The following is a 70,277-nucleotide window of genomic DNA, read 5'->3' as shown; positions in this document are numbered from 1 at the left end:
ACCTGACACTTGTGTAGAGGATACACAAAACCTACACAAGTCGGGTCTCTGAAGGTCAAAGGGAAATCTGTTCAGGAACGGGCCCTGGTTTACAGATCTCTTGCTACGGAGGGAGGAGCAGCCTGGGTAATACATTTACACTGCTCTGGGCAAGAGTTCTGCGCTCAGAGCTTTGGGAACTGAGGGGAACGGCCTGTGTACCGTTGTCATTACATGAGTGGCTGGCAAAAGAGCCCATGTCACTGCAGGTGGATGTGAGATACCCACGGTGTGGGAGGGGGCTCAGGCTGGTTTCCCAGAAAGCTCAGCATTACCTCAGTCCCAGGCCATACCCTACTGATATCTGTGGTGACCAGGTAACAAACACTCCCTGCAAATCCATGACTCCCATTCCCTCTTTGCATGCATTGAGTTACTGATGGGAGAAAGTGGTTACATTTGTAAAGTCAGGACTCCTACTTGCTGTGACTCTGGCAAAATTACATCGCCCCATGCCTCAGTTTACCTATCTGTTAATGTGCATATGGTCATAGTGACTTTCCTTTCATAGCTGTTCTGCAAAACCCTCAATGAAAGCTGCTGCACAGAATGGAGATAAGTATTGATGATAATTACTCATCTCTAATCTTAGATTGCATCTCCCTCAGTTACTTTCACCCATCTGTCTTACCTACCATTTACCCATCCATCATGGGCACGTACAGTGTATCAGATCTCACGCAGGACTGGTGTTAGCCCTTGATTTCTTGCTAATCAATTTTTTGTTAAATATAGAGAAATACCCCGAACAGGCAATTCCTATCTGACTCAGCCTGGAGCGCGAGAGTTCTCCTTTCCCTCGGGCAGGCCTCTTAATTATTCTTTATCCTTAGAGTTGGACAAAGCGCAGAAGCACGGACGTGGAAACAGAGACACTGGCTAGTGCGTCTCCAGGCGCCAGCCTGTTTACCGTCAGATGGTGGACTGTTCTCTGGAGGTCCAGGGACCCTCATGGGGATTGAGCGCAGCTGAGTTATAAACGCTTGGTAAGCCCTGGGTTGCTCTCGGATGTTGCTGCCGGTGCGGGGGCGAGAGCGGTGTGGGGCTCGGCTCCGTGAGAGAGGTTCTCAGGGAGGACGCTGTTGACTCAGAATTCACAGGTACCATCGTTGGGGACGATCTCACCTGCGTGATGAACTCAGTGAACCATGAGAGTGAGGGGCACAGACGAGATTTGGGTCCTTTCACCTCCGCTTAGTGTTCAATGTTAACAGACACCTGGGCGCTCTCGTGGGGTGACACGGGATGAGAGGCGGGCGGGACACACCAAGCTGAGGTAGATTGCGGGGGAAGTTCACAGGGACCCATCCCTTGCTAAGGACCTCGACTGCTTCCCATCCCGGTGCAATGAGCCTGTGAGTGATGGAGAGTAAGTCTCTGGTCCGTTCCCCTCTGCGTGGCCATTCAACACCCCAGCAGCCTTGCCACGGGACATGAGTACTAGTGTCCAAAACACCGTTCTGTGCTGTGCCCCCTGCTCTCGGATGCCTGATGGTCTCTCCCATGGTGGCTGTGTTTCAGTGGCAAGGGGGATCCTTCCGGATGGAAAGACTCTTTAGATTCCAAAAGAAGCCAGATTCTGGGGCTGTAGCAGGCTCTGTACTCAGACCTCACTGAGGCGAAGCTCCCCTTGGAGTGAGAGTCCCGGGGGCAGCTGTGTGTTAATGCAGAGAGACCGTCAGCTCCTCCTCCTGCGTGTCAGAGCCCTGGCCGGTAACACGTGTGGGTGGTGGGTTGGTACCTGCCGTTTGTTGGCTAGAAATCATTAGATGCCAGGGCTCCTCACTGGAAGCATTACAAGGGCTTTCCAGCATGGGCAGGGCATGTTCTCTCCTCGCTTCACTTAAGAAGTCTCATAAACTGTAAGGCCAGAAGCAGACACTATATGGGGGACATGTTTGTGCCTTAAGTAAGAGTGAGCAAAAGAGAAAGAGAGAGAAGCAACCAGCTTAACAATGAAAGTGATTTATTTCTGAGTAGTGAATAGATATCAAACAGTTACAATATTAAATCTAACAATTACAATATTAAATAACAATATGACAGTTTACATAGGGCAGGGTCATCAGGCTGTGCTTAGAGAGATAGTTGATGGGGGAGAGAGAGAGCCCCCCTTTGCTCGGAGGGCTGGTGTTCTGCCCCCTGGGTCAACTTTGTCACTCGCCTCTGGATCTTCTCCAGTTTCTCTGCATCTCTCTGTCCAGCAGTGCCCAGAATCGGACATGGGACTTTTTCTGATGCGTAACCAGCACCACGTAGAGCAGTGATATCACACCCTGTGACTTGTATGCTGTGCCTCTGCTCCTACCCCCAAACATTGTATTGGCCTTTTTTCATAGAATCCCAGGGCTGGAAGAGGCCTCAGGAGTCATTGAGTCCAGCCCCCTGCCCAAAGCAGGACCAACCCAACTCAATCATCCCAGCCAGGGCTTTGTCAAGCCAGGACTTAGAAACCTCTAGGGATGGAGATTCCACCATCACAGGAACCCAGGCCAGCACTTCCCCACCCTCCTAGGGAAATAGTTTCTCTAATATCCCACCTAGATCTCCCCCACTGTAACTTGAGACCATTGCTCCTCGTTCTGCCAGCCATCACTACTGAGAACAGCCTCTCTCCTTCCTCTTTGGAGCATCTCTTCAGGAAGTTGAAGGCTGCTCTCAAATCCCCCCTCACTCTTCTCTTCTGCAGACTAAACAAGCCCAAATCCCTCAGACTCGCCTTTTAGGCCACGTGCTCCAGCTCCCTCATCATTTTGGTCACCCTGTGATGGATGCTCTCCAATGCTTCCACATCCTTTTTGTAGTTGGGGTGGGGAGGGGATGCGAGAATTGGGTCTAATACTCCCGATGCGGCCTCACCAGTGCCACAATTTAATTTCCAATTGTGGCTATATAAGCAGTCCTGGCAGAGGTGGCTATGGAAGCATTACGACAAGCCCATTGAACCTCTCCGGGAGGTCGTTACCTCTATTGATTTGTGGCCCCCTGCTACTTGCTTCGGTCTACAATGAAGGAAAAGGCTGCTGTGGAGTTTTCCATTGAGACAACCCCTCAAGCAAATCTCCCAGCAAACCCCCAGTCTGCATGTGCAGAGGCGACAGGAGCAGTTGGGGATTTCACTGCTTCCTTTCGCAGCTTCTCCGTACGGTTTATCTCCAGGAGTTCTAACTATTTCCAACTAAACAGCGTCTGGTTTCTGCTCCTAGCCATCCGGGCCTTGTTCTGCCTGGTTACTCAGTCTGTTAGTAACAGTTAAGGGAAATAAATCAAGCAGTTTCATTCTCTCGCTTTCTCTGGGGTTTTCGCCAGTCGCAGCCATTTCAGTGGCTCTTTTCTGCACTGACTCCAGATGTTAACATCCTTGTGGAAACGTGGACCCGGGGACTGGCATGACATAGACAAACTCCACCATGTGAAGCACTAAAATCCTTTCCTAGCTCTAACTCAGCCCTTTGTGCATTAGCTGAAGATTTCTCTCTCGAAATCAAATGCCACAGATTAATGAAAGTCCTTTGAATCCCTGATTCCCTTGATCAACCAAACATGTAGTCTCGTTCTAGGATGAAATTTTGTATATTTGATAGGACCTTGAGGGCAGGGGGCTGGACATGATGACCTGTCGCAGTCCCTTCCAGTTCTAATATTCTATGATTCTATGATTTTAATACATTCCTTTTCTTTTAGTTTACTTTCAACCTCCAATTGGTCCACTTTTTCCTTGGTTTTGCATTTCTGCTGCCCAGTTATGCACTTCTCATTCCAAATGAGATAGCTGACTGGTCAGCTCAAAACGCTGGTGTTTGTATCTTTCAAGTTTGACTGAAGTAATCCCTTTCTATCTGCTGTGTCCTTTATAGAGAAGAGGTGACCAGCGCTGAGCGCATGTCCAGTGTAGGTTGTCCTGCATCCCATTCCTTAGGTATCCAAACGTGGTCTCTCTTTCCCCACTGCTGGGATTGAGCAGGTGTTTCCATTGAGTTGCTATCAGCGACACCGAAGTCTTTTCCCCAAAGTGTGTTCCAGTTTTCCCATGGTACAAATGTTGAAAAAGCTTTATTTTTTCCCAGTCTGAGGTTTTGAGGGATAAGATGGGTGAATTCAGCCTGGAACAAGAAGGGATGACCAGTATCCATGTTTGTGTTTCCTGCTGGTGCCTACTGAGTTTTCCCACCCCACGACATGTAGGAGTTACCAACCCAAAGAGCACCAGAAATTAGGGAACTTGAATGAGTTGGGTAAGTGGCTCAGAATTCACTTCCCTGAATAATGTAAATGTTATTTTTCATTGTGTGAAGAGTGAGGAGTTTGCTTCACATGTGAGAAGAGCCGCCAGCAGTGCGAATCGTGTTTCTCATCAACATTGTCTCTCCTTCCAGGGAATTGTTCTATGAGCATCATCAGAGAACCTGGGCACATTCAGGAAGTCAGGGAAGTGCACGGTACATGCAAAAGACACTTGGCCATTTTTTTCTCCTGATCCATGACAGATTCTAACACAACCAACCCCTCCACCTTCATCCTGCAGGGCATTCCTGGCCTGGAGGCCGCCCATGGCTGGATCTCCATCCCTTTCTGCGCCATGTACATCATAACCCTCTTGGGAAACTTCACCATCCTGTTCATCGTAAAGATAGAACCGAGCCTCCATAGACCCATGTACTATTTCCTCTGCATGCTGGCCATCACCGACCTGGTCCTGTCCACAAGCACCCTGCCCAAAACACTGAGCATCTTCTGGTTCAATTCCAGGGAGATCGATTTTGGTTCGTGCCTCACCCAGATGTTCTTCATGGGTATCTTTTCGGTGATGGAGTCTGGGATCATTGCGGCCATGGCCTTGGATCGCTACGTGGCCATCTGCCATCCCCTGAGACATTCCACCATCCTCACAAATTGGGCGGTTGCCAAGATAGGCCTGGCCGTGGTGCTGCGCAGCTGCATCTTCTCACTGCCCTCTCCCTTCCTGGCGAGACAGTGGCCATATTGCCGCACCAATGTCATTTCCCACTCGTTCTGTCAGTTGATGGCTGTGTTGAAACTGGCCTGTGCTGACACCCACATCAGTACTTACTACGGCCTCATTGTATCATTCCTGATGGCTGTTATGGATGTGTTTTGCATGATGTTGTCCTATATCCTGATCCTCAGGGCCATCTTCAGCCTCCCCACCAAGGATGCCCGGCTCAAGACGTTTGGGACCTGCAGCTCCCACCTCTGTGTCATTTTAGCTTTTTACATCCCAGTTCTCTTATCCGTGTTTGTGTCCCGGTATGACCAACATGTGCCCCTGTATTTCCAAATTGTCATAGCCAATGTGCACCTGCTAGTGCCCCCCATGCTGAACCCCATCATCTACGGGGTGAGAACCAAACAGATCCGAGACAGGCTGCTGCGGCACATAATTCAGACAGAGTAACATTTTCCCTGGTGCTCTGGTCCTCAGACCAAGGTTCTCCTGAACTGGCTGGTGACAAGTGCTGAGTTCTCTTCCCTAAATCCATGCCTGGGCATTAGGGTGTGTCTAGACTCCATGGCGCTGCCGACAGAGCCATGTAAACTAGTTTACCCAACATAGTCAATGAAACGGGGATTTCAATAATCCCTGCTTCGTTAAAATAAAAATGGCCGCCATGCTGTGCCGACAATCAGCTGATCCGGCACAGCGCGGGAGTCTAGACGTGGATCAATCGACAAGGGAAGCCTTAATCGACTGCTCCTGTAAACCTCGTTTCACGAGGCATAAGGGATGAGTCGACAAAGGCTTCCCTTGTCAATAGATCCCCGTCTAGACTCCCGCGCTGTGCCGGATCAGCTAATTGTCGGCACAGCATGACGGCCATTTTTATTTTAACGAAGCAGGGAGCATTTAAATCTCCGTTTCATTGACTATGTCGGGAAAACTAGTTTACATGGCTCTGTCGGCAGCGCCATGGAGTCTAGACACACCCTTAGAGAGACATTAAACCGCTTCATGGCCTTCCAGGGATGCATCTTTGACACAAACCGGGGAATCCATCTCGGTACCACTCATTATGCTCCAACCTTTTTAACTGCTCATAACTGGGCCCCTGTAGCCCTGCTCAGCCCCATCTCCGCCAACCCAACTGGTGACAGTTCTTCACCTCTTCCCTCGTGACCCCTCCCCTCTCACTTGGTCAGTTCCTCCCCGACTTCATCACTCACTGGATTGACTCCACATCGCTCCCCTCTCCAGCTGGGCCCCCTCAGCTCCTGTTGCTAAGCCAGTTATTGCAGCGTGGCCTGGAGCCTGCCTCCCACCAGGAGTCATCCCCAGCTGAGCTGAGGCTGCCATGCCTTAATGACCCAACTTCCGCTGCCATGCAGGAATTGAACACTTCCAGAGCCCCTTTCCAACTGCGCGTTCTGGTTGAAAAAAGGGCACCTGGCTGCCACAAATGGCGCCCGGCCACAGAATCAAAACAAAAAAGAAAACAACCCTCAAAAGATTCTTTTGAAAACCCAGAGAAGTGGAAACCTGATTGACTCTTGTTTGAATGTGTGTGAACCATCTGAGTCCTTAAAATCATGGAATCCTAGTGGTGGAAGAGACCTCAGGAGTCATCGAGTCCAGCCCCCTGCTCAAAGCAGGACCAACCCCCAAGTCAATCATCCTTTGTCCTTGTGTCTTTCCGGGGACTCTTCTGGTTTAAAAAGGGCACCTGGCAACCACCAATGGTGCCCGGCCACAGAATCAAACTGAAAAATGAAAAACAAAACAACCCTCGAGAGATTCTTTGTAAAACCCAGAGAGGTGGAAACCCGATTGCCTTGTGCTTGGTTGTGTGAGAACTGTGTCAGTACTTGTGTCTTTCCCTGGACTGTTTGCTCACACTCCTTGGCTCAGAAGCTGGATGCTGGGGCAGGTGCATCCATCAGTAAATAGGCTGGTCATTGAAAAATATTGTCAGCTAAGGGGATCACTCCTGGACAGAAGAAGAGAGCAATGGCATTCTGGGTAAAAGCCAATTTTCTCCAGTGTCCCTGCAGCGGGGTGGGCATGGAAGGGATGGTCTAAAAGTCTCTTCAGAACTTAAAGTTGACAAATCTATGCCAAACTGAGGGTCAACAATTTAGCAGCCTCTGTAGCCTGCTTGATCCTAAGAATTAACACGGAGTGTGGGGCTGACACACAGGGGGAGCAGCTCAAACATGCAAAGCAACTGGCCAGGGAAAGACATTGGCCCTTCAGGGCAGGGCTGGGTGTGGCAGTGACATCACAAGGGTCTTTTGTGGCACCTCAGCTTATTGGTCAAAGGAGATTGGGAGGCGGTGACCTCACAGAGAGTCCATGGCAACGGCCAGGTGGCACAGGCTGCAGGGCAGGGGCAACCTCAAAGACCCCATTGTTTTCCTGCAGGGATTATCATCACTGAAGTTTCTACTTAGGGGCTGAGAGAGAATTTAAGGTCACACCCATGAGCACGAGGAGGTGCCTCTTTGGAGCTTTCTTCTTTCCCACTGCTGATTTTGCTAGAGGACCAATGACCCTGGAGAGGAGCTGAGAGCCACAGAGAGGTCTGGTACATATGTAGCATGATCCACTTGGTGCTGCCCAAATTCGAGGTACAGAAACATTATAGTAAGTTTTGTGATATTTTTCCCACCTAGAGCTTTGCTCGTTTTTATCACTAGGGACATGGGGGTTGGATTTTTTTCTGGTTTCCCTTTCCCCTGCTTCCCTTCCACCAGTGACAATAGCAGTAGATTGAGGGGCTGAGGGAGCCAAGGCGGGGATACTGTGGGGATGAGTTATCTCACCCTGTGGCTAGCGTCATGGAATGATATAGAACCACAGAATCCCAGGGCTGGAAGAGTCCTCAGGAGTCATCGAGTCCAGTCACCTGCCCAAAGCAGGACCAACCCAACTCAATCATCCCAGCCAGGGCTTCGTCAAGCCAGGACTTAGAAACCTCTATGGATGGAGATTCCACCATCTCAGGAACCCAGCCCAGTGCTTCCTAGAGGTGCTGGCAATGCTTCTCCTAATGCACCCTAATATGCCATAATTGCTTGGCTACAAGGGCGCCCTGTTGACTCATATCCAGCTTCTCATCCACTATAATCCCAAAGACCTTTCTACCCAACTGCTACTCAGCCAGTTGGTCCCCAGCCTGTAACAATGCTTGGGCGTCTTCCATCCCAAGGGCAGGATTCTGCACTTGTCCTTGTTGAACCTCATTAGATTTTTTTGGTCTAATCCTCTCTAGGTCATGCTAGACCCTATCCCTGCCCTCCAACATATTGAACTTTCCATCTGGTTTAGAAGCATCTGCGAGCTTGCTGAAGGTGCAATCCATCCTGTCATCCAAGTCACTAATAAAGATGTTGAACAAAATTGGCCCTAGAGTTGACCCTTAATGCCAACCTCCAATCAGACATTGAGCTGTTGGTCACTACCCCCTGAACTCAACTCCTCTTCTCTATAGGAAAATAGATGATGGGGGAGGGGTATGAGAGTGGAGCGATTGCATAAGGTAATGCTATTTATTCCAAAGATATTAATAGGCATCAGTATTGAAAACAAACAAAAGGAACAATTTCTTCATTGGCAACTTGTGGAATTTTCAGCTAGCGAATGTCGTAGGTGCCCAAATTCTAACCTGTCCATTAGGAAATATGGATGTGAATGGAGGATAAATCCATCAACAGCTGTTATCTAGAATGGGCAATGATGGTGTCGTTAGCCTCAGTTTGCCAGAAGTTAAGAGTGGGGCACTTGATGATTTCTGTGATTCATTCCCTCAGAAACACCTGGCATTGGACACTGTCAGAAGACAGCACTGGACTAGATGTACCATTGGTTTCACCCAGCGTGGCCACACTTGTACTCTCATGGAGACCCCAGATGTCTCTGCCCCTTGCGGTAACCCACTAGGCTACACTCCCCTCCCAGAGCTGAGATAGAACCTGGGGGTCCCGATGGGGTCTTTCTCCCACAAAGTTAGCAACAAAGTCAGAATAGATATGAAAATGTTAACCCTAAGCAGTGTCCCTTAAGTCACTTGCTCCAAGATGTAAGAACACACTGGTTTTAGAGATGAGTGGGTCCAATATTTATTTAATTTTCTTTCTGTTATATAGGAATTACATACTGTCCTCCTGACAGCTCATTGCTAAGTTTTCTGCCAAAAAAAAAAAACCATATTTGTCAAGAGCTTAAGTAACCCTGGGAATCACACTTAGGGAACGTCTAGACTACGGGCTTTTGTCTACAGAAGTTTTGTCGACAGATACTGTCGACAAAGCTTCTGTTGACAAAGAGGGTCTACACTACATTCAGTTCTGTAGACAAAGCAAGCTGCTTTGTCGACATGGTAGTGTAGACGCAAAGGACAGTTTATATGCAATAACACCTTCCGTCGACAGAACTCTGTCAACAGAAGGCGCTATGCCTCGTAAAATGAGGTTTACCAGCGTCGACAAAACTGCTGAGTTCTGTCAACATTATGTTGACAGAACTCAGCGGTAGTGTAGACACAGGTATAGTTTTGTCGACAAAAGTCCCTGTAGCCTAGACACACCCTTCATGTCAACCTATATAAAAATCTGAAATGGCTCCCTTACAACTGGGCAGGGGGTCAGGATGATGAAAAAGATCCAGCCACTGAGAAGTGGGGGAGAAGAAAGGAGTAAGTAACAAGGTCTTGAGAGAAGAGGTGGAAGAGGAGGCGTTGATTCATGCGTTTCATGTCTATCAGGAACTAGAAAGATGACAATCAAGTGTCGTGTACATTGACTGATTCTCCAGTTCACCCTCCTAACACAGCACAGTAAGGCCACAAAAGTGTTTAGTGTCTCTCTGAGCATTCAGTAAGTGCTTCAAGGAAGAAGGCTTCAGCACCATGCCACTAGACATTAGGGGTGATAATTGGGAAGCTATCTCACCCATTACAAAGATAGCTTCCCCAATTATCACCCCCTAATGTCATTAACTCACAGAAACTTCCCCTATTAATACCCCTATATCATTACCTCACAGAAACTAACCTTCCCCCCTCTGCCCCACTCTGTTCTAAAATTTGATTTGTCAATTTCACATGCGTTCATTTTTTTGATTGTATCACTTTGGTATATATGGTTGTGCCGATTTTCTTCCACTATTTGATCTGAGGAAGTGGGTCTGGCCCACGAAAGCTCATCACCTAATAAACCATCGTGTTAGTCTCTAAAGTTCTACTATTGGGAGTTATCCATTCATCCACTTACTCAAAAGGTAAGAGTGGGGGAAACAAATGAAATCTTTGCCAAGGCATGTGTTGGGTGAACCATCCCAACTAGACCGTAAATCAGGGAAGAGACCTGGATGTCGTCGATAGAAGCTCCGAGAAACACCTTTCCTTTCACAGCAGTAGTAAAAACAAAGACAAGATTTGGCTGCCTAGGGAATGGGCTGGAGAAAAACGTGTCACCCAGAAAAACGTGGACATCTGCTCAGTTTTGGTCTCCCACTCTCAGTGTAGGGTACAGCAGATAGAAAGGTGATTTCCAAGAGAGATGGTGAGAATGGGGGAGGCTGTCATATGTGAGCAGACTGAAAAGTCGGCCACTGTTTTGCTTCATGAAAAGATTAAAAAAAATCATATGCTAGAAGAGAGGAAAATAAAAGAACGAAACCGATGACACTCAAATGGACAGACAGAGTAGCTTTCCAAAGCAATACTGTCTACAGACACTCCATGCTCCACGAAGACTAATTCTGAAAAGCTGGAAAAAAATCAATAAAACTGATTCAGAGGAAAATATTCAGGTAGAAAAGTGGGAAGGAAAATTGATAGTTCTTTGACCCAAGTTTATTAGATAGTGGAATGTCCCACTGTAGCCTGCTTCATAGTCATGGTTGGAGGCTGCTCACAAGACGTGGGGCAGGGAGAGCTGCTGCCCTGTTCGGCTTGGCAGCCTTTTGTGGGGATTTTGAGCCCACAGGATTGCTACAGAGCGGCAGATCTAAAACACACTGGTTACCCCAGCCCCAGGGGATGAGAGCGATATGGAGGCAGAGGAGCTCCAGCTTGGTGTTTTCAGTGCGCACGGGCTCCAGCACTTTCTCCATGTGAAGAGGCAAAAGGGTTGAAAATCTAATAAAGAACAGACTTGTTGGGCAAATACATGAACATAATTTGTTGGGGGAAAATCAATATGGACTCTGTAAAGGGAAATCGTGCTTCAGCAATCTACTAAAGTTCTTTGAAGGGGTCAACTAGCATGTAGACAAGGGGGGTCCAATAGATATAGTGTATGTTGACATCCAGAAAGCCTTTAACAAGATCTGTCACCAAAGCTCTTAAGCAAAGGAAGCAGTCATGGGAGAAGAGGGAAGGTCCTCTCATGGATTGATAACTTGTTAAAGGTTTGGAAATAAAGAGCAGGGAGCTTGCAAAAAGGGGCTGTTCAGAGGGAATTTGGAGAGGGAGTTCTCCAGATAGAGGAGGGAGCTAATACAGGACCCTTGAGGGAAGTGGCTGTCTGTAGTGTGTGTTTGTGTTTGTGGATTTCTTCCTGTGTGCTGAGCTTGTCTTTGGCTGTTGGGTTTTTTTTCCTCTGGAGGTCGAGGGACCCTCATGGGGACTGAGCGCAGCTGAGTTATAAACACTGCGCTTGGCTCACCCCTGGGTTGCTCTCGGATGTTGCTGCTGGTGCGGTCGCGAGAGAGGTTCCCAGGGAGGACGCTGTTGACTCAGAATTCACAGGTACCTTCGTTGGGGACGATCTCACCTGCGTGATGAACTCAGTGAACCATGGGTGTGAGGGGCACAGACGAGATTGGGGTCCTTTCGGCTCCACTTAGTGTTCAACGTGAACAGACACCTGGGTGCTCTCGTGGGGTGACACGGGAGGCGGGCGGGACACACCAAGCTGAGGTAGATTGTGGGGGAAGTTCAGAGGGACCCATCCCTTGCTAAGGAGCTCGACTGCTTCCCATCCCGGTGCAATGAGCCTGTGGGTGATGGAGAGTAAGTCTCTGGTCCGTTCCCCTCTGCATGGCCATTCAACACCCCAGCAGCCTTGCCACGGGACATGAGTACTAGTGTCCAAAACACCGTTCTGTGCTGTGCCCCCTGCTCTCGGATGCCTGATGGTCTCTCCCATGGTGGCTGCATTTCAGTGGCAAGGGGGATCCTTCCGGATGGAAGGGCTCAGTAGATTCCAACACAAGCCAGATTCTGGGGCTGTAGGCGGCTCTGTACTCAGACCTCACTGAGGCGAAGCTCCCCTTGGAGTGAGAGTCCCGGGGGCAGCTGTGTGTTAATGCAGAGAGGTTTACAGGCTCTTGCACAAAAGTGGGTTTTTTCCCCGACAAATGGCTCTGTCTACACATGGCTTTTTATTGCAAAGCCTCTTCTGCACAAAGGATCAGAAGAAGATATGCAAATGAGAGTGCGAGATATGCAACTGAGCACTCTATTTGCATTTGCTCTTCCGCAAAACACCTGTAATGTAGACATAGCCGCAGGGTCATATGTTCAGCAACTCAATGGAATCAATGGTTCTCCTGTCTGCGTGTCGTGAGACGCAGCCAATAGAAATGCCTGCTCGGCTCTCTCTATCCACAGACTCGTAGGGTTAGAGTCAGGAGTTGTCGTTAGTGCTACCAGTTTGACCTCCTGTACAACACAGGCCATTACAGTCCCCCCTGTACTGAGCCCCTTGACTTATTTGTATAGGGCCTTTTCTACACCAGGATTTTATGTCCAAGAGCCCCAGTTTAGGAGGCACCACACGGGTCAGCTCCTCTAACCCCTGCCGGGACGCAGGGTTGGTTGTGTCTAGCTCATGTCATGGACGTTAATAGCCACCGTAGTTTGGAAACTGACCGGTGAAGGAGCTTCCATTACTTCCCAGGGCATCTTTCCCTTCCCTGTAGTGGTTAGGAATTCTAGCTGGATAGTTCGTCTGCATCGGCTCGGCTGTAACTGGACCCTCTTGCCTCCTGTGCTGTGCGCTCTGGCAGAGGGAGAACAACTTTCCCCATCTTGTTCTGGCTCCTTTTCAGTCTTTGAAGAGAGTTGTATTGGCCGCCCTTCATTGCTGCCTTTGCAAACTCAACATCACCCCTTACACCAGCCTTTGCTCGGAGGGCTGGTGTTCCACCCCCTGGGTCAACTTTGTCACTCGCCTCTGGGTCCTCTCCAGGTTCTCTGCATCTCTCTATCCAGCAGTGACCAGAATCGGACACGCAACTTTTTCTGATGTATAACAAGCTCCCAGTAGAGCAGTGATATCGCCTCCCGTGACTGGCATGTCGGGCCTCTGCTCCTGCCCCATAACACTGCATTGGCCTTTTTTCATAGTATCACAGAATCCCAGGGCTGAAAGAGACCTCAGGAGTCATTGAGTACAGCCCCCTCCCGAAAGCAGGACCAACCCAACTAAATCATCCCAGCCAGGGCTTTGTCAAGCCAGGACTTAGAAACCTCTAGGGATGGAGATTCCACCATCACAGGAACCCAGGCCAGCGCTTCCCCACCCTCCTAGGGAAATAGTTTTCCCTAGTATCCTACCTAGACCTCCCCCACTGCAACTTGAGACCATTGCTCCTCGTTCTGCATCTGTCACTACTGAGAACAGCCTCTCTCCATCCTCTTTGGAGCATCTCTTCAGGAAGTTGCAGGCTGCTCTCAAATCCCCCCTCACTCTTCTCTTCTGCAGACTAAACAAGCCCAAATCCCTCAGACTCGCCTTTTAGGCCATGTGCTCCAGCTCCCTCATCATTTTGGTCGCCCTGTGCTGGATGCTCTCCAATGCTTCCACATCCTTTTTGTAGTTGATGGGGGTGATGCGAGAATTGGGTTCCGATGTGGCCTCACCAGTGCCACAATTTCATTTCCAATTGTGGCTATATAAGCAGTCCTGGCAGAGGTGGCTATGGAAGCATTGCGAAGAGCCCATTGAACCTCTCCGGGAGGGCGTTACCTCCATTGATTTGTGGCCCCCTGCTACTTGCTTCCGTCTACAATGAAGGAAAAGGCTGCTGTGGAGTTTTCCATTGAGACAACCCCTCAAGCAAATCTCCCAGCAAAACCCCCAGTCTGCATGTGCAGAGGCGACAGGAGCAGTTGGGGATTTCACTGCTTCCTTTCGCAGCTTCTCCGTACGGTTTATCTCCAGGAGTTCTAACTATTTCTAACTAAACAGCGTCTGGTTTCTGCTCCTAGCCATCCGGGCCTTGTTCTGCCTGGTTACTCAGTCTGTTAGTAACAGTTAAGGGAAATAAATCAAGCGGTTTCATTCTCTCGCTTTCTCTGGGGTTTTCGCCAGTCGCAGCCATTTCAGTGGCTCTTTTCTGCACTGACTCCAGACGTTAACATCCTTGTGGAAACGTGGACCCGGGGACTGGCATGACATAGACAAACTCCACCATGTGAAGCACTAAAATCCTTTCCTAGCTCTAACTCAGCCCTTTGTGCATTAGCTGAAGATTTCTCTCTCGAAATCAAATGCCACAGATTAATGAAAGTCCTTTGAATCCCTGATTCCATTGATCAACCAACCATGTAGTCTCGTTCTAGGATGAAATTGGGTATATTTGATAGGACCTTTCCTCCATAAATCATGTTGCCGACTGACATTTATTATATTCCGACACTTTTTAAAAATAATCCCATGTCACGTTTTCCATTATTTCCTAACCTTCTGTGAAAGGGATCTAACAGCGATACTGGACCACTTGCTCAATATGAGTCAACAGCTGGACACTATTGGGGGGAAAAAGGCAAATATCATCCTGGGTTTCTTTGACAGGTGTGTTGTAAGGAAGAGGCAAGAAGCAATTCTTCTGCTCTACTCTGCTCTTGTTAGGCCACAATGGGAGCATTTGGGGACCATGTGTCAGGAAAGACGTGGAGGAATTTGAAAAGGTCGAGATGATTCAAGATCTAGGCTGAGAAGGGTCATGAAAAGAATTTCAGGTACCTAAAAGGTGTTACAAGGAGGCAGGAGAAAAATTGTTCCTGGCCTCTGATAACAGGTCTAGAAGCAATGGGCTTCAATTTCAGCCAAGGAGGTTTAGATTGGACATTGGGAAAAACTTCCTAATTGTCAGGGTGGTTAAACCCTGGAATAAATTGCCCAGGGAGGTTGTGGAATCTCCTTCATTGGAGATATTTAAGAGCAGGTTAGGCAAACTTCTGTCAGGGATGACCTAGATGGTGCTTGGTCCTGCCTTGAGGGCACGGGGCTGGACATGATGACGTGTCGCGGTCCCTTCCAGTTCTAATATTCTATGATTCTATGATTTTAATACATTCCTTTTTTTATTTAGTTTACTTTCAACCTCCAATTGGTCCACTTTTTCCTTGAGTGTTTGGTTTTGCATTTCTGCTGCCCAGTTATGCACTTCTCATTCCAAATGAGATAGCTGACTGGTCAGCTCAAAATGCTGGTGTTTGTATCTTTCAAGTTTGACTGAAGTAATCCCTTTCTATCTGCTGTGTCCTTTATAGAGAAGAGGTGACCAGCGTTGAGCGCATGTCCAGTGCAGGTTGTCCTGCATCCCATTCCTTAGGTATCCAAACATGGACTTTCTTTGCCCACTGCTGGGATTGAGCAGGTGTTTCCATTGAGTTGCTATCAGTGACACCGAAGTCTTTTCCCCAAAGTGTGTTCCAGTTTTCCCATGGTACAAATCTTGAAAAAGCTTTATTTTTTCCCAGTCTCGGGTTTTGAGGGATAAGATGGGTGAATTCAGCCTGGAACAAGAAGGGATGACCAGTATCCATGTTTGTGTTTCCTGCTGGTGCCTACTGAGCTTTCCCACCCCACGACATGTAGGAGTTACCAACCCAAAGAGCACCAGAAAATAGGGAACTTGAATGAGTTGGGTAAGTGGCTCAGAATTCACTACCCTGAATAATGTAAATGTTATTTTTCATTGTGTGAAGAGTGAGGAGTTTGCTTCACATGTGAGAAGAGCCGCCAGCAGTGCGGGTCGTGTTTCTCATCAACATTGTCTCTCCTTCCAGGGAATTGTTCTATGAGCATCATCAGAGAACCTGGGCACATTCAGGAAGTCAGGGAAGTGCACGGTACATGCAAAAGACACTTGGACATTTTTCCTCCTGATCCATGACAGAATCTAACACAACCAACCCCTCCATCTTCATCCTGCTGGGCATTCCTGGCCTGGAGGCCGCCCATGGCTGGATCTCCATCCCTTTCTGCGCCATGTACATCATAACCCTCTTGGGAAACTTCACCATCCTGTTCATCGTGAAGATAGAACCGAGCCTCCATGGACCCATGTACTATTTCCTGTTCATGCTGGCTGTCACCGACTTGGTCCTGCCCACAACCACCCTGCCCAAAACACTGAGCATCTTCTGGTTCAATTCCAGGGAGATCGATTTTGGTTCGTGCCTCACCCAGATGTTCTTCATGGGTATCTTTTCAGCGATGGAGTCTGGGATCATTGCGGCCATGGCCTTGGATCGCTACGTGGCCATCTGCCATCCCCTGAGACATTCCACCATCCTCACAAATTCTGCGGTTGCCAAGATAGGCCTGGCCGTGGTGCTGCGCAGCTTCATCTTCTTCTTGCCCTCTCCCTTCCTGGTGAGACAGTGGCCATATTGCCGCACCAAGGTCATTTCCCACTCGTTCTGTCAGTTGATGGCTGTGTTGAAACTGGCCTGTGCTGACACCCACATCAGTACTTACTACGGCCTCATTGTAACATTCCTGGTGACTGTTATGGATGTGTTTTGCATGATGTTGTCCTATATCCTGATCCTCAGAGCCATCTTCAGCCTCCCCACCAAGGATGCCCGGCTCAAGACTTTTGGGACCTGCAGCTCCCACCTCTGTGTCATTTTAGCTTTTTACATCCCAGTTCTCTTCTCCGTGTTCGTGTCCCGGTATGACCACCATGTGCCCCTGTATTTCCACATTCTCATGGCCAATGTGTACCTGCTAGTGCCCCCCATGCTGAACCCCATCATCTATGGGGTGAGAACCAAACAGATCCGAGACAGGCTGCTGCGGCACATAATTCAGACAGAGTAACATTTTCCCTGGTGCTCTGGTCCTCAGACCAAGGTTCTCCTGAAGTGGCTGGTGACAAGTGCTGAGTTCTCTTCCCTAAATCCATGCCTGGGCATTAGGGTGTGTCTAGACTCCATGGCTCTGCCGACAGAGCCATGTAAACTAGTTTACCCAAAATAGTCAATGAAACGGGGATTTCAATAATCCCTGTTTCGTTAAAATAAAAATGGCCACCGTGCTGTGCCGACAATCAGCTGATCCGGCACAGTGCGGGAGTCCAGACGTGGATCAATCGACACAGGAAGCCTTAGTCGACTGCTCCTGTAAACCTTGTTTCACGAGGCATAAGGGAGGAGTCAACAAAGGCTTCCCTTGTCAATCGATCCGCGTCTAGACTCCCGCGCTGTGGCGGATCAGCTAATTGTCGGCACAGCACGGCGGCCATTTTTATTTTAACGAAGCAGGGAGCATTTAAATCCCCGTTTCATTGACTATGTCGGGTAAACTAGTTTACATGGCTCTGTCGGCAGCACCATGGAGTCTAGACACACCCTTAGAGAGACATTAATCCCCTTCATGGCCTTAAAGGCCTGCATCTATGACACAAACCGGGGAATCCATCTCGGTACCACTCATTATGCTCCAACCTTTTTAACTGCTCATAACTGGGCCCCTGTAGCCCTGCTCAGCCCCATCTCCACCAACCCGTCTGGTGACAGTTCTTCACCTCTTCCCTCATGACCCCTCCCCTCTCACTTGGTCAGTTCCTCCCCGACTTCATCACTCACTGGATTGACTCCACATCCCTCCCCTCTCCAGCTGGGCCCCCTCAGCTCCTGTTGCTAAGCCAGTTATTGCAGCGTGGCCTGGAGCCTGCCTCCCACCAGGAGTCATCCCCAGCTGAGCTGAGGCTGCCATGCCTTAATGACCCAACTTCCGCTGCCATGCAGGAATTGAACACTTCCAGAGCCCCTTTCCAACTGCGCGTTCTGGTTGAAAAAAGGGCACCTGGCTGCCACAAATGGCGCCCGGCCACAGAATCAAAACAAAAAAGAAAACAACCCTCAAAAGATTCTTTTGAAAACCCAGAGAAGTGGAAACCTGATTGACTCTTGTTTGAATGTGTGTGAACCATCTGAGTCCTTAAAATCATGGAATCCTAGTGGTGGAAGAGACCTCAGGAGTCACCGAGTCCAGCCCCCTGCTCAAAGCAGGACCAACCCCCAAGTCAATCATCCTTTGTCCTTGTGTCTTTCCAGGGACTCTTCTGGTTGAAATAGGGGCACCTGGCAACCACCAATGGTGCCCGGCCACAGAATCAAACTGAAAAATGAAAAACAAAACAACCCCCGAGAGATTCTTTGTAAAACCCAGAGAGGTGGAAACCCGATTGCCTTGTGCTTGGTTCTGTGAGAACTGTCTCAGTCCTTGTGTCTTTCCCTGGACTGTTTGCTCACACTCCTTGGCTCAGAGGCTGGAGGCTGGGGCAGGTACATCCATCTGTAAATAGGCTGGTCATTGAAAAATATTGTCAGCTAAGGGGATCACTCCTGGACAGAAGAAGAGAGCAATGGCATTCTGGGTAAAAGCCAATTTTCTCCAGTGTCTCTGCAGCGGGGTGGGCATGGAAGGGATGGTCTAAAAGTCTCTTCAGAACTTAAAGTCTACAAATCTATGCCAAACTGAGGGTCAACAATTTAGCAACCTCTGTAGCCTGCTCGATCCACAGAATTAACACGGAGTGTGGGGCTGACACGGGGGGAGCAGCTCAAACATGCAAAGCAACTGGTCAGGGAAAGACATTGGCCCTTCAGAGCAGGGCTGGGTGTGGCAGTGACATCACAAGGGTCTTTTGTGGTACCTCAGCTTATTGGTGAAAGGAAGTCGGGAGGCGGTGACCTCACAGAGAGTCCATGGCAACAGCCAGGTGGCACAGGCTGTAGGGCAGGGGCAACCTCAGAGACCCCATTGTTTTGCTGCAGGGAGTATCATCGCTGAAGTTTCTACTTAGGGGCTGAGAGAGAATTTCAGGTCACACCCATGAGCACAAGGAGGCGCCTCTTTGGAGCTTTCTTCTTTCCCACTGCTGATTTTGCTAGAGGACCGATGACCCTGGAGAGGAGCTGAGAGGCACAGAGAGGTCTGGTACATATGTAGCCTGATCCACTTGGTGCTGCCCAAATTCGAGGTGCAGAAACATTATAGTAAGTTTTGTGATATTTTTCCCACCTAGAGCTTTGCTCGTTTTTATCACTAGGGACATGGGGGTTGGATTTTTTTCTGGTTTCCCTTTCCCCTGCTTCCCTCCCACCAGCGACAATAGCAGTAGATTGAGGGGGTGAGGGAGCCAAGGCGGGGACACTGTGGGGACGAGTTATCTCACTCTGCGGCTAGCGACATGGAATGATATAGAACCATAGAATCCCAGGGCTGGAAGAGTCCTCAGGAGTCATCAAGTCCAGTCACCTGCCGAAAGCAGGACCAACCCCAACTCAACCATCCCAGCCAGGCCTTGTCAAGCCAGGACCTAAAAACCTGTAGAGATGCAGATTCCACCCCCTCCGTAGGAATCCCATCCCAGCGCTTCCCCACCGGCCTAGGGAAATCGTTTTTGCTAATATCCAACCTAGACCTCCCCCGAGATAACTTAAGACCATTGCTCCTAGTTCTATCATCCATCACTACTGAGAACAGCCTCTCCTCATCCTCTTTGGAACCTCCCTTCAGGTAGTTGAAGGCCACTATTAAATACTCCCTCACTCTACTCTTCTGCAGACTGAACAAGCCCAAATCCCTCAGCCTCTCCTCATAGGTCATGTGTTCCAGTCCGATAATCATTTTTCTTGCTCCCCACTAGATTCTCTCCAATGCATCCACATCCTTTCTGGAATGGGGGGCGGGGGGGCTAGAACTGGATGCACTACCTGAGATGAGGCCTCACCATCTTAGACCCCACCATCTTAGTCCCCACTTGTGTGCCTGCGGTGTCTCCCTGCCATTTGGAAAAATATTCCTGCCCCTGCCTCCTAACCCAAAATAATCCCCAGGGACCCATGGCTCCTTCAGCGGTAAGCACTATCAAATGGCTACTGAGGGGAAACTGAGGCCCAGACATGCTGTAGCCATGTGGTAGGAGCTGGCATGAGCTTTCTGGCTCCCAGCCTGTGCTCAGTGTGGGGGGAAGGATGGCAGGAAACAACACCCTCCTAGGTGCAGGATCGGGGGATGGGAAGGGATCGCTCCCTTCCAACAAGGCAGCAAGGAGGCGCTACCTGGGAGAGTCACTGGGGAGCAGGACCCCGGTGGATGCCACAGTGGTGCACATCCAAATAAGCACCCATCATCTCGGTGCACAAGACAAAACTCACTCCACTCGGGGATGGAAAATCTTAGAGGGAACACGGCTCACCAGCTCTGAAAAAAAGGGAATAATCTCTTCCTAGAACTGCTGGCAATGCTCCTCCTAATGCACCCCAATATGCCATTATTGCTTGGCTACAAGGGCGCCCTGTTGACTCATATCCAGCTTCTCATCCACTATAATCCCAAAGACGTTTCTACCCAACTGCTACTCAGCCAGTTGGTCCCCAGCCTGTAACAATGCTTGGGCGTCTTCCATCCCAAGGGCAGGATTCTGCACTTGTTCTTGTTGAACCTCATCAGATTTTTTTGGTCTAATCCTCTCTAGGTCATGCTAGACCCTATCCCTGCCCTCCAACATATTGACCTTTCCGTCTAGTTTAGAAGCGTCTGCGAGCTTGCTGAAGGTGCAATCCATCCCATCATCCAAGTCACTAATAAAGATGTTGAACAAATTTGGCCCTAGAGTTGACCCTTAATGCCAACCTCCAATCAGACATTGAGCTGTTGGTCACTACCCCCTAAACTCAACTCCTCTTGTCTGAAGGAAAATAGATGATGGGGGAGGGGTATTAGAGTGGAGCGATTGCATAAGGTAATGCTAATTACTGCAAAGCCATTAATAGGCATCAGTTTTGAAAACAAACAAAAGGAACAATTTCTTCATTGGCAACTTGTGGAATTTTCAGCTAGAGAATGTTGTAGGTGGCCAAACTCTAACCTGTCCATTAGGAAATATGGATGTGAATGGAGGCTAAATCAATCAACAGCTGTTATCTAGAATGGGCAATGATGGTGTCGTTAGCCTCAGTTTGCCAGAAGTTAAGAGTGGGGCACTTGATGATTTCTGTGATTCATTCCGTCAGAAACACCTGGCATTGGACACTGTCAGAAGACAGCACTGGACTAGATGTACCATTGGTTTCACCCAGTGTGGCCACACTTGTACTCTCATGGGGACCCCAGATGTCTCTGCCCCTTGCGGTAATCTACTAGGCCACACACCCCTCCCAGAGCTGAGATAGAACCTGGGGGTCCCGATGGGGTCTTTCTCCCACAAAGTTAGCAACAAAGTCAGAATAGATATGAAAATGCTAACCCTAAGCAGTGTCCCTTCAGTCACTTGCTCCGAGATGTAAGAACACACTGGTTTTAGAGATGATTGGGTCCAATATTTATTTAATATTCTTTCTGTTATATAGGAATTACATACTGTCCTCCAGAAAACTCATTGCTAAGTTTTCTGCCAAAAAAAACCCAAAACATATTTGTCAAGAGCTTAAGTAACCCTGGGAATCACACTTAGGGTACATCTAGACTTCAGGCTTTTGTCTACAGAAGTTTTGTCGACAGATACTGTCGACAAAGCTTCTGTCGACAAAGAGGGTCTACACTACATTCAGTTCTGTCGACAAAGCAAGCTGCTTTGTCGACATGGTAGTGTAGACGCAAAGGACAGTTTACATGCAATAACACCTTCAGTCAACAGAACTTTGTCAACAGAAGGCGTTATGCCACGTAAAATGATGTTTACCAGCGTCGACAAAACTGCTGAGTTCTGTCAACATTATGTTGACAGAACTCAGCGGTAGTGTAGACACAGGTATAGTTTTGTCGACAAAAGTGGACAGGAGGGCAGGAGGTCAGGATGATGAAAAAGATCCAGCCACAGAGAAGTGGAGGAGAAGAAAGGAGTAAGTAACAAGGTCTTGAGAGAAGAGGTGGAAGAGGAGGCGTTGATTCATGCGTTTCATGTCTATCAGGAACTAGAAAGATGACAATCAAGTGTCGTGTACATTGACTGATTCGCCAGTTCACCCTCCTAACACAGCACAGTAAGGCCACAAAAGTGTTTAGTGTCTCTCTGAGCATTCAGTAAGTGATTCAAGGAAGAAGGCTTCAGCACCATGCCACTAGACATTAGGGGTGATAATTGGGAGGCTATCTCACCCATTACAAAGATAGCTTCCCCAATTATCATCCCTAATGTCATTAACTCACAGAAACTTCCCCTATTAATACCCCCATATCATTACCTCACAGAAACTAACCTTCCCCCCTCTGCCCCACTCTGTTCTAAAATTTGATTTGTCAATTTCACATGCGTTCATTTTTTTGATTGTATCACTTTGGTATATATGGTTGTGCCGATTTTCTTCCACATATTGATCTGAGGAAGTGGGTCTGGCCCACGAAAGCTCATCACCTAATAAACCATCGTGTTAGTCTTTAAAGTTCTACTATTGGGAGTTATCCATTCATCCACTTACTCAAAAGGTAAGAGTGGGGGAAACAAATGAAATCTTTGCCAAGGCATGTGTTGGGTGAACCATCCCAACTAGACCGTAAATCAGGGAAGAGACCTGGATGTCGTCGATAGAAGCTCCAAGAAACACCTTTCCTTTCACAGCAGTGGTAAAAACAAAGACAAGATTTGGCTGCCTAGGGAATGGGATGGAGAAAAACGTGTCACCCAGAAAAACGTGGACATCTGCTCAGTTTTGGTCTCCCACTCTCAGTGTAGGGTACAGCAGATAGAAAGGTGATTTCCAAGAGAGATGGCGAGAATGGGGCAGGCTGTCATATGTGAGCGGAATGAAAAGTCGGCCACTGTTTTGCTTCATGAAAAGATAAAAAAAATCATATTCTAGAAGAGAGGAAAATAAAAGAACGAAACCGATGACACTCAAATGGACAGACAGAGTAGCTTTCCAAAGCAATACTGTCTACAGACACTCCATGCTCCACGAAGACTAATTCTGAAAAGCTGGAAAAAAATCAATAAAACTGATTCAGAGGAAAATATTCAGATAGAAAAGTGGGAAGGAAAATTGATAGTTCTTTGACCCAAGTTTATTAGATAGTGGAATGTCCCACTGTAGCCTGCTTCATAGACATGGTTGAAGGCTGCTCACAAGACGTGGGGCAGGGAGAGCTGCTGCCCTGTTCGGCTTGGCAGCCTTTTGTTGGGATTTTGAGCCCGCAGGATTGCTACAGAGCGGCAGATCTAAAACACACTGGTTACCCCAGCCCCAGGGGATGGGAGCGATATGGAGGCAGAGGAGCTCCAGCTTGGTGTTTTCAGTGCGTATGGGCTCCAGCACTTTCTCCATGTGAAGAGGCAAATGGGTTGAAAATCTAATAAAGAACATAATTGTTGGGCAAATACATGAACATAATTTTTTGGGGGAAAATCAATATGGACTCTGTAAAGGGAAATCGTGCTTCAGCAATCAACTAAAGTTCTTTGAAGGGGTCAACTAGCATGTAGAGAAGGGGGGTCCAATAGATATAGTGTATGTTGACATCCAGAAAGCCTTTAACAAGATCCCTCACCAAAGCTCTTAAGCAAAGGACGCAGTCATGGGAGAAGAGGGAAGGTCCTCTCATGGATTGATAACTTGTTAAAGGTTTGGAAATAAAGAGTAGGGAGCTTGCAAAAAGGGGCTGTTCAGAGGGAGTTTGGAGAGGGAGTTCTCCAGATAGAGGAGGGAGCTAATACAGGACCCTTGAGGGAAGTGGCTGTCTGTAGTGTGTGTTTGTGTTTGTGGATTTCTTCCTGTGTGCTGAGCTTGTCTTTGGCTGTTGGGTTTTTTTTCCTCTGGAGGTCGAGGGACCCTCATGGGGATTGAGCGCAGCTGAGTTATAAATACATCACTTGGCTCACCCCTGGGTTGCTCTCGGATGTTGATGCCGGTGCGGGCGCGGGAGCGGTTCCCAGGGAGGACGCTGTTGACTCAGAATTCACAGGTACCATCGTTGGGGACGATCACACCTGCGTGATGAACTCAGTGAACCATGGGTGTGAGGGGCACAGACGAGATTCGGGTCCTTTCGGCTCCGCTTAGTGTTCAACGTGAACAGACACCTGGGCGCTCTCGTGGGGTGACGTGGGGGTGAGAGGCGGGCGGGACACACCAAGCTGAGGTAGATTGTGGGGGAAGTTCACAGGGGCCCATCCCTTGCTAAGGAGCTCGACTGCTTCCCATCCCGGTGCAATGAGCCTGTGGGTGACAGAGAGTAAGTCTCTGGACCGTTCTCCTCTGCGTGGCCATTCAACACCCCAGCAGCCTTGCCACGGGACATGAGTACTAGTGTCCAAAACACCGTTCTGTGCTGTGCCCCCTGCTCTCGGATGCCTGATGGTCTCTCCCATGGTGGCTGCATTTCAGTGGCAAGGGGGATCCTTCCGGATGGAAGGGCTCAGTAGATTCCAACACAAGCCAGATTCTGGGGCTGTAGGCGGCTCTGTACTCAGACCTCACTGAGGCGAAGCTCCCCTTGGAGTGAGAGTCCCGGGGGCAGCTGTGTGTTAATGCAGAGAGGTTTACAGGCTCTTGCACAAAAGTGGGTTTTTTCCCCGACAAATGGCTCTGTCTACACATGGCTTTTTATTACAAAAACCTCTTCTGCACAAAGGATCAGAAGAAGATATGCAAATGAGAGTGCGAGATATGCAACTGAGCACTCTATTTGCATTTGCTCTTCCGCAAAACACCTGTAATGTAGACATAGCCGCAGGGTCATATGTTCAGCAACTCAATGGAATCAAGGGTTCTCCTGTCTGCGTGTTGTGAGACGCAGCCAATGGAAACGCCTGCTCGGCTCTCTCTATCCACAGACTCGTAAGGTTAGAGTCAGGAGTTGTCGTTAGTGCTCCCAGTTTGACCTCCTGTACAAGACAGGCCATTACAGTCCCCCCTGTACTGAGCCCCTTGACTTATTTTATAGGGCCTTTTCTACACCAGGATTTTATGTCCAAGAGCCCCAGTTTAGGAGGCACCACACGGGTCAGCTCCTCTAACCCCTGCCGGGACGCAGGGTTGGTTGTGTCTAGCTCATGTCATGGACGTTAATAGCCACCGTAGTTTGGAAACTGACCAGTGAAGGAGCTTCCATTACTTCCCAGGGCGTCTTTCCCTTCCCTGAGGTGGTTAGGAATTCTAGCTGGATAGTTGGTCTGCATCGGCTCGGCTGTAACTGGACCCTCTTGCCTCCTGTGCTGTGCGCTCTGGCAGAGGGAGAACAACTTTCCCCATCTTGTTCTGGCTCCTTTTCAGTCTTTGAAGAGAGTTGTATTGGCCGCCCTTCATTGCTGCCTTTGCAAACTCAACATCACCCCTTACACCAGCCTTTGCTCGGAGAGCTGGTGTTCCGCCCTCTGGGGCAACTTTGTCACTCGCCTCTGGGTCCTCTCCAGGTTCTCTGCATCTCTCTGTCCAGCAGTGACCAAAATCGGACACGCAACTTTTTCTGATGTATAACAAGCTCCCAGTAGAGCAGTGATATCACCTCCCGTGACTGACATGTTGTACCTCTGCTCCTGCCCCATAACACTGTATTGGCCTTTTTTCATAGTATCACAGAATCCCAGGGCTGAAAGAGACCTCAGAAGTCATTGAGTCCAGCCCTCTGCCCAAAGCAGGACCAACCCAACTCAATCATCCCAGCCAGGGCTTGGTCAAGCCAGGATTTAGAAACCTACAGGAATGGAGATTCCACCATCCCAGGCACCCATCCCATTGCTTCCCCACCCTCCTAGGGAAATAGTTTTCCCTAATATCCCACCTAGACCTCCCGCAACTGCAACTTGAGCCTATTGCTCCTTGTTCTGCCATCTGTCACTAGTGAGAACAGCCTCTCTCCATCCTCTTTGGAGCATCTCTTCAGGAAGTTGCAGGCTGGTCTCAAATCCCCCCTCACTCTTCTCTTCTGCAGACTAAACAAGCCCAAATCCCTCAGACTCGCCTTTTAGGCCATGTGCTCCAGCTCCCTCATCATTTTGGTCACCCTGTGCTGGACCCTCTCCAATGCTTCCACATCCTTTTTGTAGTTGATGGGGGTGATGCGAGAATTGGGTCCCGATGTGGCCTCAGCAGTGCCACAATTTCATTTCCAATTGTGGCTATATAAGCAGTCCTGGCAGAGGTGGCTATGGAAGCATTGCCACAAGCCCATTGAACCTCTCCGGGAGGGCGTTACCTCCATTGATTTGTGGCCCCCTGCTACTTGCTTCCGTCTACAACGAAGGAAAAGGCTGCTGTGGAGTTTTCCATTGAGACAACCCCTCAAGCAAATCTCCCAGCAAACCCCCAGTCTGCATGTGCAGAGGCGACAGGAGCAGTTGGGGATTTCACTGCTTCCTTTCGGAGCTTCTCCGTATGGTTTATCTCCAGGAGTTCTAACTATTTCTAACTAAACAGCGTCTGGTTTCTGCTCCTAGCCATCCGGGCCTTGTTCTGCCTGGTTACTCAGTCTGTTAGTAACAGTTAAGGGAAATAAATCAAGCGGTTTCATTCTCTCGCTTTCTCTGGGGTTTTCGCCAGTCGCAGCCATTTCAGTGGCTCTTTTCTGCACTGACTCAAGATGTTAACATCTTTGTGGAAACGTGGACCCGGGGACTGGCATGACATAGACAAACTCCACCATGTGAAGCACTAAAATCCTTTCCTAGCTCTAACTCAGCCCTTTGTGCATTAGCTGAAGATTTCTCTCTCGAAATCAAATGCCACAGATTAATGAAAGTCCTTTCAATCCCTGATTCCATTGATCAACAAAACATGTAGTCTCGTTCTAGGATGAAATTGGGTATATTTGATAGGACCTTTCCTCCATAAATCATGTTTCCGACTGACATTTATTATATTCCGACACTTTTTAAAAATAATCCCATGTCACGTTTTCCATTATTTCCTAACCTTCTGCGAAAGGGATCTAACAGCGATACTGGACCACTTGCTCAATATGAGTCAACAGCTGGACACTATTGGGGGAAAAAAGGCAAATATCATCCTGCGTTTCTTTGACAAGTGTTGTAAGGAAGAGGCAAGAAGCAATTCTTCTGCTCTACTCTGCTCTCGTTAGGCCACAATGGGAGTATTTGGGGACCATACGTCAGGAAAGACGTGGAGGAATTTGAAAAGGTCGAGATGATTCAAGATCTAGGCTGAGAAGGATCATGAAAAAGACTTTCAGGTACCTAAAAGGTGTTACAAGGAGGCAGGAGAAAAATTGTTCTCCTTGACCTCTGATAACAGGACGAGAAGCACTAGGCTTGAATTGCAGCCAAGGAGGTTTAGATTGGACATTGGGAAAAACTTCCTAATTGTCAGGGTGGTTAAACCCTGGAATAAATTGCCCAGGGAGGTTGTGGAATCTCCTTCATTGGAGATATTTAAGAGCAGGTTAGGCAAACTTCTGTCAGGGATGACCTAGATGGTGCTTGGTCCTGCCTTGAGGGCAGGGGGCTGGACAGGATGACCTGTCGCGGTCCCTTCCAGTTCTAATATTCTATGATTCTATGATTTTAATACATTCCTTTTTTTTAGTTTACTTTCAACCTCCAATTGGTCCACTTTTTCCTTGAGTGTTTGGTTTTGCATTTCTGCTGCCCAGTTATGCACTTCTCATTCCAAATGAGATAGCTGACTGGTCAGCTCAAAACGCTGGTGTTTGTATCTTTCAAGTTTGACTGAAGTAATCCCTTTCTATCTGCTGTGTCCTTTATAGAGAAGAGGTGACCAGCGCTGAGCGCATGTCCAGTGCAGGTTGTCCTGCATCCCATTCCTTAGGTATCCATATGTGGTCTCCCTTTGCCCACTGCTGGGATTGAGCAGATGTTTCCATTGAGTTGCTATCAGCGACACCGAAGTCTTTTCCCCAAAGTGTGTTCCAGTTTTCCCATGGTACAAATCTTGAAAAAGCTTTCTTTTTTCCCAGTCTCAGGTTTTGAGGGATAAGACGGGTGAATGCATCCTGGAACAAGAAGGGATGACCAGTCTCCATGTTTGTGTTTCCTGCTGGTATCTACTGAGGTTTCCCACCCCATGACATGTAGGAGTTACCAACTCAAACAGCACCAGAAAATAGGGAACTTGAATGAGCTGGGTAAGTTGCTCAGAATTCACTTCTCTGAATAATGTCAATGGTATTTTTCATTGTGTGAAGAGTGAGGAGTTTGCTTCACATATGAGAAGAGCCCCCAGCAATGCGGGTCGTGTTTCTCATCAACATTGTCTCTCCTTCCAGGTATTTGTTCTATGATCGTCATCCAAGAACCTGGGCATATTCAGGAAGTCAGGGCAGTATACGGTACATGCAAAAGACATTTGGACATTTTTTCTCCTGATCCATGTCAGATTCCAACACAACCAACTTCACCAACCCCTCCACCTTCATCCTGCTGGGCATTCCTGGCCTGGAGGCCGCCCATGGCTGGATCTCCATCCCCTTCTGCGCCATGTACATCGTAGCCCTCTTGGGAAACTTCACCATCCTGTTCATCGTGAAGCTAGAACCGAGCCTCCATGGACCCATGTACTATTTCCTCTGCATGCTGGCTGTCACCGACTTGGTCCTGCCCACGACCACCCAGCCCAAAACACTGAGCATCTTCTGGTTCAAATCCAGAGAGATCGATTTTGGTTCGTGCCTCACCCAGATATTTTTCATGGATAGCTTTTTGGCGATTGAGTCTGGGATCATTGCGGCCATGGCCTTGGATCGCTACGTGGCCATCTGCCATCCCCTGAGACATTCCACCATCCTCACAAATTCTGCGGTTGCCAAGATAGGCCTGGCCGTGGTGCTGCGCGGCTGCATTGTCTCACTCCCCTCTCCCTTCCTGGCGAGACAGTTGCCATATTGCCGCAGCAATGTCATTTCCCACTCGTTCTGTCAGTTGATGGCTTTGGTGAAACTAGCCTGTGCTGACACCCACATCAGTAATTACTATGGCCTCATTTTAACACTCCTGGTGGCTGGTACGGATTTGTTTTGCATGATGTTGTCCTATATCCTGATCCTCAGGGCCATCTTCAGCCTCCCCACCAAGGACGCCCGGCTCAAGACTTTTGGGACCTGCAGCTCCCACCTCTGTGTCATTTTAGCTTTTTACATCCCAGCTCTCTTCTCCATGTTCACACACCGGTATGGCCACTATGTGCCCCTGTATTTCCACATTATCGTGGGCAATGTGCACCTGGTAGTGCCCCCCATGCTGAACCCCATCATCTACGGGGTGAGAACCAAACAGATCCGAGACAGGCTGCTGCGGCACATAATTGAGACAGAGTAACATTTTCCCTGGTGCTCTGGTCCTCAGACCGAGGTTCTCCTGAACTGGCTGGTGACAAGTGCTGACTTCACTTCCCTAAATCCATGCCTGGGCGTAAGGGTGTGTCTAGACTCCATGGCGCTGCCGACAGAGCCATGTAAACTAGTTTACCCAACATAGTCAATGAAACGGGGATTTCAATAATCCCTGCTTCGTTAAAATAAAAATGGCCGCCGTGCTGTGCCGACAATCAGCTGATCCGGCATAGCGCGGGAGTCCAGACGCGGATCAGTCGACAAGGGACCGACCCAACTAAATCATCCTTTGTCCTTGTGTCTTTCCAGGGACTCTTCTGGTTGAAAAGGGGGCACCTGGCAACCACCAATGGTGCCCGGCCACAGAATCAAACTGAAAAATGAAAAACAAAACAACCCTCGAGAGATTCTTTGTAAAACCCAGAGCGGTGGAAACCCGATTGCCTTGTGCTTGGTTGTGTGAGAACTGTCTCAGTCCTTGTGTCTTTCCCTGGACTGTTTGCCCACACTCCTTGGCTCAGAGGCTGGAGGCTGGGGCCGGTGCATCCATCTGTAAATAGGCTGGTCATTGAAAAATATTTTCAGCTAAGGGGATCACTCCTGGACAGAAGAAGAGAGCAATGGCATTCTGGGTAAAAGCCAATTTTCTCCAGTGTCTCTGCAGCGGGGTGGGCATGGAAGGGATGGTCTAAAAATCTCTTCAGAACTTAAAGTCTACAAATCAATGCCAAACTGAGGGTCAACAATTTAGCAGCCTCTGCAGCCTGCTCGATCCACAGAATTAACACGGAGTGTGCGGCTGACACGGGAGGAGCAGCTCAAACATGCAAAGCAACTGGCCAGGGAAGGACATTGGCCCTTCAGTGCAGGGCTGGGCAGGGCTATGGCAGTGACATCACAAGGGTCTTTTGCGGCACCTCAGCTTATTGGTCAAAGGAAGTTGGGAGGCAGTGACCTCACAGAGAGTCCATGGCAATTGCCAGGTAGAACAGGCTGCAGGGCAGAGGCAACCTCAAAGACCCCATTGTTTTGCTGCAGGGAGTATCATCGCTGAAGTTTCTACTTAGGGGCTGAGAGAGAATTTAAGGTCACACCCATGAGCACCAGGAGGCGCATCTTTGGAGCTTTCTTCTTTCCCACTGCTGATTTTGCTAGAGGACCGATGACCCTGGAGAGGAGCTGAGAGCCACAGAGAGGTCTGGTACATATGTATTCTGATCCACTTGGTGCTGCCGAAATTCGAGGTGCAGAAACATTATAGTAAGTTTTGTGATATTTTTCCCACCTAGAGCTTTGCTCGGTTTTATCACTAGGGACATGGGGGTTGGATTTTTTTCTGGTTTCCCTTTCCCCTGCTTCCCTCCCACCAGCGACAATAGCAGTAGATTGAGGGGGTGAGGGAGCCAAGGTGGGGACACTGTGGGGATGAGTTATCTCACTCTGCGGCTAGCGTCATGGAATGATATAGAACCACAGAATCCCAGGGCTGGAAGAGTCCTCAGGAGTCATCGAGTCCAGTCACCTGCCCAAAGCAGGACCAACCCCAACTCAACCATCCCAGCCAGGCCTTGCCAAGCCAGGACCTAAAAACCTCTTCGGATGCAGATTCCACCCCCTCCGTAGGGAACCCCTCCCAGCGCTTCCCCACCCCCTAGGGAAATCGTTTTTTCTAATATACAACCTAGACCTCCCCCGAGATAACTTAAGACCATTGCTCCTAGTTCTATCATCCATCACTACTGAGAACAGCCTCTCCTCATCCCCTTTGGAACCTCCCTTCAGGTAGTTGAAGGCCACTATTAAATCCTCCCTCTCTCTACTCTTCTGCAGACTGAACAAGCCCAAATCCCTCAGCCTCTCCTCATAGGTCATGTGTTCCAGTCCGATAATCATTTTTCTTGCTCCCCACTAGATTGTCTCCAATGCATCCACATTCTTTCTGGAATGGGGCGGGGCTAGAACTGGGTGCACTACCTCAGATGAGGCCTCACCATCTTAGTCCCCACTCAGGTGTGTGCCTGCTCAGCCGCGCACAAACAATTCTCCGTTCGCCCACCTCCTTGACAGAGCCACGCAGCAGCGTGCTGGTGGAAGCGGGGGAGCTGCTGCTGCTGGTGGTGGTGGGCGAGTGGGGGATCAGCTGGGCAGCTCTTTGCTGTCCCGACTCCCTTGGGCTGCAGCCAGGGCCATGTAAGAACTGCCCAGCTGCTCCGGGGTTGGGGGTCAGGCCGCGTGGCGGCAGCTGTTCATCCAGCTGCTGGGGGCCAGAGAATCCACATGGCAGGAGGCTTCCTCAGGGGCTCTGGCCATGTGGCAGGGGGTGCATCATGAGGAGACACAACTGGTTTGATGAGCTGAGATCTCCACAGCTTTGGTTTAGGGAGGTCTCAGATTCCCCCACTCGCAGGCCCTTGGCAGGGACTAAACCCAGAGCTAAAAGGCCCGGCTGGCAGCCCACACCCTCAATAAACCTCTCCCCTCTGCTTAGCCCCTCGCTGGGGGAAACAGCCCCCTTGGCTTCCTGCTGGCTCCTGCCTAATGTTTCCAAGCACTTGCCACCAGCTGCAACAGCCCCTCGGGGCTCCAGCCACCTCCCCTGAGTCATGGCAGGATTCTTCCCTCTTGTGTTCTTCCCCTTGCTGTCCAGGCTGAATGTCCCAGGGGCAAGGGGCTTCTACCCGCAAGAGCCCATTCCAGGGTCAGAGGTGTTTCCCTGCCATTTGGCGAAATATTCCTGCCCCTGCCTCCTAACCCGAAATAATCCCTAAGGACCCATGGCTCCTTCAGCGCTAAGCACTATCAAATGGCTATTGAAGGGAAACTGAGGCCCAGGCATGCTGTACCCATGTGGTAGGAGCTAGCATGAGCTTTCTGGCTCCCAGCCTGTGCTCAGTGTGGGGGGAAGGGTGGCAGGAAAACAACACCCTCCTAGGTGCAGGATCGGGGGATGGGAAGGGATCGGTCCCTTCCAACATGGCAGCAAGGCGGCGCTACCTGGGAGAGTCACTGGGGAGCAGGCCCCGGTGGGTGCCACAGTGGTGCACATCCAAACAAACACCCATGATCTCGGCGCACAAGACAAAACTCACTCCACTCGGGGATGGAAAATCTTAGCGGGAACACGGCTCACCAGCGCTGAAAAAAAGGGAATAATCTCTTCCTAGAGCTGCTGGCAATGCTCCTCCTAATGCACCCTAATATGCCATTATTGCTTGGCTACAAGGGTGCCCTGTTGACTCATATCCAGCTTCTCATCCACTATAATCCCAAAGACCTTTGTACCCAACTGCTACTTAGCCAGTTGGTCCCCAGCCTGTAACAATGCTTGGGCGTCTTCCATCCCAAGGGCAGGATTCTGCACTTGTCCTTGTTGAACCTCATCAGATTTTTTTGGTCTAATCCTCTCTAGATCATGCTAGACCCTATCCCTGCCCTCCAACATATTGACCTTTCTGTCTAGTTTAGAAGCATCTGCGAGCTTCCTGAAGGTGCAATCCATTCCATCATCCAAGTCACTAATAAAGATGTTGAACAAAATTGGCCCTAGAGTTGACCCTTAATGCCAACCTCCAATCAGACATTGAGCTGTTGGTCACTACCCCCTGAACTCAACTCCTCTTCTCTATAGGAAAATAGATGATGGGGGAGGGGTATGAGAGTGGAGCGATTGCATAAGGTAATGCTATTTACTGCAAAGACATTAATAGGCATCAGTTTTGAAAACAAACAAAAGGAACAATTTCTTCATTGGCAACTTGTTGAATTTTCAGCTAGAGAATGTTGTAGGTGCCCAAACTCTAACCTGTCCATTAGGAAATATGGATGTGAATGGAGGATAAATCCATCAACAGCTGTTATCTAGAATAGGCAATGATGGTGTCGTTAGCCTCAGTTTGCCAGAAGTTAAGAGTGGGGCACTTGATGATTTCTGTGATTCATTCCATCAGAAACACCTGGCATTGAACACTGTCAGAAGACAGCACTGGACTAGATGTACCATTGGTTTTACCCAGCGTGGCCACTCTTGTACTCTCATGGGGACCCCAGATGTCTCTGCCCCTTGCGGTAACCCACTAGGCCACACTCCCCTCCCAGAGCTGAGATAGAACCTGGGAGTCCCGATGGGGTCTTTCTCCCACAAAGTTAGCAACAAAGTCAGAATAGATATGAAAATGTTAACCCTAAGCAGTGTCCCTTCAGTCACTTGCTCCAAGATGTAAGAACACACTGGTTTTAGAGATGAGTGGGTCCAATATTTATTTAATTTTCTTTCTGTTATATAGGAATTACATACTGTGCTCCTGACAGCTCATTGCTAAGTTATCTGCCAAAAAAACCAAACAAAACCATATTTGTCAAGAACTTAAGTAACCCCAGGAATCACACTTAATGTCAACCGATATAAAAATCTGAAATGGCTCCCTTACAACTGGGCAGGGGGTCAGGATGATGAAAAAGATCCAGCCACTGAGAAGTGGAGGAGAAGAAAGGAGTAAGGAACAAGGTCTTGAGAGAAGAGGGAGAAGAGGAGGTGTTGATTCATGCGTTTCATGTCTATCAGGAACTAGAAAGATGACAATCAAGTGTCTTGTACATTGACTGATTCCCCAGTTCACCCTCCTAACACAGCACAGTAAGGCCACCGAAAGTGTTTAGTGTCTCTCTGAGCATTCAGTAAGTGATTCAAGGAAGAAGGCTTCTGTACCATGCCACTAGCCAGGTCTGCATGGAGCTTAGTCCAAAAGCCCGTTCCCTGGGAGAAAAAGTTTAGGACTCTTTATGTGTAAACAGCAGGAGCAGCCTGTCGCGGATCTGCTTGGTTCCAACCCCATAGACGATGGGGTGTAGCATGGGGGGCACCACAAGATACACGTTAGCGAAGAGAATGAGGAAACTAAGGGGCACGTTGTGGCCAAACCGGCGCAAGAGGGAGGCGATTAAATCTGGGATGTGCAAAGTTGAGATGGCGCAGAGGTGGGAGCTGCAGGTGCCAAAAGTCTTCAGCCGGGACTCCTTGGTGGGGAGGCGGAAGATGGCCCTGAGGATGTGAATGTAGGACACAATGATAAAAATGATATCAACACCGTTTACAGAGAAGAGCACAAAGAGGCCGTAGTAACTGCTAACTCGGGTGTCGGTGTAGGCCAGGTTCACCACGGCGATGTGCCCACAGTACAAGTGGGGGATGATGTTGGTTCTGCAATAAAGCCACTGCCTTGTTAGGAGAGGGTAGGGCAGCACAAATATACCACTGCGCATCCCCACAGCCAGGCCGATCTTGGCCACCACCCGGTTGGTCAGGATGGTGGAATGTCTCAGGGGATCACAGATGGCCACATAGCGATCAAAAGCCATGGCCACAAGGATCCCAGACTCCATCGCTGAGAAGCAGTGAATGAAGAACATCTGGGCGAGGCAGGCATTGCAACTGATCTCCCTGGAATTGAACCAGAAGATGCTCAGTGTTTTGGGCAAGGTGGATGTACACAGAATCAGGTCGATAGTGGCCAGCATGCACAGGAAATAGTACATGGGACCATGGAGTGTTTGCTCCGTCTTCACGATGAACATGATGGTGATGTTGCCCAAGATAGCTGTGGCATATATGGTGCAGAAGGGGATGGAGATCCATGTGTAGGTTGTTTCCAGGCCAGGGATGCCCTGCAGGATGAAGGTGGAGGGGTTGGTGAAGGCACTTGTGTTGGAATCTGACATGGATCAGGGAGGAGGTGTCCAAGTCTGAGACAGAATCGAGTGTCCTGTATTTACCTTACGTTCCTCTGGCTTCCTGTATGTGCCCCGGTTGCAGGGTGAGGGTCATGGCACAAATACCTGGATGGAGAGACATTGTGAGTATGACACACAATATGCTCTGCTGGTGGCTTTATATGAGTGAATAAGACTGCTCTTCCTTCACACTGAAAAAATAACATTTTCAAAATTTATAGAAAGTAACTATAAAGACCTGACCCTACTAATACCAATTCCATATCTTACAGTACTTGCTGCATCATTAATTCCTACACTTCGTGATGGGGAAATCCTTCTAAGGCACTAGCAGGAAACATGAGTGTGGATACGGGGTATTCGTCAGACTTCCTTAATGCAAGGAAAACCAAGCTAGAGAGTCTCTACTATTGCGAATAGTGAAAGCGATGCAGCCGTGTTAGTCTGGTGTAGCTGAAACAAAAGACAGAACTATGTAGCACTTTAAAGACTAACAAGATGGTTTATTAGGTGATGAGCTTTCGAGGGCCAGACGCACTTTCTCAGATCAATATGTGGAAGAAAATCGGCACAACCATATATACCAAAGTGATACAATCAAAAAAATGAACACATGTGAAATTGACAACTCAAATTTTAGAACAGAGTGGGGCAGAGGGGGGAAGGTTAGTTTCTGTGAGGAAATGACATAGGGGTGATAATAGGGGAAGTTTCTGTGAGTTAATGACATTAGGGGTGATAATTGGGAAGCTATCTAACGCATTACAAAGAGTAGGAAGCTTGCAAAAAGGGGCTGTTCAGAGGGAATTTGGAGAGGGAGTTCTCCAGATAGAGGAGGGAGCTAATACAGGACCCTTGAGGGAAGTGGCTGTCTGTAGTGTGTGTTTGTGTTTGTGGATTTCTTGCTGTGTGCTGAGCTTGTCTTTGGCTGTTGGGTTTTTTTTTCCTCTGGAGGTCGAGGGACCCTCATGGGGATTGAGCGCAGCTGAGTTATAAACACTGCGCTTGGCTCACCCCTGGGTTGCTCTCGGATGTTGCTGCTGGTGCGGTCGCGAGAGAGGTTCCCAGGGAGGACGCTGTTGACTCAGAATTCACAGGTACCATGGTTGGGGACGATCTCACCTGCATGATGAACTCAGTGAACCATGGGTGTGAGGGGCACAGACGAGATTTGGGTCCTTTCGGCTCCGCTTAGTGTTCAACGTTAACAGACACCTGGGTGCTCTCGTGGGGTGACACGGGATGAGAGGCGGGCGGGACACACCAAGCTGAGGTAGATTGCGGGGGAAGTTCACAGGGACCCATCCCTTGCTAAGGAGCTCGACAGCTTCCCATCCCGGTGCAATGAGCCTGTGGGTGACAAGAGAGTAAGTCTCTGGTCCGTTCTCCTCTGCGTGGCCATTCAACACCCCAGCACCCTCGCCATCGGACATGAGTACTAGTGTCCAAAACACCATTCTGTGCTGTGCCCCCTGCTCTCGGATGCCTGATGGTCTCTCCCATGGTGGCTGCATTTCAGTGGCAAGGGGGATCCTTCCGGATGGAAGGGCTCAGTAGATTCCAACACAAGCCAGATTCTGGGGCTGTAGGCGGCTCTGTACTCAGACCTCACTGAGGCGAAGCTCCCCTTGGAGTGAGAGTCCCGGGGGCAGCTGTGTGTTAATGCAGAGTGGTTTACAGGCTCTTGCACAAAAGTGGGTTTTTTTCCCCGACAAATGGCTCTGTCTACACATGGCTTTTTATTGCAAAGCCTCTTCTGCACAAAGGATCAGAAGAAGATATGCAAATGAGATTGCGAGATATGCAACTGAGCACTCTATTTGCATTTGCTCTTCCGCAAAACACCTGTAATGTAGACATAGCCGCAGGGTCATATGTTCAGCAACTCAATGGAATCAATGGTTCTCCTGTCTGCGCGTCGTGAGACGCAGCCAATAGAAATGCCTGCTCGGCTCTCTCTATCCACAGACTCGTAGGGTTAGAGTCAGGAGTTGTCGTTAGTGCTCCCAGTTTGACCTCCTGTACAACACAGGGCATTACATTCCCCCCTGTACTGAGCCCCTTGACTTATTTTTATAGGGCCTTTTCTACACCAGGATTTTATGTCCAAGAGCCCCAGTTTAGGAGGCACCACACGGGTCAGCTCCTCTAACCCCTGCAGGGACGCAGGGTTGGTTGTGTCTAGCTCATGTCGTGGACGTTAATAGCCACCGTAGTTTGGAAACTGACCGGTGAAGGAGCTTCCATTACTTCCCAGAGCATCTTTCCCTTCCCTGCGGTGGTTAGGAATTCTAGCTGGATAGTTGGTCTGCATCAGCTCGGCTGTAACTGGACCCTCTTGCCTCCTGTGCTGTGCGCTCTGGCAGAGGGAGAACAACTTTCCCCATCTTGTTCTGGCTCCTTTTCAGTCTTTGAAGAGAGTTGTATTGGCCGCCCTTCATTGCTGCCTTTGCAAACTCAACATCACCCCTTACACCAGCCTTTGCTCGGAGGGCTGGTGTTCCACCCCCTGGGTCAACTTTGTCACTCGCCTCTGGGTCCTCTCCAGGTTCTCTGCATCTCTCTGTCCAGCAGTGACCAGAATCGGACACGCAACTTTTTCTGATGTATAACAAGCTCCCAGTAGAGCAGTGATATCACCTCCCGTGACTGGCATGTCGGGCCTCTGCTCCTGCCCCATAACACTGCATTGGCCTTTTTTCATAGTATCACAGAATCCCAGGGCTGAAAGAGACCTCAGGAGTCATTGAGTCCAGCCCCCTCCCGAAAGCAGGACCAACCCAACTAAATCATCCCAGCCAGGGCTTGGTCAAGCCAGGACTTAGAAACCTCTAGGGATGGAGATTCCACCATCCCAGGAACCCAGGCCAGCGCTTCCCCACCCTCCTAGGGAAATAGTTTTCCCTAGTATCCTACCTAGACCTCCCCCACTGTAACTTGAGACCATTGCTCCTCGTTCTGCATCTGTCACTACTGAGAACAGCCTCTCTCCATCCTCTTTGGAGCGTCTCTTCAGGAAGTTGCAGGCTGCTCTCAAATCCCCCCTCACTCTTCTCTTCTGCAGACTAAACAAGCCCAAATCCCTCAGACTCTCTTCTTAGGCCATAAGCTCCAGCTCCCTCATCATTTTGGTCACCTTGTGCTGGATGCTCTCCAATGCTTCCACATCCTTTTTGTAGTTGATGGGGGTGATGCGAGAATTGGGTCCCGATGTGGCCTCAGCTGTGCCACAATTTCATTTTCAATTGTGGCTATATAAGCAGTCCTGGCAGAGGTGGCTATGGAAGCATTGCGACAAGCCCATTGAACCTCTCCGGGAGGTCGTTACCTCCATTGATTTGTGGCCCCCTGCTACTTGCTTCCGTCTACAACGAAGGAAAAGGCTGCTGTGGAGTTTTACATTGAGACAACCCCTCAAGCAAATCTCCCAGCAAACCCCCAGTCTGCATGTGCAGAGGCGGCAGGAGCAGTTGGGGATTTCACTGCTTCCTTTCGCAGCTTCTCCGTATGGTTTATCTCCAGGAGTTCTAACTATTTCTAACTAAACAGCGTCTGGTTTCTGCTCCTAGCCATCCGGGCCTTGTTCTGCCTGGTTACTCAGTCTGTTAGTAACAGTTAAGGGAAATAAATCAAGCGGTTTCATTCTCTCGCTTTCTCTGGGGTTTTCGCCAGTCGCAGCCATTTCAGTGGCTCTTTTCTGCACTGACTCCAGACGTTAACATCCTTGTGGAAACGTGGACCCGGGGACTGGCATGACATAGACAAACTCCACCATGTGAAGCACTAAAATCCTTTCCTAGCTCTAACTCAGCCCTTTGTGCATTAGCTGAAGATTTCTCTCTCGAAATCAAATGCCACAGATTAATGAAAGTCCTTTGAATCCCTGATTCCATTGATCAACCAACCATGTAGTCTCGTTCTAGGATGAAATTGGGTATATTTGATAGGACCTTTCCTCCATAAATCATGTTGCCGACTGACATTTATTATATTCCTACACTTTTTAAAAATAATCCCATGTCACATTTTCCATTATTTCCTAACCTTCTGCGAATGGGATCTAACAGCGATACTGGACCACTTGCTCAATATGAGTCAACAGCTGGACACTATTGGGGGGAAAAAGGCAAATATCATCCTGGGTTTCTTTGACAGGTGTGTTGTAAGGAAGAGGCAAGAAGCAATTCTTCTGCTCTACTCTGCTCTCGTTAGGCCTCAATGGGAGTATTTCGGGACCATACGTCAGGAAAGATGTGGAGGAATTTGAAAAAGTCGAGATGATCCCAGATCTAGGCTGAGAAGGGTCATGAAAAAGACTTTCAGGTACCTAAAAGGTGTTACAAGGAGGCGGGAGAAAAATTGTTCTCCTTGACCTCTGATAACAGGACAAGAAGCAATGGGCTTCAATTGCAGCCAAGGAGGTTTAGATTGGACATTGGGAAAAACTTCCTAATTGTCAGGGTGGTTAAACCCTGGAATGAATTGCCCAGGGAGGTTGTGGAATCTCCTTCATTGGAGATATTTAAGAGCAGGTTAGGCAAACTTCTGTCAGGGATGACCTAGATGGTGCTTGGTCCTGCCTTGAGGGCAGGGTGCTGGACATGATGACGTGTCGCGGTCCCTTCCAGATCTAATATTCTATGATTCTATGATTTTAATACATTCCTTTTTTTTTAGTTTACTTTCAACCTCCAATTGGTCCACTGTTTCCTTGAGTGTTTGGTTTTGCATTTCTGCTGCCCTGTTATGCACTTCTCATTCCAAATGAGATAGCTGACTGGTCAGCTCAAAACGCTGGTGTTTGTATCTTTCAACTTTGGCTGAAGTAATCCCTTTCTATCTGCTGTGTCCTTTACAGAGAAGAGGTGACCAGCGCTGAGCGCATGTCCAGTGCAGGCTGTCCTGCATCCCATTCCTTAGGTATCCAAACATGGTCTCTCTTTGCCCACTGCTGGGATTGAGCAGGTGTTTCAATTGAGTTGCTATCAGCAACACCAAAGTCTTTTCCCCAAAGTGTGTTCCAGTTTTCCCATGGTACAAATCTTGAAAAAGCTTTATTTTTTCAGTCTCAGATTCTGAAGGTTCAGGTAGATGAATGCAGCCTGGAACAAGAAGGGATGACCAGTATCCATGTTTGTGTTTCCTGCTGGTGCCTACTGAGTTTTCCCACCCCACGACATGTAGGAGTTACCAACCCAAAGAGCACCAGAAAATAGGGAACTTGAATGAGTTGGATAAGTGGCTCAGAATTCACTTCCCTGAATAATGTCAATGTTATTTTTCATTGTGTGAAGAGTGAGGAGTTTGCTTCACATGTGAGAAGAGCCGCCAGCAGTGCGAATCGTGTTTCTCATCAACATTGTCTCTCCTTCCAGGGAATTGTTCTATGATCATCATCAGAGAACCTGGGCACATTCAGGAAGTCAGGGAAGTGCACGGTACATGCAAAAGACACTTGGCCATTTTTTTCTCCTGATCCATGACAGATTCCAACACAACCAACCCCTCCATCTTCATCCTGCTGGGCATTCCTGGCCTGGAGGCCGCCCATGGCTGGATCTCCATCCCTTTCTGCGCCATGTACATCATAGCCCTCTTGGGAAACTTCACCATCCTGTCCATCGTAAAGATAGAACCGAGCCTCCATAGACCCATGTACTATTTCCTCTGCATGCTGGCTGTCACCGACTTGGTCCTGCCCACGTCCACCCTGCCCAAAACACTGAGCATCTTCTGGTTCAATTCCAGGGAGATCGAGTTTGGTTCGTGCCTCATCCAGATGTTCTTCATAGGTAGCTTTTCAGGGATGGAGTCTGGGATCATTGCGGCCATGGCCTTGGATCGCTACGTGGCCATCTGCCATCCCCTAAGACATTCCACCATCCTCACAAATTCTGTGGTTGCCAAGATAGGCCTGGCCGTGGTGCTGCGCAGCTGCATCTTCTCACTGCCCTCTCCCTTCCTGGCGAGACAGTTGCCATATTGCCGCAGCAATGTCATTTCCCACTCGTTCTGTCTGTTGATGGCTGTGGTGAAACTAGCCTGTGCTGACACCCACATCAGTAATTACTACGGCCTCATTTTAACACTCCTGGTGACTGTTATGGATGTGTTTTCCTTGACGTTGTCCTATATCCTGATCCTCAGGGCCATCTTCAGCCTCCCCACCAAGGATGCCCGGCTCAAGACTTTTGGGACCTGCAGCTCCCACCTCTGTGTCATTTTAGCTTTTTACATTCCAGCTCTCTTCTCCATGTTCATATCCCGGTATGACCACCAAGTGCCCCTGTATTTCCACATTCTCATGGCCAATGTGTACCTGCTAGTGCCCCCCATGCTGAACCCCATCATATATGGGGTGAGAACCAAACAGATCCGAGACAGGCTGCTGCGGCACATAATTCAGACAGAGTAACATTTTCCCTGGTGCTCTGATCCTCAGACCAAGGTTCTCCTGAACTGGCTGGTGACAAGTGCTGAGTTCTCTTCCCTAAATCCATGCCTGGGCATTGGGGTATGTCTAGACTCCATGGCGCTGCCGACAGAGCCATGTAAACTAGTAAACTCCACATAGTCAATGAAACGGGGATTTCAATAATCCCTGCTTCGTTAAAATAAAAATGGCCGCCGTGCTGTGCCGACAATCAGCTGATCCGGCATAGCGCGGGAGTCTAGACACAGATCAATCGACAAGGGAAGCCTTAGTCGACCGATTCTGTAAACCTCGTTTCACGAGGCATTAGGGAGGAGTCGACAAAGGCTTCCCTTGTCAATCGATCCGCGTCTATACTCCCGCGCTGTGCCGAATCAGCTAGTTGTCAGCACAGCACGGCGGCCATTTTTATTTTAACGAAGCAGGGAGCATTTAAATCCCCGTTTCATTGACTATGTTGGGTAAACTAGTTTACATGGCTCTGTCGGCAGCGCCATGGAGTCTAGACATACCCTTAGAGAGACATTAAACAGCTTCATGGCCTTCCAGGGCTGCATCTATGACACAAACCGGGGAATCCATCTCTGTACCACTCATTATGCTCCAACCTTTTTAACTGCTCATAACTGGGCCCCTGTAGCCCTGCTCAGCCCCGTCTCCGCCAACCCGTCTGGTGACAGTTCTTCACCTCTTCCCTTGTGACCCCTCCCCTCTCACTTGGTCAGTTCCTCCCCGACTTCATCACTCACTGGATTGACTCCACATCCCTCCCCTCTCCAGCTGGGCCCCCTCAGCTCCTGTTGCTAAGGCAGTTATTGCAGCGTGGCCTGGAGCCTGCCTCCCACCATGAGTCATCCCCAGCTGAGCTGAGGCTGCCATGCCTTAATGACCCAACTTCCGCTGCCATGCAGGAATTGAACACTTCCAGAGCCCCTTTCCAACTGCGCGTTCTGGTTGAAAAAAGGGCACCTGGTTGCCACAAATGGCGCCCGGCCACAGAATCAAAACAAAAAAGAAAACAACCCTCAAAAGATTCTTTTGAAAACCCAGAGAAGTGGAAACCTGATTGACTCTTGTTTGAATGTGTGTGAACCATCTGAGTCCTTAAAATCATGGAATCCTAGTGGTGGAAGAGACCTCAGGAGTCACCGAGTCCAGCCCCCTGCTCAAAGCAGGACCAACCCAACTCAATCATCCTTTGTCCTTGTGTCTTTCCGGGGACTCTTCTGGTTGAAAAAGGGCACCTGGCAACCACCAATGGTGCCCGGCCACAGAATCAAACTGAAAAATGAAAAACAAAACAACCCTCGAGAGATTCTTTGTAAAACCCAGAGAGGTGGAAACCCGATTGCCTTTTGCTTGGTTGTGTGAGAACTGTCTCAGTCCTTGTGTCTTTCCCTGGACTGTTTGCTCACACTCCTTGGCTCAGAGGCTGGAGGCTGGGGCAGGTACATCCATCTGTAAATAGGCTGGTCATTGAAAAATATTTTCAGCTAAGGGGATCACTCCTGGACAGAAGAAGAGAGCAATGGCATTCTGGGTAAAAGCCAATTTTCTCCAGTGTCTCTGCAGCGGGGTGGGCATGGAAGGGATGGTCTAAAAGTCTCTTCAGAACTTAAAGTCTACAAATCTATGCCAAACTGAGGGTCAACAATTTAGCAACCTCTGTAGCCTGCTCGATCCACAGAATTAACACGGAGTGTGGGGCTGACACGGGGGAAGCAGCTCAAACATGCAAAGCAACTGGTCAGGGAAAGACATTGGCCCTTCAGAGCAGGGCTGGGTGTGGCAGTGACATCACAAGGGTCTTTTGTGGTACCTCAGCTTATTGGTCAAAGGAAGTCGGGAGGCGGTGACCTCACAGAGAGTCCATGGCAACAGCCAGGTGGCACAGGCTGTAGGGCAGGGGCAACCTCAAAGACCCCATTGTTTTGCTGCAGGGAGTATCATCGCTGAAGTTTCTACTTAGGGGCTGAGAGAGAATTTCAGGTCACACCCATGAGCACAAGGAGGCGCCTCTTTGGAGCTTTCTTCTTTCCCACTGCTGATTTTGCTAGAGGACCGATGACCCTGGAGAGGAGCTGAGAGGCACAGAGAGGTCTGGTACATATGTAGCCTGATCCACTTGGTGCTGCCCAAATTCGAGGTGCAGAAACATTATAGTAAGTTTTGTGATATTTTTCCCACCTAGAGCTTTGCTCGGTTTTATCACTAGGGACATGGGGGTTGGATTTTTTTCTGGTTTCCCTTTCCCCTGCTTCCCTCCCACCAGCGACAATAGCAGTAGATTGAGGGGGTGAGGGAGCCAAGGCGGGGACACTGTGGGGACGAGTTATCTCACTCTGCGGCTAGCGACATGGAATGATATAGAACCATAGAATCCCAGGGCTGGAAGAGTCCTCAGGAGTCATCAAGTCCAGTCACCTGCCAAAAGCAGGACCAACCCCAACTCAACCATCCCAGCCAGGCCTTGTCAAGCCAGGACCTAAAAACCTGTAGGGATGCAGATTCCACCCCCTCCATAGGAATCCCATCCCAGCGCTTCCCCACCGGCCTAGGGAAATCGTTTTTGCTAATATCCAACCTAGACCTCCCCCGAGATAACTTAAGACCATTGCTCCTAGTTCTATCATCCATCACTACTGAGAACAGCCTCTCCTCATCCTCTTTGGAACCTCCCTTCAGGTAGTTGAAGGCCACTATTAAATACTCCCTCACTCTACTCTTCTGCAGACTGAACAAGCCCAAATCCCTCAGCCTCTCCTCATAGGTCATGTGTTCCAGTCCGATAATCATTTTTCTTGCTCCCCACTAGATTCTCTCCAATGCATCCACATCCTTTCTGGAATGGGGGGGGGGGGCTAGAACTGGATGCACTACCTGAGATGAGGCCTCACCATCTTAGACCCCACCATCTTAGTCCCCACTTGTGTGCCTGCGGTGTCTCCCTGCCATTTGGAAAAATATTCCTGCCCCTGCCTCCTAACCCAAAATAATCCCCAGGGACCCATGGCTCCTTCAGCGGTAAGCACTATCAAATGGCTACTGAGGGGAAACTGAGGCCCAGACATGCTGTAGCCATGTGGTAGGAGCTGGCATGAGCTTTCTGGCTCCCAGCCTGTGCTCAGTGTGGGGGGAAGGATGGCAGGAAACAACACCCTCCTAGGTGCAGGATCGGGGGATGGGAAGGGATCGCTCCCTTCCAACAAGGCAGCAAGGAGGCGCTACCTGGGAGAGTCACTGGGGAGCAGGACCCCGGTGGATGCCACAGTGGTGCACATCCAAATAAGCACCCATCATCTCGGTGCACAAGACAAAACTCACTCCACTCGGGGATGGAAAATCTTAGAGGGAACACGGCTCACCAGCTCTGAAAAAAAGGGAATAATCTCTTCCTAGAGCTGCTGGCAATGCTCCTCCTAATGCACCCCAATATGCCATTATTGCTTGGCTACAAGGGCGCCCTGTTGACTCATATCCAGCTTCTCATCCACTATAATCCCAAAGACCTTTGTACCCAACTGCTACTTAGCCAGTTGGTCCCCAGCCTGTAACAATGCTTGGGCGTCTTCAATCCCAAGGGCAGGATTCTGCACTTGTTCTTGTTGAACCTCATCAGATTTTCTTGGTCTAATCCTCTCTAGGTCATGCTAGACCCTATCCCTGCCCTCCAACATATTGACCTTTCCGTCTAGTTTAGAAGCGTCTGCGAGCTTGCTGAAGGTGCAATCCATCCCCTCATCCAAGTCACTAATAAAGATGTTGAACAAATTTGGCCCTAGAGTTGACCCTTAATGCCAACCTCCAATCAGACATTGAGCTGTTGGTCACTACCCCCTAAACTCAACTCCTCTTGTCTGAAGGAAAATAGATGATGGGGGAGGGGTATGAGAGTGGAGCGATTGCATAAGGTAATGCTAATTACTGCAAAGCCATTAATAGGCATCAGTTTTGAAAACAAACAAAAGGAACAATTTCTTCATTGGCAACTTGTGGAATTTTCAGCTAGAGAATGTTGTAGGTGGCCAAACTCTAACCTGTCCATTAGGAAATATGGATGTGAATGGAGGCTAAATCAATCAACAGCTGTTATCTAGAATGGGCAATGATGGTGTCGTTAGCCTCAGTTTGCCAGAAGTTAAGAGTGGGGCACTTGATGATTTCTGTGATTCATTCCGTCAGAAACACCTGGCATTGGACACTGTCAGAAGACAGCACTGGACTAGATGTACCATTGGTTTCACCCAGTGTGGCCACACTTGTAATCTCATGGGGACCCCAGATGTCTCTGCCCCTTGCGGTAACCCACTAGGCCACACTCCCCTCCCAGAGCTGAGATAGAACCTGGGGGTCCCGATGGGGTCTTTCTCCCACAAAGTTAGCAACAAAGTCAGAATAGATATGAAAATGCTAACCCTAAGCAGTGTCCCTTCAGTCACTTGCTCCGAGATGTAAGAACACACTGGTTTTAGAGATGATTGGGTCCAATATTTATTTAATATTCTTTCTGTTATATAGGAATTACATACTGTCCTCCAGAAAACTCATTGCTAAGTTTTCTGCCAAAAAAAACCCAAAACATATTTGTCAAGAGCTTAAGTAACCCTGGGAATCACACTTAGGGTACATCTAGACTTCAGGCTTTTGTCTACAGAAGTTTTGTCGACAGATACTGTCGACAAAGCTTCTGTCGACAAAGAGGGTCTACACTACATTCAGTTCTGTCGACAAAGCAAGCTGCTTTGTCGACATGGTAGTGTAGACGCAAAGGACAGTTTACATGCAATAACACCTTCAGTCGACAGAACTCTGTCAACAGAAGGCGTTATGCCTCGTAAAATGATGTTTACCAGCGTCGACAAAACTGCTGAGTTCTGTCAACATTATGTTGACAGAACTCAGCGGTAGTGTAGACACAGGTATAGTTTTGTCGACAAAAGTGGACAGGAGGGCAGGGGTTCAGGATGATGAAAAAGATCCAGCCACTGAGAAGTGGAGGAGAAGAAAGGAGTAAGTAACAAGGTCTTGAGAGAAGAGGTAGAAGAGGAGGTGTTGATTCATGCGTTTCATGTCTATCAGGAACTAGAAAGATGACAATCAAGTGTCGTGTACATTGACTGATTTGCCAGTTCACCCTCCTAACACAGCACAGTAAGGCCACAAAAGTGTTTAGTGTCTCTCTGAGCATTCAGTAAGTGATTCAAGGAAGAAGGCTTCAGCACCATGCCACTAGACATTAGGGGTGATAATTGGGAGGCTATCTCACCCATTACAAAGATAGCTTCCCCAATTATCATCCCTAATGTCATTAACTCACAGAAACTTCCCCTATTAATACCCCTATATCATTACCTCACAGAAACTAACCTTCCCCCCTCTGCCCCACTCTGTTCTAAAATTTGATTTGTCAATTTCACATGCGTTCATTTTTTTGATTGTATCACTTTGGTATATATGGTTGTGCCGATTTTCTTCCACATATTGATCTGAGGAAGTGGGTCTGGCCCACGAAAGCTCATCACCTAATAAACCATCGTGTTAGTCTTTAAAGTTCTACTATTGGGAGTTATCCATTCATCCACTTACTCAAAAGGTAAGAGTGGGGGAAACAAATGAAATCTTTGCCAAGGCATGTGTTGGGTGAACCATCCCAACTAGACCGTAAATCAGGGAAGAGACCTGGATGTTGTTGATAGAAGCTCCAAGAAACACCTTTCCTTTCACAGCAGTGGTAAAAACAAAGACAAGATTTGGCTGCCTAGGGAATGGGATGGAAAAAAAACGTGTCACCCAGAAAAACGTGGACATCTGCTCAGTTTTGGTCTCCCACTCTCAGTGTAGGGTACAGCAGATAGAAAGGTGATTTCCAAGAGAGATGGCGAGAATGGGGCAGGCTGTCATATGTGAGCGGACTGAAAAGTCGGCCACTGTTTTGCTTCATGAAAAGATAAAAAAAATCATATTCTAGAAGAGAGGAAAATAAAAGAACGAAACCGATGACACTCAAATGGACAGACAGAGTAGCTTTCCAAAGCCATACTGTCTACAGACACTCCATGCTCCACGAAGACTAATTCTGAAAAGCTGGGAAAAAATCAATAAAACTGATTCAGAGGAAAATATTCAGATAGAAAAGTGGGAAGGAAAATTGATAGTTCTTTGACCCAAGTTTATTAGATAGTGGAATGTCCCACTGTAGCCTGCTTCATAGACATGGTTGAAGGCTGCTCACAAGACGTGGGGCAGGGAGAGCTGCTGCCCTGTTCGGCTTGGCAGCCTTTTGTTGGGATTTTGAGCCCGCAGGATTGCTACAGAGCGGCAGATCTAAAACACACTGGTTACCCCAGCCCCAGGGGATGGGAGCGATATGGAGGCAGAGGAGCTCCAGCTTGGTGTTTTCAGTGCGCATGGGCTCCAGCACTTTCTCCATGTGAAGAGGCAAATGGGTTGAAAATCTAATAAAGAACAGAATTGTTGGGCAAATACATGAACATAATTTGTTGGGGGAAAATCAATATGGACTCTGTAAAGGGAAATCGTGCTTCAGCAATCTGCTAAAGTTCTTTGAAGGGGTCAACTAGCATGTAGACAAGGGGGGTCCAATAGATATAGTGTATGTTGACATCCAGAAAGCCTTTAACAAGATCTGTCACCAAAGCTCTTAAGCAAAGGACGCAGTCATGGGAGAAGAGGGAAGGTCCTCTCATGGATTGATAACTTGTTAAAGGTTTGGAAATAAAGAGTAGGGAGCTTGCAAAAAGGGGCTGTTCAGAGGGAGTTTGGAGAGGGAGTTCTCCAGATAGAGGAGGGAGCTAATACAGGACCCTTGAGGGAAGTGGCTGTCTGTAGTGTGTGTTTGTGTTTGTGGATTTCTTCCTGTGTGCTGAGCTTGTCTTTGGCTGTTGGGTTTTTTTTCCTCTGGAGGTCGAGGGACCCTCATGGGGATTGAGCGCAGCTGAGTTATAAATACATCACTTGGCTCACCCCTGGGTTGCTCTCGGATGTTGATGCCGGTGCGGGCGCGAGAGCGGTTCCCAGGGAGGACGCTGTTGACTCAGAATTCACAGGTACCATCGTTGGGGACGATCACACCTGCGTGATGAACTCAGTGAACCATGGGTGTGAGGGGCACAGACGAGATTGGGGTCCTTTCGGCTCCGCTTAGTGTTCAACGTGAACAGACACCAGGGTGCTCTCGTGGGGTGACACGGGAGGCGGGCGGGACACACCAAGCTGAGGTAGATTGTGGGGGAAGTTCACAGGGGCCCATCCCTTGCTAAGGAGCTGGACTGCTTCCCATCCCGGTGCAATGAGCCTGTGGGTGACAGAGAGTAAGTCTCTGGTCCGTTCCCCTCTGCGTGGCCATTCAACACCCCAGCAGCCTTGCCACGGGACATGAGTACTAGTGTCCAAAACACCGTTCTGTGCTGTGCCCCCTGCTCTCGGATGCCTGATGGTCTCTCCCATGGTGGCTGCATTTCAGTGGCAAGGGGGATCCTTCCGGATGGAAGGGCTCAGTAGCTTCCAACACAAGCCAGATTCTGGGGCTGTAGGCGGCTCTGTACTCAGACCTCACTGAGGCGAAGCTCCCCTTGGAGTGAGAGTCCCGGGGGCAGCTGTGTGTTAATGCAGAGAGGTTTACAGGCTCTTGCACAAAAGTGGGTTTTTTCCCCGACAAATGGCTCTGCCTACACATGGCTTTTTATTACAAAAACCTCTTCTGCACAAAGGATCAGAAGAAGATATGCAAATGAGAGTGCGAGATATGCAACTGAGCACTCTATTTGCATTTGCTCTTCCGCAAAACACCTGTAATGTAGACATAGCCGCAGGGTCATATGTTCAGCAACTCAATGGAATCAAGGGTTCTCCTGTCTGTGTGTCGTGAGACGCAGCCAATGGAAACGCCTGCTCGGCTCTCTCTATCCACAGACTCGTAAGGTTAGAGTCAGGAGTTGTCGTTAGTGCTCCCAGTTTGACCTCCTGTACAAGACAGGCCATTACAGTCCCCCCTGTACTGAGCCCCTTGACTTATTTTTATAGGGCCTTTTCTACACCAGGATTTTATGTCCAAGAGCCCCAGTTTAGGAGGCACCACACGGGTCAGCTCCTCTAACCCCTGCCGGGACGCAGGGTTGGTTGTGTCTAGCTCATGTCATGGACGTTAATAGCCACCGTAGTTTGGAAACTGACCAGTGAAGGAGCTTCCATTACTTCCCAGGGCGTCTTTCCCTTCCCTGAGGTGGTTAGGAATTCTAGCTGGATAGTTGGTCTGCATCGGCTCGGCTGTAACTGGACCCTCTTGCCTCCTGTGCTGTGCGCTCTGGCAGAGGGAGAACAACTTTCCCCATCTTGTTCTGGCTCCTTTTCAGTCTTTGAAGAGAGTTGTATTGGCCGCCCTTCATTGCTGCCTTTGCAAACTCAACATCATCCCTTACACCAGCCTTTGCTCGGAGAGCTGGTGTTCCGCCCTCTGGGGCAACTTTGTCACTCGCCTCTGGGTCCTCTCCAGGTTCTCTGCATCTCTCTGTCCAGCAGTGACCAGAATCGGACACGCAACTTTTTCTGATGTATAACAAGCTCCCAGTAGAGCAGTGATATCACCTCCCGTGACTGGCATGTTGTACCTCTGCTCCTGCCCCATAACACTGTATTGGCCTTTTTTCATAGTATCACAGAATCCCAGGGCTGAAAGAGACCTCAGAAGTCATTGAGTCCAGCCCTCTGCCCAAAGCAGGACCAACCCAACTCAATCATCCCAGCCAGGGCTTGGTCAAGCCAGGATTTAGAAACCTACAGGAATGGAGATTCCACCATCCCAGGCACCCATCCCATTGCTTCCCCACCCTCCTAGGGAAATAGTTTTCCCTAATATCCCACCTAGACCTCCCGCAACTGCAACTTGAGCCTATTGCTCCTTGTTCTGCCATCTGTCACTAGTGAGAACAGCCTCTCTCCATCCTCTTTGGAGCATCTCTTCAGGAAGTTGCAGGCTGCTCTCAAATCCCCCCTCACTCTTCTCTTCTGCAGACTAAACAAGCCCAAATCCCTCAGACTCTCCTCTTAGGCCATAAGCTCCAGCTCCCTCATCATTTTGGTCGCCCTGTGCTGGATGCTCTCCAATGCTTCCACATCCTTTTTGTAGTTGAGGGGGGGGGATGCAAAAATGGGGTCCCGATGTGGCCTCAGCAGTGCCACAATTTCATTTCCAATTGTTGCTCTATAAGCAGTCCTGGCAGAGGTGGCTATGGAAGCATTGCGACAAGCCCATTGAACCTCTCTGGGAGGTCGTTACCTCCATTGATTTGTGGCCCCCTGCTACTTGCTTCCGTCTACAACGAAGGAAAAGGCTGCTGTGGAGTTTTACACTGAGCCAACCCCTCAAGCAAATCTCCCAGCAAACCCCCAGTCTGCATGTGCAGAGGCGACAGGAGCAGTTGGGGATTTCACTGCTTCCTTTCGCAGCTTCTCCGCATGGTTTATCTCCAGGAGTTCTAACTATTTCTAACTAAACAGCGTCTGGTTTCTGCTCCTAGCCATCCGGGCCTTGTTCTGCCTGGTTACTCAGTCTGTTAGTAACAGTTAAGGGAAATAAATCAAGCGGTTTCATTCTCTCGCTTTCTCTGGGGTTTTCGCCAGTCGCAGCCATTTCAGTGGCTCTTTTCTGCACTGACTCCAGATGTTAACATCCTTGTGGAAACGTGGACCCGGGGACTGGCATGACATAGACAAACTCCATGTGAAGTACTAAAATCCTTTCCTAGCTCTAACTCAGCCCTTTGTGCATTAGCTGAAGATTTCTCTCTCGAAATCAAATGCCACAGATTAATGAAAGTCCTTTGAATCCCTGATTCCCTTGATCAACCAAACATGTAGTCTCGTTCTAGGATGAAATTGGGTATATTTGATAGGACCTTTCCTCCATAAATCATGTTGCCGACTGACATTTATTATATGCCTACACTTTTTAAAAATAATCCCATGTCACGTTTTCCATTATTTCCTAACCTTCTGTGAAAGGGATCTAACAGCAATACTGGACCACTTGCTCAATATGAGTCAGCAGCTGGACACTATTGGGGGGAAAAAGGCAAATATCATCCTGGGTTTCTTTGACAGGTGTGTTGTAAGGAAGAGGCAAGAAGCAATTCTTCTGCTCTACTCTGCTCTCGTTAGGCCACAATGGGAGTATTTCGGGACCATACGTCAGGAAAGATGTGGAGGAATTTGAAAAAGTCGAGATGATTCAAGATCTAGGCTGAGAAGGGTCATGAAAAAGACTTTCAGGTACCTAAAAGGTGTTACAAGGAGGCGGGAGAAAAATTGTTCTCCTTGACCTCTGATAACAGGACGAGAAGCAATGGGCTTCAATTGCAGCCAAGGAGGTTTAGATTGGACATTGGGAAAAACTTCCTAATTGTCAGGGTGGTTAAACTCTGGAATAAATTGCCCAGGGAGGTTGTGGAATCTCCTTCATTGGAGATATTTAAGAGCAGGTTAGGCAAACTTCTGTCAGGGATGACCTAGATGGTGCCTGGTCCTGCCTTGAGGGCAGGGGGCTGGACATGGTGACCTGTCGCGGTCCCTTCCAGTTCTAATATTCTATGATTCTATGATTTTAATACATTCCTTTTTTTTTTAGTTTACTTTCAACCTCCAATTGGTCCACTTTTTCCTTGAGTGCTTGGTTTTGCATTTCTGCTGCCCGGTTATGCACTTCTCATTCCAAATGAGATAGCTGACTGGTCAGCTCAAAACGCTGGTGTTTGTATCTTTCAAGTTTGACTGAAGTAATCCCTTTCTATCTGCTGTGTCCTTTATAGAGAAGAGGTGACCAGCGCTGAGCTCATGTCCAGTGCAGGTTTTCCTGCATCCCATTCCTTAGGTATCCAAACATGGTCTCCCTTTTCCCACTGCTGGGATTGAGCAGATGTTTCCATTGAGTTGCTATCAGCAACACCAAAGTCTTTTCCCCAAAGTGTGTTCCAGTTTTCCCATGGTACAAATCTTGGCAAAGCTTTTTTTTTTCAGTCTCAGATTCTGAAGGTTCAGGTAGATGAATGCATCCTGGAACAAGAAGAGATGACCAGTATCCATGTTTGTGTTTCCTGCTGGTATCTACTGAGGTTTCCCACCCCATGACATGTAGGAGTTACCAACCCAAAGAGCACCAGAAAATAGGGAACTTGAATGAGTTGGGTAAGTGGCTCAGAATTCACTTCCCTGAATAATGTAAATGTTATTTTTCATTGTGTGAAGAGTGAGGAGTTTGCTTCACATGTGAGAAGAGCCGCCAGCAGTGCGGGTCGTGTTTCTCATCAACATTGTCTCTCCTTCCAGGGAATTGTTCTATGATCATCATCAGAGAACCTGGGCACATTCAGGAAGTCAGGGAAGTGCACGGTACATGCAAAATACACTTGGACATTTTTTTCTCCTGATCCATGACAGATTCTAACACAACCAACCCCTCCACATTCATCCTGCTGGGCATTCCTGGCCTGGAGGCCGCCCATGGCTGGATCTCCATCCCTTTCTGCGCCATGTACATCATAACCCTCTTGGGAAACTTCACCATCCTGTTCATCGTAAAGAAAGAACCGAGCCTCCATAGACCCATGTACTATTTCCTCTGCATGCTGGCTGTCACCGACTTGGTCCTGCCCACAACTACCCTGCCCAAAACACTGAGCATCTTCTGGTTCAATTCCAGGGAGATCGATTTTGGTTCGTGCCTCACCCAGATGTTCTTCATAGGTATCTTTTCGGTGATGGAGTCTGGGATCATTGCGGCCATGGCCTTGGATCGCTACGTGGCCATCTGCCATCCCCTAAGACATTCCACCATCCTTACAAATTCTGTGGTTGCCAAGATAGGCCTGGCCGTTGTGCTGCGCAGCTGCATCTTCTTACTGCCCTCTCCCTTCCTGGCGAGACAGTGGCCATATTGCCGCACCAACGTCATTTCCCACTCGTTCTGTCAGTTGATGGCTGTGTTGAAACTGGCCTGTGCTGACACCCACATCAGTACTTACTACGGCCTCATTGTATCATTCCTGGTGGCTGTTACGGATGTGTTTTCCATGACGTTGTCCTATATCCTGATCCTCAGGGCCATCTTCAGCCTCCCCACCAAGGATGCCCGGCTCAAGACTTTTGGGACCTGCAGCTCCCACCTCTGTGTCATTTTAGCTTTTTACATCCCAGTTCTCTTCTCCGTGTTTGTGTCCCGGTATGACCACCATGTGCCCCTGTATTTCCAAATTCTCATGGCCAATTTGCATCTGCTAGTGCCCCCCATGCTGAACCCCATCATCTACGGGGTGAGAACCAAACAGATCCGAGACAGGCTGCTGCGGCACATAATTCAGACAGAGTAACATTTTCCCTGGTGCTCTGGTCCTCAGACCAAGGTTCTCCTGAACTGGCTGGTGACAAGTGCTGAGTTCTCTTCCCTAAATCCATGCCTGGGCATTAGGGTGTGTCTAGACTCCATGGCTCTGCCGACAGAGCCATGTAAACTAGTTTACCCAACATAGTCAATGAAACGGGGATTTCAATAATCCCTGTTTCGTTAAAATAAAAATGGCCACCGTGCTGTGCCGACAATCAGCTGATCCGGCACAGTGCGGGAGTCCAGACGCGGATCAATCGACACAGGAAGCCTTAGTCGACCGCTCCTGTAAACCTCGTTTCACAAGGCATAAGGGAGGAGTCAACAAAGGCTTCCCTTGTCAATCGATCTGCGTCTAGACTCCTGCGCTGTTCCGAATCAGCTAATTGTCGGCACAGCACGGCGGCCATTTTTATTTTAACGAAGCAGGGAGCATTTAAATCCCCGTTTCATTGACTATGTCGGTTAAACTAGTTTACATGGCTCTGTCGGCAGCGCCATGGAGTCTAGACACACCCTTAGAGAGACATTAATCCCCTTCATGGCCTTAAAGGCCTGCATCTATGACACAAACCGGGGAATCCATCTTGGTACCACTCATTATGCTCCAACCTTTTTAACTGCTCATAACTGGGCCCCTGTAGCCCCGCTCAGCCCCATCTCCACCAACCCGTCTGGTGACAGTTCTTCACCTCTTCCCTCATGACCCCTCCCCTCTCACTTGGTCAGTTCCTCCCCGACTTCATCACTCACTGGATTGACTCCACATCCCTCCCCACTCCAGCTGGGCCCCCTCAGCTCCTGTTGCTAAGGCAGTTATTGCAGCGTGGCCTGGAGCCTGCCTCCCACCATGAGTCATCCCCAGCTGAGCTGAGGCTGCCATGCCTTAATGACCCAACTTCCGCTGCCATGCAGGAATTGAACACTTCCAGAGCCCCTTTCCAACTGCGCGTTCTGGTTGAAAAAAGGGCACCTGGCTGCCACAAATGGCGCCCGGCCACAGAATCAAAACAAAAAAGATAACAACCCTCAAAAGATTCGTTTTAAAACCCAGGGAAGTGGAAACCTGATTGACTCTTGTTTGAATGTGTGTGAACCATCTGAGTCCTTAAAATCATGGAATCCTAGTGGTGGAAGAGACCTCAGGAGTCACCGAGTCCAGCCCCCTGCTCAAAGCAGGACCGACCCCCAACTCAATCATCCTTTGTCCTTGTGTCTTTCCAGGGACTCTTCTGGTTGAAAAAGGGGCACCTGGCAACCACCAATGGTGCCCGGCCACAGAATCAAAATGAAAAACAAAACAACCCCCGAGAGATTCTTTGTAAAACCCAGAGAGGTGGAAACCCGATTGCCTTGTGCTTGCTTGTGTGAGAACTGTCTCAGTCCTTGTGTCTTTCCCTGGACTGTTTGCTCACACTCCTTGGCTCAGAAGCTGGATGCTGGGGCAGGTGCATCCATAAGGGAGAAGCGGTGGATGTCATATACCTAGACTTTAGTAAGGCATTTGATACGGTCTCGCATGATATTCTTATTGATAAACTAGGCAAATATAACTTAGATAGGGCCACGATAAGGTGGGTGCATAATTGGCTGGATAACCGTAGTCAGAGAGTTGTTGTTAACGGTGCTAAATCCTGCTGGAAAGGGATAACAAGTGGAGTTCCTCAAGGGTCTGTTTTGGGACCCGTACTGTTCAATATCTTCATCAATGATGTAGATATTGGGATAGAGAGTGCGCTTATTAAGTTTGCAGATGATACCAAACTGGGTGGGGTTGCGACTTCTTTGGAGGATAGGGACATAATTCAAAATGACCTTAGCAAGTTAGAGAAATGGTCAGAGGTAAACAGGATGAGGTTTAATAAAGAGAAATGCAAAGTGCTCCACTTAGGAAGGAACAATCAGTTCCATACATACAAGATGGGAAGCGACTGTCTAGGAAGGAGCATGGCAGAAAGGGATCTAGGGGTCATAGTGGACCACAAGTTGAATATGAGTCAACAGTGTGACGCTGTTGCAAAAAAAGCAAATATGATTCTAGGTTGTATCAACAGGTGTGTTGTAAGCAAAACTCGTGAAGTCATTCTGCCGCTCTACTCTGCACTAGTTAGGCCTCAGCTGGAGTACTGTGTCCAGTTCTGGGCGCCACATTTCAAGAAAGATGTGGAGAAATTGGAAAGGGTACAGAGAAGAGCGACAAGAATGATTAAAGGTCTAGAGAACATGACCTATGAAGCCAGGCTTCATGAACTTGGCTTGTTTAGTTTGGAAAAAAGAAGATTAAGGGGGGACATGATAGCGGTTTTCAAATATCTAAAAGGGTGTCACAAGGAGGAAGGAGAAAATTTGTTCCTCTTGGTTTCTGAGGACAGGACAAGGAGTAATGGGCTTAAAGTGCAGCAGGGGAGGTTTAGATTGGACATTAGGAAAAAATTCCTAACTGTCAGGGTGGTCAAATATTGGAATAAATTGCCAAGGGAGGTGGTGGAATCTCCCTCTCTGGAGATATTTAAGAACAGGTTAGATAGACATCTGTCAGGGATGGTGTAGTTGGAGCTTGGTCCTGCCTTGAGGGCGGGGGGCTGGACTCGATGACCTCTTGAGGTCCCTTCCAGTCCTACTATTCTATGATTCTATGATTCTATCTGTAAATAGGCTGGTCATTGAAAAATATTTTCAGCTAAGGGGATCACTCCTGGACAGAAAAAGAGAGCAATGGAATTCTGGGTAAAAGCCGATTTTCTCCAGTGTCTCTGCAGCGGGGTGGGCATGGAAGGGATGGTCTAAAAGACTCTTCAGAACTTAAAGTCGACAAATCTATGCCAAACTGAGGGTCAACAATTTAGCAACGTCTGCAGCCTGCTCGATCCCCAGAATTAACACGGAGTGTGGGGCTGACACAGGGGGAGCAGCTCAAACATGCAAAGCAACTGGCTAGGGAAGGACATTGGCCCTTCAGTGCAGGGCTAGGTATGGCAGTGACATCACAAGGGTCTTTTGCGGCACCTCAGCTTATTGGTCAAAGGAGGTTTGGAGGCGGTGACCTCACAGAGAGTCCATGGCAATGGCCAGGTGGCACAGGCTGCAGGGCAGGGCCAACCTCAAAGACCCCATTGTTTTGCTACAGGGAGTATCATCGCTGAAGTTTCTACTTAGGGGCTGAGAGAGAATTTAAGTTCACACCCATGAGCACGAGGAGGCGCCTCTTTGGAGCTTTCTTCTTTCCCACTGCCGATTTTGCTAGAGGACCGATGACCCTGGAGAGGAGCTGAGAGCCACAGAGAGGTCTGGTACATACGTAGCCTGATCCACTTGGTGCTGCCCAAATTCGTGGTGCAGAAACATTATAGTAAGTTTTGAGATATTTTTCCCACCTAGAGCTTTGCTCGGTTTTATCACTAGGGACATGGGGGTTGGATTTTTTTCTGGTTTCCCTTTCCCCTGCTTCCCTCCCACCAGCGACAATAGCAGTAGATTGAGGGGCTGAGGGTGCCAAGGCGGGGACTCTGTGGGGATGAGTTATCTCACTTTGCGGCTAGCGTCATGGAATTATATAGAACCACAGAATCCCAGGGCTGGAAGAGTCCTCAGGAGTCATCTAGTCCTGTCACCTGCCCAAAGCAGGACTAACCCCAACTCAACCATCCCAGCCAGGCCTTGTCAAGCCAGGACCTAAAAACCTCTTCGGATGCAGATTCCACCCCCTTCCTAGGGAACCCCTCCCAGTGCTTCCCAACCCGCCTAGGGAAATCGTTTTTCCTAATATACAACCTAGACCTCCCCCAAGATAACTTAAGACCATTGCTCCTAGTTCTATCATCCATCACTACTGAGAACAGCCTGTACTCATCCTCTTTAGAACCTCCCTTCAGGAAGTTGAAGGCCACTATTAAATCCTCCCTCACTCTACTCTTCTGCAGACTGAACAAGCCCAAATCCCTCAGCCTCTCCTCATAGGTCATGTGTTCCAGTCCGATAATCATTTTTCTTGCTCCCCACTAGATTCTCTCCAATGCACCCACATCCTTTCTGGAATGGGGGGGGGGGGGCGGGGCTAGAACTGGATGGACTACCTCAGAAGAGGCCTCACCATCTTAGTCCCCACTCAGGTGTTTGCCTGCGCAGCCGCGCACAAACAATTCTCCATCCCCCCACCTCCTTGGCAGAGTCACGCAGCAGCGTGCTGCTGGAAGCGGGGGAGCTGCTGCTGCTGCTGGTGGTGGTGGGCGAGTGGGGGATCAGCTGGGCAGCTCTTTGCTGTCCCGACTCCCTTGGGCTGCAGCCAGGGCCATGTAAGAACTGCCCAGCTGCTCCGGGGTTGGGGGTCAGGCCGCGTGGCGGCAGCTGCTCATCCAGCTGCTGGGGGCCAGAGAATCCACATGGCAGGAGGCTTCCTCAAGGGCTCTGGCCATGTGGCAGGGGGTGCATCATGAGGAGACACAACTGGTTTGATGAGCTGAGATCTCCACAGCTTTGGTTTAGGGAGGTCTCAGATTCCCCCACTCGCAGGCCCTTGGCAGGGACTAAACCCAGAGCTAAAAGGCCCGGCTGGCAGCCCACACCCTCAATAAACCTCTCCCCTCTGCTTAGCCCCTCGCTGGGGGAAACAGCCCCCTTGGCTTCCTGCTGGCTCCTGCCTAATGTTTCCAAGCACTTGCCACCAGCTGCAACAGCCCCTCGGGGCTCCAGCCACCTCCCCTGAGTCATGGCAGGATTCTTCCCTCTTGTGTTCTTCCCCTTGCTGTCCAGGCTGAATGTCCCAGGGGCAAGGGGCTTCTACCCGCAAGAGCCCATTCCAGGGTCAGAGGTGTTTCCCTGCCATTTGGCGAAATATTCCTGCCCCTGCCTCCTAACCCGAAATAATCCCTAAGGACCCATGGCTCCTTCAGCGCTAAGCACTATCAAATGGCTATTGAAGGGAAACTGAGGCCCAGGCATGCTGTACCCATGTGGTAGGAGCTAGCATGAGCTTTCTGGCTCCCAGCCTGTGCTCAGTGTGGGGGGAAGGGTGGCAGGAAAACAACACCCTCCTAGGTGCAGGATCGGGGGATGGGAAGGGATCGGTCCCTTCCAACATGGCAGCAAGGCGGCGCTACCTGGGAGAGTCACTGGGGAGCAGGACCCCGGTGGATGCCACAGTGGTGCACATCCAAACAAACACCCATGATCTCGGCGCACAAGACAAAACTCACTCCACTCGGGGATGGAAAATCTTAGCGGGAACACGGCTCACCAGCGCTGAAAAAAAGGGAATAATCTCTTCCTAGAGCTGCTGGCAATGCTCCTCCTAATGCACCCTAATATGCCATTATTGCTTGGCTACAAGGGTGCCCTGTTGACTCATATCCAGCTTCTCATCCACTATAATCCCAAAGACCTTTGTACCCAACTGCTACTTAGCCAGTTGGTCCCCAGCCTGTAACAATGCTTGGGCGTCTTCCATCCCAAGGGCAGGATTCTGCACTTGTCCTTGTTGAACCTCATCAGATTTTTTTGGTCTAATCCTCTCTAGATCATGCTAGACCCTATCCCTGCCCTCCAACATATTGACCTTTCTGTCTAGTTTAGAAGCATCTGCGAGCTTCCTGAAGGTGCAATCCATTCCATCATCCAAGTCACTAATAAAGATGTTGAACAAAATTGGCCCTAGAGTTGACCCTTAATGCCAACCTCCAATCAGACATTGAGCTGTTGGTCACTACCCCCTGAACTCAACTCCTCTTCTCTATAGGAAAATAGATAATGGGGGAGGGGTATGAGAGTGGAGCGATTGCATAAGGTAATGCTATTTACTGCAAAGCCATTAATAGGCATCAGTTTTGAAAACAAACAAAAGGAACAATTTCTTCATTGGCAACTTGTGGAATTTTCAGCTAGAGAATGTTGTAGGTGCCCAAACTCTAACCTGTCCATTAGGAAATATGGATGTGAATGGAGGATAAATCCATCAACAGCTGTTATCTAGAATAGGCAATGATGGTGTCGTTAGCCTCAGTTTGCCAGAAGTTAAGAGTGGGGCACTTGATGATTTCTGTGATTCATTCCGTCAGAAACACCTGGCATTGGACACTGTCAGAAGACAGCACTGGACTAGATGTACCATTGGTTTTACCCAGCGTGGCCACACTTGTACTCTCATGGAGACCCCAGATGTCTCTGCCCCTTGCGGTAACCCACTAGGCCACACTCCACTCCCAGAGCTGAGATAGAACCTGGGGGTCCCGATGGGGTCTTTCTCCCACAAAGTTAGCAACAAAGTCAGAATAGATATGAAAATGTTAACCCTAAGCAGTGTCCCTTCAGTCACTTGCTCCGAGATGTAAGAACACACTGGTTTTAGAGATGAGTGGGTCCAATATTTATTTAATTTTCTTTCTGTTATATAGGAATTACATACTGTGCTCCTGACAGCTCATTGCTAAGTTATCTGCCAAAAAAAACCCAAACAAAACCATATTTGTCAAGAGCTCAAGTAACCCCGGGAATCACACTTAACGTCAACCTATATAAAAATCTGAAATGGCTCCCTTACAACTGGGCAGGGGGTCAGGATGATGAAAAAGATCCAGCCACTGAGAAGTGGAGGAGAAGAAAGGAGTAAGTAACAAGGTCTTGAGAGAAGAGGTAGAAGAGGAGGTGTTGATTCATGCGTTTCATGTCTATCAGGAACTAGAAAGATGACCATCAAGTGTCTTGTACATTGACTGATTCTCCAGTTCACCCTCCTACCACAGCACAGTAAGGCCACCGAAAGTGTTTAGTGTCTCTCTGAGCATTCAGTAAGTGATTCAAGGAAGAAGGCTTCTGCACCGTGCCACTAGCCAGGTCTGCATGGAGCTTAGTCCAAAAGCCCGTTCCCTGGGAGAAAAAGTTTAGGTCTCTTTATGTGTAAACAGCCGGAGCAGCCTGTCGCGGATCTGCTTGGTTCTAACCCCATAGACGATGGGGTGTAGCATGGGGGGCACCACAAGATACACGTTAGCGAAGAGAATGAGGAAACTAAGGGGCATGTTGTGGCCAAACCGGCGCAAGAGGGAGGCGATTAAATCTGGGATGTGCAAAGTTGAGATGGCGCAGAGGTGGGAGCTGCAGGTGCCGAAAGTCTTCAGCCGGGCCTCCTTGGTAGGGAGGCGGAAGATGGCCCTGAGGATGTGAATGTAGGAAACAATGATAAAAATGATATCAACACCGTTTACAGAGAAGAGCACAAAGAGGCCGTAGTAACTGCTAAGTCGGGTGTCAGTGCAGGCCAGGTTCACCACGGCGATGTGCCCACAGTACAAGTGGGGGATGATGTTGGTTCTGCAATAAAGCCACTGCCTTGTTAGGAGAGGGTAGGGCAGCACAAATATACCACTGCGCATCCCCACAGCCAGGCCGATCTTGGCCACCACCCGGTTGGTCAGGATGGTGGAATGTCTCAGGGGATCACAGATGGCCACATAGCGATCAAAAGCCATGGCCACAAGGATCCCAGACTCCATCGCTGAGAAGCAGTGAATGAAGAACATCTGGGTGAGGCAGGCATTGAAACTGATCTCCCTTGAATTGAACCAGAAGATGCTCAGTGTTTTGGGCAAGGTGGATGTACACAGAATCAGGTCGATAGTGGCCAGCATGCACAGGAAATAGTACATGGGACCATGGAGAGTTTGCTCCGTCTTCACGATGAACATGATGGTGATGTTGCCCAAGATAGCTGTGGCATATATGGTGCAGAAGGGGATGGAGATCCATGTGTAGGTTGTCTCCAGGCCAGGGATGCCCTGCAGGATGAAGGTGGAGGGGTTGGTGAAGGCACTTGTGTTGGAATCTGACATGGATCAGGGAGGAGGTGTCCAAGTCTGAGACAGAACGGAGTGTCCTGTATGTACCTTACGTTCCTCTGACTTCCTGTATGTGCCCCGGTTGCAGGGTGAGGGTCATGGCACAAATACCTGGATGGAGAGACAATGTGAGTATGACACACAATATGCCCTGCTGGTGGCTTTTTTATGAGTGAAGAAGACTGCTCTTTCTTCACACTGAAAAAATAACATTTTCAAAATTTAGAGAAAATAACTACAAACAACTGACCCTACTAATACCAATTCCATATCTTACAGTGTTTGCTGCATCATTAATTCCTACACTTCGTGATGGGGAAAACCTTCTAAGGCACTAGCAGGAAACATGAGTGTGGATAGGGGGTATTCGTCAGGCTTCCTTAATGCAAGGAAAACCAAGCTACAGAGTCTGTACTATTGCGAATAGTGAAAGCGACGCAGCCGTGTTAGTCTGGTGTAGCTGAAACAAAAGACAGAACTATGTAGCACTTTAAAGACTAACAAGATGGTTTATTAGGTGATGAGCTTTCGTGGGCCAGACCCACTTCCTCAGATCAATATGTGGAAGAAAATCAGCACAACCATATATACCAAAGTGATACAATCAAAAAAATGAACGCATGTGAAATTGACAAATCAAATTTTAGAACAGAGTGGGGTAGAGGGGGGAAGGTTAATTTCTGTCTCACCCATTACAAAGATGTCCTTTTCATATGTGTTCATTTTTTTCAAATGTATCCTTTGGTATATATGGTTGTGACTATTTTCTTCCACTATTTGATCTGAGGAAGTGGGTCTGGCCCAGGAAAGCTCATCATCTAATAAACCATCTTGTTAGTCTTTAAAGTGCTACATTGTCCTGCATTTTGCCATTACAAAGATAGCTTCCCAAATTATCACCCCTAATGTCATTAACTCACAGAAACTTCCCCTATTATCACCCCTATATCATTACCTCACAGAAACTAACCTTCCCCCCTCCGCCCCACTCTGTTCTAAAATTTGATTTGTCAATTTCACATGCGTTCATTTTTTTGATTGTATCACTTTGGTATATATGGTTGTGCCAATTTTCTTCCACATATTGATCTGAGGAAGTGGGTCTGGCCCACGAAAGCTCATCACCTAATAAACCATCGTGTTAGTCTTTAAAGTTCTACTATTGGGAGTTATCCATTCATCCACTTACTCAAAAGGTAAGAGTGGGGGAAACAAATGAAATCTTTGCCAAGGCATGTGTTGGGTGAACCATCCCAACTAGACCGTAAATCAGGGAAGAGACCTGGATGTCGTCGATAGAAGCTCCGAGAAACACCTTTCCTTTCACAGCAGTGGTAAAAACAAAGACAACATTTGGCTGCCTAGGGAATGGGATGGAGAAAAACGTGTCACCCAGAAAAACGTGGATATCTGCTCAGTTTTGGTCTCCCACTCTCAGTGTAGGGTACAGCAGATAGAAAGGTGATTTCCAAGAGAGATGGCGAGAATGGGGGAGGCTGCCATATGTAGGCAGACTGAAAAGTCAGCCACTGTTTTGCTTCATGAAAAGATAAAAAAAAAATCATATGCTAGAAGAGAGGAAAATAAAAGAACGAAACCGATGACACTCAAATGGACAGACAGAGTAGCTTTCCAAAGCAATACTGTCTACAGACACTCCGTGCTCCACGAAGACTAATTCTGAAAAGCTGGAAAAAAATCAATAAAACTGATTCAGAGAAAAATATTCAGATAGAAAAGTGGGAAGGAAAATTGATAGTTCTTTGACCCAAGTTTATTAGATAGTGGAAAGTCCCACTGTAGCCTGCTAAGATATATCTTTCCTATCTTTCCTATCTTATCCCTTTCCTGATATAGTTAATGGCATGCCAGCAATGCGAGGCCTACAGGACTTAAATTATACTGTATGGCTATGTCTACACTGGCCCCTTTTCCGAAAGGGGCATGCTAATTTTACAGGTCGTAATAGGGAAATCCGCGGGGGATTTAAATATCCCCCGCGGCATTTAAATAAAAATGTCCGCCGCTTTTTTCCGGCTTTTAGAAAAGCCGGAAAAGAGCGTCTACACTGGCCCCGATCCTCCGGACAAAAGCCCTTTTCCGGGGGATCTCTTATTCCTACTTCGAAGTAGGAAGGCACTTGTGTTGGAAGTAGGAATAAGAGATCCCCCGGAAAAGGGCTTTTGTCCGGAGGATCGGGGCCAGTGTAGACGCTCTTTTCCGGCTTTTCTAAAAGCCGGAAAAAAGCGGCGGACATTTTTATTTAAATGCCGCGGGGGATATTTAAATCCCCCGCGGATTTCCCTATTACGACCTGTAAAATTAGCATGCCGCTTTCGGAAAAGGGGCCAGTGTAGACATAGCCTATGGGTATGTCCACACAGCAAAGTTATTTCGAAATAACAGCTGTTATTTTGAAATAACTTTCCTAGCGTCTTCACAAGCCAACTGGTATTTCAATATTAATTCAAAATGGCGGAGAGCTTATTTCGAAATTGGTAAATCTCTTTCCACAAGGAATAGTGCCAATTTCAAATTTGCTATTTTGAAATAAGCTCTGTGTAGACTCTTATTTTGAAATAGGGGGGCTCCAGCCCTTCCCTGGGTGCCCTGCTGGCTGCCCTGGCCACAAGGTAACTTCTGACCTGATGCCCTGCCAGAACCAGCTCTGGCTGGCCATAAATGTGATTCAGCATCCAATCAGTGTGGACGCGCTATTTTGAAATAGCAAAAAGCTATTTTGAAATGCATTTTGTATGTAAATAAGATCTTTTGAAATAACTATTTTGAAATTAGATATTTCAAAATTATTCTGTAGTGTAGACATACCCTATGAGGTAGCTTTAGCAATAGCATTGTGATAAAGTATAGGGTGAAATCATTTTTCTTTTTCTCTTGTTATTTTTGAGATCTTTATTGTGTAAAAGCGGCGAGGAGTCCTGTGGCACCTTATAGACTAAGTGAAGTGTAGGAGCATAAGCTTTCGTGGGCAAAGACCCACTTTGTCAGATGCTCCTACACTTCAGTTAGTCTATAAGGTGCCACAGGACTCCTCGCCGCTTTTGCAGATTCAGACTAACACGGCCCCCCTCTGATTATTGTGTACAAATTATGAAAGACCTTCATAGTAAAACTTACAGTTGGACCATACACAGATGGACCATGACTCATTACTGGTATGAGTAGAGATAAATTCATATCTGAAGATTCCAGCAAAACTCAAGTGAACAGATTTCCTGGTACCTAACCACAAGATTTCTGGCTTTTTCTTTGTTCCGGGAATCTGTCCAAGGAGATATCAAATGCTTCTCCTATACACATTCATAGACCACCCCCCAATCTCTCTCCCAATCAAGTGCAGGTACCCACCGAAATCTCAGGGTGGAAAGTCCAACTTTGCTTAAAAGGTTGGACATCCTAGCACCAGAAAGAGGATAAAGGCTTAGAATTAAGGAAGCCAGGGCTGCTGCTGCTAACGCCCCTGCCAGAGGGCCCTTGTTTCATTCATTCTGTCTAAATCTTGCTTCTAAGTGTTCCATACTCCACCTGTCACCAAGGTCCCTCAGTGGAGGAAGGCTGGTACTTCCACGCTCGGACTTGGGGTAGAAGATTCTGCGAGTATGAAATCCTGCTAGGTAATTAGACCTGTATACTTCAAAAAATACACTTTATAACACAGATTTGGTTAATATTATCCGCAGAGGAGATTCAATGAATCTGTATTCAGTGTGATAGTCTTCGTTGTGTTTGTCACCTTGATACCTGTAATAATAAAACCTGTTTCAATTGCATATCCTGATTGTAAGTGTGAACATTGTTCTGAACCCTCAGACCCTCCTGAGGTAGAGCCGTAGAGGTCTACCAGCATGTAACATGGGATAAGGAGGACGAACGTGAAATCTCGTTCCCACCTAAATTCCACTGTAGAGCCTTCCAGGCTGCATCACTTCCACAGTCAAGAAAGTGAACAACTTTGGGTAAGAACTCAGTTGAATGGGAAAGTGAAGGCAGCAGTTGGGGGGGGGGGACAATGTTTAACAAAGGGGAAAAGGGAAAATAGATGGCCAGGAATACAAGTCAGAAGTTACAAAAAATGATAAGGAACGTTAAAGCTATCAGGGGAAACTGCATGCTTGGCAGGATCGTAAAAAGGAGGCAGTGACGTACATTAAGAACAAGAGGAATCATAGAACAGTTTTTTGGCAATTCTACTGTTAAATGTAAAGTGTTAAAAACAACGAAAAAGTGAAAAAAATTGACTAGGTTAAAAAACAATGGGAAAACTGGTATGGGGTTAGTTCAGAAAAGAAATCTAGACACATAATTTATATCAATCAATGACAGGGATTCTGTAAAATAGGTTTTGTTGAAGAAATAAATCTGATTGCATTGATTTAATAGAGTAAACGTTTGGTTGATCAAGAAAACTGCTCAGTTACAACAAACTTTGCTTTTTCCGAGGCTTTTGATTTAGCAGAGGAAAATATTGAGGCAAAAAACTAACATTCAAACATAACAGCAGAGCCCATGTAAAATATAATACAAACTGGCTGACAGAGCTCAACAGTGATCTGGAAGGAAGTAGAAAATCATTGCTGATAAAATTTGTAGACAACGCAACGACTGGCAGAGGGGTTACAATGAGGCAGCTAGGGCAGGCACACCAATTGAGCAGGAGCATTTGGTAAGAATGGCCCATGCACGCAAACGGTTTTAATAGGGTAACACAAATTGTGTAGTGTATTTCGAGCTAAGGGTGCTGTGTAGACACATTCTGAGTATACAATGAAAAAGCTAGTGTAGACTAGGTCTTCAGTTTGCATGAAATTCAATGGGCTGTGTTATACAAGATGGTCTAACGGTCTCTTCTGACCTTAATCTCTCTGAATCTCTCCATAAAGAAAGTAGATCAGGAATTTATATTTACTCTATTTCATAACACACAAACAAGGGCACATGGAGTTCCATTAAAAGTCTGAACATATAATCATGAGCTAAAGTAAATTGCTAACCTATACCATATTTGGCCTGGGGAATGCCTTGCTACCAGCATTACAGAAAAATAGAAGGTAGTTGATTGGGATTCCCAATGTGTTGGCCATTGTAGGTTGTGTTGCCGGCACCAATGTTAGTTAAATCTGTCTGAGAGCTTCAATTAGAAAACCCCATTTTCGGTTGTGTATAAATTTACCAAAGGTTAAAATTTGGGCCAAATGTTCGGGACGTTGGGTTTCTGCTTCGAGCAGAATTGGGTTTTGGAATGTTTCTGGCACACCCGTTCATCTGGAGTCTCTAATGAAACTGGAGGAAGCATGTCTGCCCACGCTGAACCGCTCTTCCAGTTGTTTCACTGCAGAGCCCCAGCATGGCCAAGCTTCCCAGGAGATAAACAGTCAAGTAACAGCCCCACCCCCCTAACAGCCGGAGCCCTGATCTGCAAGAGGACGAGGTGACCGTGTCTGTGCAGGAACACACAGCTGGCTCGTGAGGCTCTTACTCCAAGGGGAGTTTTGCCTCACTGGGGTCGAAGCAGAGCACGAGCCACAACATCACAATTTGTCCTCACATTGGACACCTACTAACCCCCTTCATCCTGCAGGATCCCCTGTACCACTGAAACGCCCCCATCTCAGGTCTGGAGGCCACCACACAGGGTGGGAGGTGGAGCGCAGGAGGGAATGAATTATTGCCCGTGACACTGGAGCACACTCGTGGCCTAGCAAGACGCTGAGATGGTTAGTGGCTGTGAGGAGCACAAAGGACACAGACTGACTCTGTCTGATAAGGCCTGTGTTGCACTGGGCTTGTCGAGCAAGAGCTGGTACCTGTGAGTGTTGATAGGGACGTGTACTTCCTGGGAATCCCCCTCGGGCAGCCGCGTCCTGCACCTCTCTCCGCCCAGCGTCTGCAGCAGCGTCCCACGCCGAGAGCCGACACGGGGCTGTGCACTGGTTATAATATAGCTTTGTGCTCTCTCAGTGGGGTTCACGTTGCCCCTAGAGGGGAAGAGGGCATCTGGATGCAAACAGGCCAGGGACAAGCCCTTCTCTGCTAATTATCCATCTTCAGGAGTAAACACTCATTAAGGTGCTTTTCCCAAAGGGAGCGGAGAAATCTTGGGATCTGGGTCCAAGAGCAGCTGGATGTTTTGTATATTTCTGGATATTGGTAACTTAGAGTTGATCAGTAAGAAATGTAGGGATAACGCGAGCTCACCAGAGTTTCTGCTACCCTGGATATGCTCAGGAAGGATAGGCAGATAGTCGACCATCATATCTGGAGATAGATCACTGAGAGGAGACAATTGCATTTTCTGCAGGCACACAGAGCTTTCGTTAAGGGCCAGAGATCACTGATTCTCATCAGTAACGTTCATCACACTGGGCAGCACCTTTCCGTGAAGGATCTTCAAATCACCTAGCAAAGGAGAGTCACTGTGAACATATCCCCATTATACAGAAAGGTAAAATGAGGCACAGGGGCTCTCAACTGGCCATGGCCACAAATACATTGAGTGGGAAGGTGACAGACAAAACCCAGGAGTCCTGACTTCCCTGCATATCCACGGTCTCTCCATCAAGTCGAACTGGTAATCGGTAAAGGGTTATGCTTTTAGGTAATTCTGCAGGCTCTGGGATGTGATTCAGACAGAATTCCATCAGAGTTTGCAAGCAGGGGAGTTTGGGGAGAAAAGAGACCAGCAAAAAGTGCATCTTCTTGAGTAGTCAGGACTATCCATGCACATCTTGACTTGCAAATCCTCGTTAATGTCATTAGAGAATTCTAGTAGTTTGGTGACACATGATTTCCCCTTACAAAAAACATGCAGGCCCTTCCCAAAACAAACGATGTCCATCCATGTATCCAACAGTTCTGTCTTTTATTATAGTATTAACCTGACCTAGGGCCATCTAAAGAGTCACATGGGTTATCCTGCCATCATTTGGGAGAGGAGTGATTTAAATGGTAGGTTCTATGCTACAGTTACCAGTTCTGCAATTACCCGTTTGATTTCCTTCAGAACTCTTGGGTGAATACTTTCTGGTCCGGGTTCTTCCCTTCTCACTCTGAATCCCAATGCGATACCCAGCATCCTGAATTCAGCTCTGGTGTAAAATTGCCACAAATCTTGTACAAAATTTGCCATGTGAGGGTATGTCTACACAACAGCATTGATTTGGAATAACTGACATTATCAGATGTATTGTGAGCAAGACACAAGAAGTCATTCTTCCGCTCTACTCTGCACTGGTTAGGCCTCAGTTGGAGTATTGTGTCCAGTTCTGGGCACCACATTTCAAGAAAGATGTGGAGAAATTGGAGAGGGTCCAGAGAAGAGCAACAAGAATGATTAAAGGTCTAGAGAACATGACCTATGAAGGAAGGCTGAAAGAATTGGACTTGTTTAGTTTGGAAAAGAGAAGATTGAGGGGGGACATGATAGCAATTTTCAGGTATCTAAAAGGGTGTCATAAGGAGGAGGGAGAAAACTTGTTCATCTTGGCCTCTGAGGATAGAACAAGAAGCAATGGGCTTAAACTGCAGCAAGGGAGGTTCAGGTTGAACATTACGAAAAAGTTCCTAACTGTCAGGACAGGTAAACACTGGAATAAATTGCCCAGGGAGGTTGTGGAATCCCCCATCTCTGGAGATATTTAAGAGTAGGTTAGATAAATGTCCATCAGAGATGGTCTAGACAGTATTTGGTCCTGCCATGAGGGCAGGGGACTGGACTCGATGACATTTCAAGGTCCCTTCCAGTTCTAGGAGATAGGCAATCTCCATTATTAAATATTATTAAATTATTATTAAATAAATTAAATGTGGGGACATTGCAATGACAGGGCTCATCCGGGCCTTCGACTCACATGCCACACTCAGTTCTTTCCAGCACATCATTGGCCTCTCTTCACTGTAAATTTCCTGGCATCATGTGGCCCGTGGTAAACAAGTATCACGAGGCTGGAAACTGAGCTGGGTGGAAACATGGTTTTGTGACTGGCTTTTGTGTGTTTGTTTCTTTAATACATTCCTGCATGACATCATACCTGGAACCACAGGGCACCCATTGCCCAGAGGCTGATGCGGATCAGTGAATCTGCATCTAACATACGCTCTGCATGACGCTTGTGATCACCGTGCGAAGACGCTCTTTACCCAGGCTGCTCGGCAGCATTATCCCCACGTCAGGGGTACACTGAGGCATGAAGGGCTACACGGCTCTTCCCAAGGCCCCATAACAATTCAGTGACAGGGCTGAGAATAGGACCTGGGAGTCTTGACCACCTGATGCCATTGCTTTCACCATGAGCTGGCCTTGCTCCTCTGGGTTGTGTTACAGGGAGTGAGGCCGTTTGTGTGTTGTGAGCCATGTCGCTACTGTAGTTCTTTAACCCTTGTCTCTGCCCAG

At 48.4% G+C, this 70,277-nt stretch overlaps 7 protein-coding genes across 7 annotated transcripts; 5 read left to right on the top strand and 2 right to left on the bottom strand.

The window, feature by feature from the left end:
* The first annotated feature begins 4,519 nt into the window (after positions 1-4,519).
* Positions 4,520-5,455, top strand: LOC149526128 (olfactory receptor 52M1-like). The gene has a single exon (XM_089774727.1). It carries the CDS (start codon positions 4,520-4,522, stop codon positions 5,453-5,455), a length of 936 nt encoding a protein of 311 aa, XP_089630853.1.
* Positions 5,456-16,062: 10,607 nt separating this feature from the next.
* Positions 16,063-17,058, top strand: LOC149526127 (olfactory receptor 52R1-like). Its single transcript, XM_089774699.1, has one exon. It carries the CDS (start codon positions 16,123-16,125, stop codon positions 17,056-17,058), a length of 936 nt encoding a protein of 311 aa, XP_089630825.1. The 5' UTR covers positions 16,063-16,122.
* A 1,935-nt stretch (positions 17,059-18,993) lies between these two features.
* LOC102462500 (olfactory receptor 52R1-like) lies at positions 18,994-29,473 on the top strand. Its single transcript, XM_075919723.2, has 3 exons — positions 18,994-19,241; positions 28,117-28,284; positions 28,426-29,473. The coding sequence occupies exon 3, from the start codon at positions 28,529-28,531 to the stop codon at positions 29,471-29,473; it is 945 nt and encodes a 314-aa protein (XP_075775838.2). The 5' UTR covers positions 18,994-19,241; positions 28,117-28,284; positions 28,426-28,528.
* Positions 29,474-34,254: 4,781 nt separating this feature from the next.
* LOC102462743 (olfactory receptor 52R1-like) lies at positions 34,255-35,202 on the bottom strand. The gene has a single exon (XM_075919722.2). The coding sequence runs from the start codon at positions 35,200-35,202 to the stop codon at positions 34,255-34,257; it is 948 nt and encodes a 315-aa protein (XP_075775837.2).
* A 5,491-nt stretch (positions 35,203-40,693) lies between these two features.
* On the top strand, positions 40,694-41,629 carry LOC149526126 (olfactory receptor 52R1-like). The gene has a single exon (XM_089774648.1). The coding sequence runs from the start codon at positions 40,694-40,696 to the stop codon at positions 41,627-41,629; it is 936 nt and encodes a 311-aa protein (XP_089630774.1).
* An 11,345-nt stretch (positions 41,630-52,974) lies between these two features.
* LOC142818911 (olfactory receptor 52R1-like) lies at positions 52,975-54,027 on the top strand. The gene has a single exon (XM_089774622.1). It carries the CDS (start codon positions 53,092-53,094, stop codon positions 54,025-54,027), a length of 936 nt encoding a protein of 311 aa, XP_089630748.1. The 5' UTR covers positions 52,975-53,091.
* A 6,406-nt stretch (positions 54,028-60,433) lies between these two features.
* LOC149526125 (olfactory receptor 52R1-like) lies at positions 60,434-62,507 on the bottom strand. Its single transcript, XM_089777396.1, has one exon. It carries the CDS (start codon positions 61,859-61,861, stop codon positions 60,914-60,916), a length of 948 nt encoding a protein of 315 aa, XP_089633522.1. The 5' UTR covers positions 61,862-62,507; the 3' UTR covers positions 60,434-60,913.
* Positions 62,508-70,277: the final 7,770 nt, after the last annotated feature.

Source organism: Pelodiscus sinensis, chromosome 1 (genome assembly GCF_052426305.1).
Source record: "Pelodiscus sinensis isolate ZL-2025 chromosome 1, ASM5242630v1, whole genome shotgun sequence".
Taxonomy (NCBI): Eukaryota; Metazoa; Chordata; order Testudines; family Trionychidae; genus Pelodiscus; species Pelodiscus sinensis.
This window is presented reverse-complemented; position numbering and strand designations above follow the sequence as displayed.

Coding starts and splice junctions, on each gene's coding strand:
- LOC149526125 (XM_089777396.1), bottom strand. CDS start 61,861: ATGTCAGATTCCAACACAAGTGCCTTCACCAACCCCTCCACCTTCATC.
- LOC102462500 (XM_075919723.2), top strand. CDS start 28,529: ATGTCAGATTCCAACACAACCAACTTCACCAACCCCTCCACCTTCATC.
- LOC142818911 (XM_089774622.1), top strand. CDS start 53,092: ATGACAGATTCTAACACAACCAACCCCTCCACATTCATCCTGCTGGGC.
- LOC149526128 (XM_089774727.1), top strand. CDS start 4,520: ATGACAGATTCTAACACAACCAACCCCTCCACCTTCATCCTGCAGGGC.
- LOC149526126 (XM_089774648.1), top strand. CDS start 40,694: ATGACAGATTCCAACACAACCAACCCCTCCATCTTCATCCTGCTGGGC.
- LOC149526127 (XM_089774699.1), top strand. CDS start 16,123: ATGACAGAATCTAACACAACCAACCCCTCCATCTTCATCCTGCTGGGC.
- LOC102462743 (XM_075919722.2), bottom strand. CDS start 35,202: ATGTCAGATTCCAACACAAGTGCCTTCACCAACCCCTCCACCTTCATC.